Source organism: Aulonocara stuartgranti (genome assembly GCF_965226115.1).
Source record: "Aulonocara stuartgranti genome assembly, chromosome: 14".
NCBI lineage: Eukaryota > Metazoa > Chordata > Actinopteri > Cichliformes > Cichlidae > Aulonocara > Aulonocara stuartgranti.
In genome coordinates, this window is record NC_138950.1 from 34,681,679 (window position 1) to 34,753,094 (window position 71,416).

The 71,416-nt window shown below is 39.9% G+C and overlaps 3 protein-coding genes across 9 annotated transcripts; 2 read left to right on the forward strand and 1 right to left on the reverse strand.

Annotated features, from left to right (window-relative positions):
- The first annotated feature begins 5,588 nt into the window (after positions 1–5,588).
- Positions 5,589–11,059, forward strand: xaf1 (XIAP associated factor 1). Of its 2 annotated transcripts, none has more exons than XM_082503851.1 (7): positions 5,589–5,741; positions 6,551–6,686; positions 7,512–7,568; positions 8,090–8,315; positions 8,411–8,475; positions 9,518–9,799; positions 9,890–11,059. In XM_082503851.1, exons 1-7 carry the CDS (start codon positions 5,704–5,706, stop codon positions 9,920–9,922), a joined length of 837 nt encoding a protein of 278 aa, XP_082359977.1. In that variant the 5' UTR covers positions 5,589–5,703; the 3' UTR covers positions 9,923–11,059. The 2 variants fall into 2 exon arrangements, with proteins under 2 accessions (XP_082359977.1, XP_082359978.1); XM_082503852.1 differs by having other exon boundaries at positions 5,597–5,741; positions 8,408–8,475.
- Positions 11,060–11,156: 97 nt separating this feature from the next.
- tekt1 (tektin 1) lies at positions 11,157–16,482 on the reverse strand. 4 transcript variants are annotated; one of them, XM_082503352.1, is made up of 8 exons: positions 15,912–16,482; positions 14,278–14,452; positions 14,020–14,185; positions 13,724–13,852; positions 13,470–13,616; positions 13,074–13,299; positions 11,611–11,807; positions 11,157–11,474 (listed from the first exon to the last, which is right to left on the reverse strand). In XM_082503352.1, exons 1-8 carry the CDS (start codon positions 15,969–15,971, stop codon positions 11,315–11,317), a joined length of 1,260 nt encoding a protein of 419 aa, XP_082359478.1. In that variant the 5' UTR covers positions 15,972–16,482; the 3' UTR covers positions 11,157–11,314. The 4 variants fall into 4 exon arrangements, with proteins under 4 accessions (XP_082359478.1, XP_082359481.1, XP_082359480.1 ...); XM_082503355.1 differs by lacking the exon at positions 15,912–16,482 and adding an exon at positions 15,182–15,276; XM_082503354.1 differs by lacking the exon at positions 15,912–16,482 and adding an exon at positions 15,129–15,276.
- LOC309687980 (uncharacterized protein) lies at positions 16,284–22,956 on the forward strand. Of its 3 annotated transcripts, none has more exons than XM_082503361.1 (4): positions 16,284–16,370; positions 19,276–21,281; positions 21,897–22,061; positions 22,561–22,956. In XM_082503361.1, the coding sequence occupies exons 2-4, from the start codon at positions 20,708–20,710 to the stop codon at positions 22,743–22,745; spliced, it is 924 nt and encodes a 307-aa protein (XP_082359487.1). In that variant the 5' UTR covers positions 16,284–16,370; positions 19,276–20,707; the 3' UTR covers positions 22,746–22,956. The 3 variants fall into 3 exon arrangements, with proteins under 3 accessions (XP_082359487.1, XP_082359486.1, XP_082359488.1); XM_082503360.1 differs by lacking the exon at positions 16,284–16,370 and adding an exon at positions 16,525–16,823; XM_082503362.1 differs by lacking the exon at positions 16,284–16,370 and having other exon boundaries at positions 19,210–21,281.
- Positions 22,957–71,416: the final 48,460 nt, after the last annotated feature.

The following is a 71,416-nucleotide window of genomic DNA, read 5'->3' on the forward strand; positions in this document are numbered from 1 at the left end:
AAAGCCCAGTACTCCTAACCTACAAAACAACATGCTCCCAACAACTTCATTAATCTGCAGCTTAGTTAGGAGTGTAAGAGGAATGGGTTTTAAGGAACATAAATAATTCACTTTTGATGCTGAGACTCAGCTGCAGCTAGTAGATAGTGGCCAATAACTGGACTGTTTGAAAGGTGTAGACCAAAGATAAAAATATAGAAGTGATGCTAAATGGATTCTGTTTTTTTCTCTGTGCCACACTAGTTTGTTGCATCTGTTTGCCTTTCCAAAGAAAAGAAAGGCAAAGGAATGAATGAGTGCAAAGGCGACATTACAGCTCTGGTGCGCAGGAGATCCTGGTGTTTCCTGACGTCCCTCTGAACCTGCACCCAGGAAGTTAATTCTGTTCACCACACTGTGTTTTTCATCTTATGTGCTGGTTGTTCATACTCATGTACCAGCTTTGGCAGTTTTTGCCAAAGTGAGTTGAAGTGTTTCACTCCAGGTAAGACGAGCATGGTCATCTGGTTTTCAGAGGGAGAAAACTCAACGTCCAAATCAACGCCCTGAAACAACTTTCTGTGATTTCATCACCTGGATGATTGAGCCTCCATCAAGATAACACAAAATATTACCTATTAACTTTAACTGTAACTTAAACAAGCACATTCTTATGTAAAAAATGTCTGTGTGTGAAAATGAATAAATAAATGAAACAAGGTTTAAATTGAAGTCAGTATAAGCCATAATACACAGCTCACTTTGAAAACACATCAGATCTCAGTGAGAAAAAAAATGCTGTCAACTCAAAAATGTGCTTGTATGCATGCCTGACAACTGATGTTGCTCTGGGGGAATCTTCTGCGTGCATATGCATAATCTGCGTGCGTGCAGAGTCCTGTCTGTGCCCCTCAACAATAATATTTAACTATTAATCACAGTTTTGCTAAATAAAAGGATCTGGCTTGCACCAATCACATGATCACTATTAACCAATGATCGCCCTTTACGGCAGAACGCGCTGGTTACGAGCCGGGAACGAGCTCACAAAGAGCACGCGCATTTTTAGCGGTCCGGAGCTGCAGGAGAAACACAAGTTAACTCAGAGACACAGACTGATGCGACAAAACCAGTAAGTAGGTGTACAGCGCACACTGTAGTGTGTAGCACACAGGAGTATTAGCTTATTACGTACACGTTGGTAAGTTGTCTTGTTGCAACTGACGAACTGTATTTATTTAGTATTTATTTATTTATTGTCATTGTCAAGAACAATGAAATTGGGGGCAGGAGGGGGAAGAGAATAAAGATATGATGCACCAATGCAGACCAGTTCATTGCTATTAAGAAGTTGGATATGGTTATTGTCCGTGAGAGGGGGGCAGAGAGTTCAGGAGACTCACAGCCTGTGGATACAGGCTGTTGGCCAGTCTGGATGTTCTGGCCTGTATAGACCTGTACCTTCTCCCTGAGGGCAGCAGATGGAAAAGGTGGCGCGCAGGGTGATGTTGGTCCCGCAGGATACTGTGCACCCTCCTCAGACAGCGAGTGGGGAAGATATTACTGATCTCTGGCAGACTTGTTCCAATAATTCTGCCAGCTTCTTTCACCACCCGCTGGAGTGCTTGCTGATCGGCCTTGGTGCAGCTGGGGAACCACACTAGAAATCCATACGTCAGAACGCTGCTGATGGCACAGTTGTAGAAGTTCAACATCAGAGATCTGGGAATGTGTGCGCTCCGCAGTCTCCTCAGGTAGTAGAGGCGCTGTTGGGCCTTCCGTACAACTGAGGTGATATGGTTGCCCCAGGACAGGTCCTCGGTCACAGTTACCCCCAAGAATTTAAAACTGCTCACCCTCTCCACCGCCTCACTGCCAATGAAGAGAGGCAGATGGTTGTTATGACCCCTCTTCCGGAAATCTACAATGATCTCCTTGGTCTTTTTGGTGTTTAAGACCAAGTTATTGTCGTGGCACCGTGAGTATCATTTATTAAAATAAGAAGACAACACTGATCTCTACTGAGGGTTTGTGTTTGTGTTCCCTTTCCTCACAGGCCTGCTGGTTCTTGTCAGTCGCGTCCTCCATTGTCTGATCCTCCTGCACAAAGAATCTAAATACCTGTGCCCTCTGAACAGCCTCTGAAATACACAGTTTCAATACATTAAATTACTTCTATACATAAAACTGATGAGAATATTGGTGATTACCTCTTATCTGTTGCTGTTCTCATTCTCCTAGTTTCTCAGGGCAAAGCTCCTGCTGTCTATCACAATGGCCCCAAAACAGAGAGAAGTCAATGCCATGATTAACAGATGAATAAATATGATGAATGAGATGAGTTCCTACCCTGACCTCTTTTAGCTGAGTGTCCAGATCACTCCTTTCACCTGCCGTGTCAGTGAGAACCAGATATAACTGATAATCAGAAAGACAGGAAAACATAGGACTGTTTGAGTTCTTGGTGTAACTTTACCCAACACACAAATTCAAATACTGTTTTGGGAAGCCTCCAGGTCTTTCCTCAGTGCTGTCTCTTCTTTTCCAGCTGTGCTCAGCTCAGCCTGCAGTTTTTCAGCACTTCTCTCCAGCAGCTGCTTCCCTACTGACCGCTCTCCCATGTGTGATGGAGGAGCTCCGCAGGAGGCGACCACAGTCCCCTTTGAGCCTCCACCTGACGAAAGAATTCCAGAATGGCTCATTGGTGTTGAGTGTCAGTGTCATTCAAGTGTGTGGCTAAAGAGTGCAGAGCACAGCCTGAGGACTCACAGCTTTTCCTGCAACTAAAACTTGTCTGTTAGCGTCACCTGCAGCTCACTGTGAAAGTTGCGCTTTTGCGCTTGCTTCTCTGCACACTCTCAGCCTCAAACACATGGAGAGATGGAAATCATGTGTTTGTGTCTGTGTGCGTGCAGTTCCTGTACATTCTCTTCTGTCAGTCAGCACAGGGCATAAATTACCAGGATCAATGACTTTGCATCTAACACAGGAGGATCAGACTGTTAAATTGTTAGTGTCGGTGCTCCCACACTGATAGTTCAATTTTTTTTTTCACTCAGTCCATCTCTGATCACTCATATTTGGAAAAATGTTCAACTAATTTCCCCCGTTCAAATCTTTTATTTGGGTAAGATACCACACATGCTTACGGATTTTCCTGCTAACTAAATGCAACAGTTGCTACTAAAAAACGCTATCAAAAAAGGTTCCCTGATGGTAAAATGGACTTTCATTTGATCAGTGCTGGAAAGGATGGACTGAGTTTATTAAATTGTTTAAATCAGGCTCCTGGTAAAAGAAACGAATTGCAGAATAAGTACGTCATATCTTGGCTGCACACACTTCCTTGAACTTTGTGTGATTTGTTTTGCTTTGTATCTCATCAGCTTTTTTTCCCCTCCTTTTTGTCTGCTTTGGTGTGAAGTGCTTGGATTTGTACGGTCTAATAGAACTAGTGGAGTGTTGTATGTCTTTCACTGATATGCTTTTTTCTTTAATAACAGGGATAAAAGGAATGGGCTTGGTGTAAATAACTGGTTTTAGTCATAAATCCATCCATGAAGCCAAGCATGGAAAAACTTAATGCAACTTTAAGTTTATTTGAATTTTGAATGTATAAAGTTTTATACAATTATTCCATGAAACATAGATGAAGCCTTGACTCTAACTGTCACTGTGATGGTCATGGCCTGCACTCAGCACCAGCTCCTTTCTGCCCTCTTTCAGCAATTTCAGGTGGACCTATTGTGCTCTCTCTCTCTAATCTCTACTGTTCTGTCAAATATACGGTGTTACAATAGTGGATTGTCAGATTAATTATGACGAAATTCCTGTGATCCATTACTCCAGGCTTCAGACCAATCTAAATAGTCAGTAACCATGTTTTTTTCCTACTTTTGACTCTGTGTAATGACGGAGATTACGGATGTCCTTAATATGGTCATAAAGCTGAAGCTGATATATATATATATATATATATATATATATATATATATATATATATATATATATATATATATATATATATATATATATATAGATAGATAGATAGATAGATAGATAGATAGATAGATAGATAGATAGATGTGAATACATGAAGGCAAGCTTAAAAGAATATTTTCATTCTGCCGCTTTACTAAAACTCGTACTAAAAACTGCTAAATTTGTATATATTTTTTCAAACTTTTGGAAAGAGCACCATTTCTCAAGCAGCACTGGCATCAGTTAATTAGCATTAATTACAAACGTTCAATCAAATGGCCCCATCACCAGTAAAAACACAAACATGAACAGCTTGTCCTGTCATTGCAGTATTGTAGTATTATTGTCCCCAGTGCCCCAACCCTCCCACCCATCCCCTGCACCTCTGTTTGAGCTCGGTCTCTTGTTAAGCCTTCTGGAGCTGGTTCCGGAGCCTAATCACCTCCTCACTGGAGGCCCGCTGCTCTTCTTCTCTCTCTTACATCAGTGCTGCCAGCTGCCACAGCAGAGGAGCTGCACAGGGAAAAACTGAGAGAAGAAAAAAATAAAAACATCTGGTTCAAACAAGAGCCAAATTCCAGCTCTTGTTTCTTTTAGAAAACAGCCATTGTTGTAACAAATCAATAAATTCCACCTTGTCTCATTTAACAGGATTACCTCTATTACCTGAGTGAGAATGACGCCGTTTTCTCTCAGTGTCCAAGTGGAAAATGGTGAGATTTAGGATGTGCAGCAGACTCCGAGTGTCACATACCACACTCACTAAAGAGAGCGATTTTTTCCGCAACATGGTCTCCTCTCAGAAAGCCCAGCACTTCCTCTGGGGGCACTTACAGGTGCTGAGTGGGATTGATCCTCTTTGGGAATCCCTGGGTTTGGTCCCTAGATATGATCAGTTTGGATGTGTTTGTAACAAGAGCTGCAGACTCTTCCTCAGCAAACAACAGGTGCTGCTACAGAAGAACCAGAATCTATGTCTGTGGGCCCAACATCAAGGGACACTGCAAAATATGAATTTAAGATAAGAGATAAGATAAGATAGAACTTTATTAATCCCTCGGGTGGGTTCCTCTGGGAAATTCGACTTCCAAAAAGCACAGCAACGACCGAAGTTACAGTTACAGAATTGTTATATATATATATATATACACACACACACACACATATATAAATACAGAGACAAATATAAATAAAATATACAAAGGGGATAAATAGAATAAATAGGAATAAAAAATAAAAATACAAGTGAATTGCACATTTCAAGTATTGAGTCTATTGCACTGTTGACTATTTATTTGCTTACTTTAGAACTATGTATCACTTTTTAAAAAAGAGTAAACCGATATGTGAAATTTTGGAGAGAGTATGATCAGATATCATTATGCATGCATATATAGGGGGGGGGGGAGAGAGAATTTTTCAGTACATGTTTTTAAGGTGGTAAATGTTCAAATATTCATAAAATGTGAACAAAAACACGTCCCTAAATAAGTGAGGAGCAATATCGAAACAAAGCGTTGAAATTCAATACGTTTCCAGTTCAGTCCTGCATTAAACTGAAGAACTGAAACGGCCACTGAAGACGTATTTAGAACTCGCGCTCGCCCCTCTGTGGCAGGTGTCCGCAATAGCAATCTGTACACAACTGCTAGATGTTTTCACTTTCTATTTTGGGGAAGCAGTACCAAAGTTTTGAGAGCAGTCAGGCATTTCAGATTAATCTTCCACACTCGGATCATTTTTATGGAAGACAAGGAGGCAACACGCACCTGCGGCCAGTGGTGAGTTCGTGACATGTGACAGCGTTGTTTGAAGTGAAACTTCGATTTAAAAGTATTTTTAAATGAGTGATTACAGTTAATTTGATAACCGGAAAGTGAACGTGAATAAACCACCACGTAAGGTGAATAGATCGGTCGGAGTCAAAAAACTGAACAGAATGAGTGTCAGAATGGCAATTATGTCTGAAAGAAACAGGCACATTGTCCTGATCTGCTCATATATAAAAGTCTTTGTTAGAAGTTTGCAAACCAAGTATGGTTTCGGTGACTGAAAATTGATATGGAACGGTAAAATGCTTTAAATCTGTTTTCTAAAGAGGGCCCAGTCTCAAAAAGCTAGAGTCAGTCCACTCTTTCACTGTGTATTAAGCCCATACTGTGCTCTGCTTCAATTAAGCTGCTGCTTAATGGAAACTGCGTGAGTCTGACAGTTTACGTGAATCAAAAGCAGTCTTAGTTTCGTTTTCAGGAAGGCTCTCCCTAATAAAGATATTTTCGTGTTACTGCTTCACTGAATAAGGTGTGTCTCATCTCTAACTGATTGTTAGCAATAATAAATCTGCAATTTTTCTCCTCTCTCCTCACTGCCTGTGCTTTTACTGTGTTAACACGTAGCAGCACAGTCCAAAAAAGAGAGTCCAGCTGTATTACAGGCAGGGCATACCTGTCACTTCCTATAGTAGCATTCAGTAGGACAGCTGAACAAAAAATGTGGTTCTCGGGTACATACTTTATTTCTGTGTTTGTTTTTGAATGTGACTTCCCTCGCTACAAAATGACATACGTCTTTCCTTCTATTGTTGTTTAAGCCACAAAGAGGTCGCTGAAGCCAACTTTGCTCTACATGAGACGCACTGCAGCCGATTTCTATGTCTCTGTCCGGACTGCAATGAATCAGTTCCCAGGGATCAGCTGAAGGATCACAGAGAGGAACAGCATGCAGAGGTACAAACACGGTGAAGCTGTTTATTCACACAGATCCACTTCATGGAGATCATTTCAGAATTTCAGCACAGGCCACAGAGTGCTGTCATTCCCTGCGCATTGGTACACCTTTCTACCTTTTGAGTATCAGCATGTGTCTGTGTAGTGAGCAATTTGCATATTTGCCAAACAAGTGACTGCTCCCAGATTCAGTCCTGGGAGGAGATATGAATGCTTTTGGGGGGCATATCAGGAAGATCATCAGGTGTAAAAAAAAAAAAAAAAAACACCCCATATGGAAAAGAAATAGAAAAAACTTATAAAAGACTTGCATCCGATGTGGCCTACTTCATATAGTGAATCATATAAGGCTTATATGATTTACTCATGAAAGTGGCCAATGTCATATATTGTTTTAGTAAGAATCTAAAACATACAGGTTTCATTTATATAATTTTTCTAGGGATCTTATATCTGTTTTAACTCTTGCATGCTTTTCATACAAGTTTCACACAAGACAGATACAAACTTTATAAGATTTATATATCTTTTCCATATGGGACTCCCTGGAGCTCCCTGCTGTGGTGACCCCTGGTGAATAAAAGGAAGCAGCTGAGAGTAGTTTTGTGTATCAGAATATGATGGATCCCTCAATTATTGGGCAAAATGTAGGTAACAACTCAACATGAAGGCAGTGAGATTTATGAGCTATTCCAGTGTTTACTTTGTTTTACTTTGTTTTAAAAAGAGTTGGTGTTCTCACAATGTGAAAAAGTAAAACACGTACACGACGCACAGACACAGCACAGCACATCTATGTAAATCTGCAAATTTCCTTGTTATCAGGTGAGGTGCTCCAAGTGCAACAAGAAGATGGAACGTTCTCAGCTGATGGATCATGAGGTGAAACCAAAACCACCATTTAGGTAGACATTCAGACACATTAGAACAACATAGTGCAGCTGTGGTCAGAAGGTTACATTCACTCATCATCATGGGCATGGATGTCAAGGTGATTTGGGGCTTTTAATTATTTATTAAATCTATTTTGGATTTTCTCAAAGCCACACAGGATCAAGACATATACAGACTCAAATATATACATGCACCCCACTAATATTTGATTAAATGTGCCTTAGTAAGTAGCACTTTGCATTCACTTTACTTTACTTTGAGTAAGTGGAGCTGAAGGTTGCACGATGTCCTTTAAATTTGACAAGTTTAAGCTCTAGCTTGCCATGAACTGGAAAGTGCTGGAATACCACCATCACTGTCCCCAGTGAAGACAGTCGCCATAGACTGAGAGGGTTATGACCAAAACAGAATCCACACCTTCATGCTCAAGTTAAACTTGCAGCTGCCCACATGGACGAGCCCTAGTTATCCTAGTTATCAGGCTAACTGTACTTTTCGCTGTCTCACAGGCTGATGAATGTGTGGAACGTCTGCAGGCATGCCAGTTTTGTGACCTAGAAGTGCCATCGAAGGAGCTGGACGGACACAGCTTGGTGTGTGGGAGCCGCACTGAGCTCTGCAGAGACTGCGGCTGTTACGTCAGACTGAGAGACCAGCCCAATCATGGCTTGACCTGCTCAGTCACTGAGAAGTCATCAAGTACCCTACAAGCGACCAGCAGGGCACTCAAAGAGAGTAAGAGAATAATAGATTCAGCGAAAATCTCAGTAAACCTCAGTGTAATTTTATTTCCTGCTATTTAACGCTTGCCGTGCTTCTCTTAACAGCAGAAATGTCAGTAAATTGTACCAGATGTATGGCATCATTTCCAGTTGCTGATATAGAAGAGCACGAGGTATTTAAAAGCATTATTTTACATATAATAATCACAGTTTGTCAAGCTAAGCAGGCTGCTTGTTAGCAGAAAATTGAAAGGATACATGTGGATTAAAGTCACACACATACACACAACAAAAAGACTAAAAATAAACAGATATGACACTGGAGGAAAATATAGGAAGTCAAGTAAAAGATGAAAATGATCAGATAGAAGACATCACGTGTAGCAGAATCACTTAAAAACAAGTCTATAGAAATGAGTTTTAAGAGGTGATCCAAAGGAAGTCATTGGTTCTTCTGGTCTGATCTCCTCAGGCTTCCTCGTGCCCAAGAGAAGGGAGCTGCAAATACAGTAAATATGTGTATGATTGTCTCCAGATCAGAGCATGAAAGTCTAGGTGCTCTAGCCTGTTCTATTTCATAGAGAGGAAGAATGTGAGGCTCAGAGTTAAGGACCAAATCAAACTGAGCTCACAGGTGTTGAGCAACAAGTTTAACATTTGTGTGCAGAGGGTCACATATCTCTCAGTAATGTTTATGTCCTTTGAACAACACCTCATATTACTGTATCACCCCAATAATACACTTTGCTCTCAGACTGCAGGCTTACTTGTGGTTCCTAGGGCATTTAAAAATAGAATGGGACACAGAGCCTTCAGCTTTCAGGCCCCCTTTCTGTGGAACCAGATCCCAGTTTGGATTGTGGAGACAGACACCTTCTTTTAAGATTAGGCTTAAAACTTTTTGATAAAGCTTATAGTCAAGTTAGGATCAAAATCCTCCCTTAGTTATGCTGCCAAAGACCTAGGCTGGTTCTGCCAGAAGTTTTTTCCTGTTAAAAGGGGGATTTTCTTTGCCACTATCACCAAGTGCTTGCTCATAGGGGGTTGTTTGATTGTTGGGGTTTTCTTTGTATTATTGTTGGGTCTTGACCTTACTAGTGTATTTTTTTTTTGCTCTTTATAAATAAAACTGAATTCAATTGAAGGAAATTATTTTGTTTTTACACTGTAAAGAGTCACTGTATAATATCTTTTTCTGTATTCCCCACAAAACAGATGGCATGTATTACAACAACCAGGTGGGAATATGAAGTGGAAAAGCAGTCAAAGGGAGCATCAGAGGAGGAGTTGGAGGAGGAGTCAGAGGAGGAGTTGGAGGATCAGGTTGATTTCTCAAAAAAGGGGGGCATTCCCCAGCTGATGACCACCAACAAGGAATTAAACTTCTCAGACAGACCCAGCCGTGGCCCCTGGATCAATGGAGGCGACCCAGATCAAATCCGTGCATGCCCACATTGTCATCTGGCTCTGCCCGTCTCCACACTGCAGTGGCACGAGGTAATGTTTCTGAAGCACCAAGGATTTAACTGAAAATCGCTGAAATTTACCAATGATAAGATGTTCCCCTCTCCTCCTGTGTGTCTGTAGGTGAAGTGCAGACGTCACATACGCTTCAACTAGAGGCAGAGCTTCTCAGAATGGAAAAGCTGCCCCCAAGAGCTTTGACCAACACCGTAGGAGAGCATAAAGGCTTAGCAAGTGCACGTTTCAAACAGATCTTTAGGGTTTCTTCTGATGCTTTTATTAATGTTTACATTTTTTGTTTGTTTTTGAATTAAAGTACTTTACTCTGGATCTAAGTAAATTTCACACTCCTGATACTTACAGTCTATTAATTACAAGCACGGCCACTTAACTTTTATGCTAACCACTTATCCATCATATTCACAGTTTCCACTGCTGTGTGTGTAAAACTGGATCAGTTGTTGCAAAAAATTCTCATGATAACTCTAAAATGTTTTTATGCTCATATCATGTTAATATTCCGGCAGTGACGATCACCTCATCTTTTGTTAGATGTGCACAAAGCAGAGGAAGAGGGGACTGATGGGAAACGTGTGCTAGAAGGTGCAGAGTTCTGTATTCATGGCCCATGAATCACTAACATGCTTCCACAGCTACAGTGTGATGTTTTTACTGACCTTTCCACGCCGAAGGATATTTACATGTATGTGAGTCTTAGTCTATCGCTGACACCCAGAGCTCTGTGCACACTTTTGTCTGTTACCCTGTTAAAACTGCAAACCTGAGGACTTTGAGTTGCGTGTTTGAAGTACTTCCATGAATACCAATTGTTGAACTGATATGATATATAATTTTAAAAAAAACACTTCTTTACAAATGAATATACACTTAATGTGTAACCTACATGATCTTCCACTGTGAGATTTTTAAAGTTTATCCTCACATTTAAACCAAAGGTTTCCTAAACAGGGCTACACCGCTAGTTCTGTTTTGGCAAGTGCAGAGCAGAGTGCCAAGACCTGGAAGCTAAGTATGTTTGACTTCTGGTCATTTAGGCAAACGCTACTGACATATGTGCTAATATGTGCCATTTGGTTCCGTGAGCTTTCGTGTTAATAATGCCCAGATAATGTAGCTGACATTAAAGGGTCATCAGCAAATGCAGTTCATCTGGGGATTCAGGCTATACAAGCTGGTGAAGGTGATCATTAAATCTCTTTTACCTTAAATCAATCTTCTTTAGAGGTTAAATTTAAATATTGCTTTTAGGTCTAATAAATTCAGTTTTTATTATCCTGTGTGTGGGCTTCATTCTTGGAACACTTTGCTGTAAAAAAAAAAGCTATTATATAGTTTGCAAATAAAAATAATCACAAGATTCTATGTGAGGTCAATTTTAATATTTTAGTGAGGGAAAAAAGAGATTCAAACAGTTGTAAAAGAAAAATGATGCCAACCAACTACTTAAAAGACAAACAGGATCACAGTTATTGTAAAGAAAATGTTATATGACTGCATTTTGAAATACATCTGAAGTGCATATAATGGTCAGAATGTATGTATCCTGACAGGCTCCCTCAGCTGAGTGCAGATGACTTCGTCAATGTAAAGAGAGCTGGCCTTCATATCGACATCCTCCTCCATCCTCAGCTTGCAGCGCACTACCGCCCTCTGCTGCTCCTGTGACTGAGTTGTTTCCTCACGCAGTCTGACAACACAGAGACAAAAAGACATTGCATAATGATGTGTGTCCCCTGCAGTAATATCCCCAAATACTGCACACGGTCATGAGGTTTGAGCTGTGCAGCACAAACATTTTACATCTGTTTTGTTGCAGGCCATACTTCTTGATGTGAGAGGTGAGGTGCTGGATTTCAGTGAGGAGCTGAGCCTGGGCTAGATCGTAGCACTGCTCCTTGCCGGGCCTTTGGAGACGCATAGCCAGCCGGGTATTTGCCAGATTCAGGGAATGCTCATTCTCTGTGATGGCCACTTGCAGATCCTCTCTGAGCTTCTCCTGGCTGAATATCTCAGACAGAATCTAGAGGGAATACAGGTGTCACATCAGGGGCAGCCAAGATTCACAATCTGCAGTGAAATTATTTCAAACTAATTCTACTATGAAGTTAACATTCTAACGGTGTGTTCACACCGTAACATTTCATTAGTCTGTTCCTCTGTTGTAACAAGCAGATATATGTGTCTTTGCACTGCACACATAAGGTTAGCTTGCTAATACACTTTGATAGCATTAGCTGTTTACATTGCACTCTATCCTCTCATCAAAATATGGTCACCTCTGGGACCAAAATACTAAGGTACTGTGCAAGGTGCTACTCTTGAGGCCTCAAAAATGCAAATCCAATGATGACACCACAGTTGCTATGTCTGTTTTTTTAATGTACACTCTATAATTCAGTTCCTCTGCACTCTGAATCTTTGATCTACTGGGGACAAAGTTTGATGTGATTCACATCTTTTTGGCACTCTGACTAGAGGAGAGCCCTCTGGTTACATGCAGACACATTTTGCTCTGCACATGTTGATTCTCCTGGAAATGAAAACTAAAGTGAGAGGTTTGTTTAGCAGTGTACCTGCAAATGTGGACTTTCAGCGACACTCTGACTGAAACAGAGTTTTGAAGTCAGGGAGTAACCACAATTATCTGAGGCCAACAATATCAACAATGTATGCATGCTTTTAGTCTACAAGAGGATGGGCCATTATATTTTAATAATCATTTTGCTGATGCAATGACATAAAAAAAAGACTTCATGCTTCTTCATGCTTACACTTACTGCAGGGTCAGTTTGAAAACAATGCATGGCCCCTGAATGCATCATATGAAGTCAATCATACAGTTACTGTTTTGAAACGATATGAGGTATAAGGACACAGTCCATGAGTGTGTATGCACACACAAGGACAGACTGTTGTAGAGAACAGCAGATTGCACAGGCAACTTTCTTGGAAACCACACCTTCAAACTATGTGAGTAATGTGTTACAGGAAACCAAAGACAATAAATAGACAAAATGAAGTAGGAACTTGTGAGGCTATCTATGAAAGAACCAGTAGGAGTTTTAGACCATCAGAGTGACGTTTGGCAGGCCATCATTCTTCCTAACTATATAAATATAAAGGCCTGACTTAGGTCACCACAACACGTGCTAACTTTAAAGCAGAACAGAAAATGATGTGAAACCAGTCGTTAATTTAATACCTGGCAGAATGATAAACACAGCATTACATCTGCTTCCTTGTATATTACAACAAGCATGCAGTCTAACAAACCTCCCTGCCCTACCTCCGGCAGTTTCTCTTCCATCTGGCTCTTGGCAGACTTGATTTCCTGGATATGTGTCTGGAAGGCAGTTGTTGTTGCCTGGAACTGCTTCTGCATGTCAGCAGCTGTCTGCTCCAGGACAGACTGCACCAGGGCCCTCATGGACTCAGAGTTGGTCTTCTGGTGCTCTGCTTTAGCTATGTTGATATCTGAAATGTTCTCCCACTGCTTTGGAGTCACTGTCAAGCTAAGAAAAACCAAATGACGCAACTATCTTTTTAACATTTCTTGACTTTCCTTTTATGCAGAAAACTTAAGGAAATTAATCACAGCATAAGTTTAGACCTCAAGTAGGAAAAAACTAATTCATGTCTGAAAACTGTTTCTACATGTTTCTGTGTTAAACAAGAGGTTCACCTCGGCAGACTGGTGCTCTTGGTTGTGGACAGCTGCAGGTTACCGATGGAATGGGTGGTCATTACAACACAGGAGTTGTCAATGTGCTGAGCCTCAGATTTCTCCTTCAGATCCTTCTCTAAATGGTACTTGGCAGATCGGTTCAGTCTGGAACAAAACAGCAGACTTTCACTTTGGTTGGCTAGGTAGCAAACCCAAAGCCTCTGTGTGCTTTTATGATGCCCTCGAAATCAAATTGAACCCAATTTTCTTACCGAATTTGTTCACTCATCTGCTCCACTGTACGCTCCAGGAGGGAAGCCACTCCTTTGAGAACCTCCTGCTCCTTCAGCAGCTCTCTTTCCACTTCATCCTCCACCCTCTCAGCCGGGAAGCGTTTCATCCTGCAGATCATGAGCCTAATGTTACTAGGAGGTGCATCTTTACACAGAATTAGGGCTCACATTAGCTTCTTTAAAATGTATGCTTCAATCATTTCCTGGACTCTTTGGTACCATTATTATTATAAACTTGTAAACGTTTATAATAATTAAAAAAAATATTGCCTCACCTCTCCTCCAGACAGAGAACAGTGACTCTCAGAGGCTCTTTGGTGCCCTCCAGAGCCTTCACAACACTGCTCTGTAAAGTCATAAGAGCATCAGTCTCCAGAATGACCTCCTCCAGCTTTAGCTGCAATTCTTTTATCAGAAACTGGATATCTCTGACCCGCTGATCTGGACAGCAGAATTTTTAAAAAAAAAGGAAGAACCATTACAATTCACCTCCATAGTCTTTCATTCTGTGTTAAATATTCATTTTTGCTTACCGAGTCTCTTTTGATCATCATTTTGCATGCGCCGCCATGCTTTGTCAGTCTCCTGGATCAGCCCTTTACACTCTGCCCTGAAGAGCTCAGAGTGATTCAGCATAACTTCAATGTTTTTCAAATCGGGTCCCACACCCAGCAGGGAGCTGTGGTCCGGGAACGACATCGTTCTCCACTTGGTAGTGAGTATGAGCAGGAAGGAGGAACATTAACAAGGAAGTGGAAAGAACTGTGGCTGATGATTGTTACAGAGAAATTAAAAAATAACACCAGAGGAAAGTGCCCATGACACTCTGCTGGGTCTACTGAACACCAGCTGATCGCCTCTACTGGAATACCAAACACTTAATATCACCCTGTACAACTGCACTGCTGTGAAAAGGAGTCTTGGCCAGCCCTGAGTAATCTAACACTCATCATGTCTGAACCACCAGTGTTCTGCTTCAGAGAAGTCTTGTGTTAATGCAGCCTGAGACTGTGTCCTAAACAATGATGCAAATGCATACAGCCTGTTTTCTGTCCTGTCTCCCTCCCCTCTGCATTAGCAGATGGATTTTCATAGTCAGCCGGCCATTAAAAAGTGAAAGAACAGAAACACAGTCAAAATTAAAATAACAGCTTCCGTTAGCCCCCCCCCCCCCCTCTCCCAAACACACACACACCCTCCCACCGGACAATTCAAAACATACCAGTAAAAGAGTAAAACGACATGGCAAATTTCCATTTGAAACAACACAGGGTGTATGCCAACCCCAAAATTACTTGCCCGCTGTTCAAACTTCAATCTGATATCACAGTTTCCGACGGGTTAACTTAACAAACGACAGGAGCCTAGCGTTTATGATATATACCTTCTTTGGTACAGCAGAAAACCACCAGAAGAGTACGTTTCAATGTCCTGTACCTTATGCAGGAGTTAGGCGAAACAAGTGGTTACCATAGCAACGGCTAATAAAGCCTCATCAGACGCCGCCACCGGAGTACTGTTACATAACAACACTCAACTATGGAGAACCGGAAGAGTCACACGCATCGAAATAAAGCGTTTTAAAAATGTACTGTGCAATTAAGATTATACATCAGTAAAATAGATTTTAAAATAGATCAGATTCAGTTTCATTTACAAATTCAGTTTTAATTTCGTATTTTTGTTTAGGCATTAACAAAATAAATTATTGTTTAACTAATAAAATATAAGAGTAAATAATATAAATATTTCAAATTTAACGGATGTTATGATTTAATAACGAATTGTGCCATAAAACTAATTGTGCAAAAAAAATCGAAATCCTAATTTTAATAAACATTTTTGAATTCCAATTTTTTAAAAAAAATTTCAAAATATTTTAAAGATGTAATTTATTAAATAAGTGGACTTAAGGACTTAATTAGGAATACAGATGTTTGTTTGTTTTTCTGACATTTTAAAGGGTGATCCCACTCCTTATCGATCCCTTTCCTCTTAGCTATCGGATTAACTATCATGATTCAGCTTTAAGATTAACTACAGGACTAGCTACGTAATTCACTAATAAAACTCATTAAGGCAATGGTGTGTGGTATATGTGGCAAACGTACAGACATTCTTTACTTTAAAATTAGGTCTTTAAAGGATGTGTGTATCAGATACTCACAATAACTTCTGTTGAGAGTTCCAGACGATTTTCTGTGTACAGGCTGTAATCAGCTGACATGTGCTGCTACTCTTCGGAAGTTTCCTGCTCTTTGTGGATTTCCAAAACTGAATTTAACAGAATGTAACCTAAAATTTAACAAGCTAACCTGGCTGATTTCCATTATACTGTTTATCCTAACTTTATACTAGGCACTAAACAGGTACAAAGGTAAAAATCAGTAAATAAAACTAAGCATTATCGGTGTAAATTCAGAATATCTCTGCTATATGTGACAGGTGAGACCTGAGTCTGGGAACTGCCCCTGGTGGGCGGAGCTGGTCTTTGCTCCTTTCATAAGCTCAGGTGTGGGCAGCAAACCTGAAGCTGCCAGTGCTTGGTCCAAGTTGGGCAAGTTGGTGTTTTTAATTTCTTTCCATGAAAGCTTGATGCGGGTCCCCCTAAACTTCTGTCAGAACGGTAGGTTACACAACAATGTACCACTTAAGCTCTGGTTGTTGTGGCCGAGGTTTACAGTTATTTGCACCCTTGTAGGTGGGAAACATTGCGTTCCCGTGAGAACAGTGTAGTGGACTTCACCGCCACTGAGGGGCTTGAGCACCCGCCCCTTTCCTGATGTGTGCCCTTCTGTTGAGGCAACTTTAAAAAAAATGTTTTATGTGTGTGGGCGTGCGGAGTCCTGTCTGTGCCCCTCAACAATAATATATACTATTAATCACAGTTTTGCTAAATAAAAGGATCTGGCTTGCATCAGTCACATGATCACTATTAACCAATGATCGCCCTTTACGGCAGAACGCGCTGGTTACGAGCCGGGAACGAGCTCACAAAGAGCACGCGCATTTTTTGCAGTCCGGAGCTGTAGGAGAAACACAAGTTAACTCAGAGACACAGACTGATGCGACAAAACCAGTAAGTAGGTGTACAGCGTACACTGTAGTGTGTAGCACACAGGAGTATTGGCTTATTACGTACACGTTGGTGAGCTGTCTTGTGGCAACTGACGAACTGAAAGAAATGAGCGTGCTGTGTGTGCAACAGCGCGACAAACATTACCTGTCCTTTTATTAACTGCACAGGTAGTGCTGGTCATAGCTGCTGGCTACCTGTGTAAGGCTGTCATGGGTCTGTAGCTCTGTCACCGTTTTAGGGAACATATTTAGTTTTAAAGTATTTAGAAACGTATTTAGTTTTAAAAAATAATGTAAGGATTCTCGATCAGCACTGTGATGCCCATAATATATACAATATTCTGAAGAAGGTCTAAAATGTCACTGTGTGTGCATGTGTGTGTTTTATGTATATGGATGGATGGATGGATGGATTTTTTTAAAATTATTACTCATGATATAACATTGTCCAGACATGAGGAGGAAACAGTAGGAGCTGTGTGAGGCTACTAAAGGCAGTGCTATTGTCAGGCTCAGGAGAGACTCGGAGGCAGACCGTCACTTAAGTTCACAATTTATTTACACACAGACACCAGGTGTGGATATATACAGGTGAGGGGGCACAGGAAGAGGGTCTCCGGGGAACACAGGCACGGGGAGGGGACGGCTATGTACACAATCCTTCACTGAAGCTCAGGTAGCTCGACTCCGGCTTTTTAGCTCACCAAACGGCGGTCCTCAGGCTGGCGAGAAATCTGGCACAGGAAGGAAGAACAGGTAAGTTGCGGCACGAAAGAAACTCGGGAAAAAGCTCAGATTTGCAAGGACACTAACGAGTGTTACACAATAATCCAGCGAAGAAGCACTCTCAGCAGCCGCCTTAAGAAGTGAATGAGATGAGACGATTGTTTGCAGGTGTCCGAGCCAGGGGCTGGAGCCGTCACGAAAGTTGCTATACACTTTGATCCTTAATCCACTCTAACCCTACAGCACTACAGATTGTAGAGGAAATATCTTTTTGCTGCTTTCATTTTTGTGTGTGTGTGTGTAATAATCACTGGTCACACTATAAGATTGTCATTGGTCACCTCCATTAGATTGATATAAGTTTGTTGTTTAAAGACTGGTAAATAAAGGCTTCCATCTAATGTGTTAAACCCAAAGTAATGAACCCATTTTTAAAATGTAAGGAAATTACAGTAAAAGTACAAATATTTTGTCAAGGGCTGGAAGGAGCCAACACAACACAGATCTCACCCAGAGTTTGGCCATTAGACGGCCTTCTCCTCTCGGACTTCTCCTGCCCAAAAAAGGCTCTCGATCAAAACATAAACAGACCATCCGTAGTAAAGGCAAAAGAAGCTGTCCTCAAAAAAGAAAAATTCCATCTGCTACTCTGGAGTTGTCACCTCTATTGTATACACTGCTCGAACACAGTAAAGCTGCAGGTTGTGGGAATGACCCATCATTTTTTATATAGGAGGTCTAGATTTATGCCAGAAGTGCATTGCCATGCAAATAATTTGTATTTACTCAATATGTACTTACTAAGTACTACTGTTAAAAAGTAAAAAAAAAAAATGTTTGCCTTTTTTAAAATTAAAACCACTTTATAGAGAATCACAACAGTTACAGTGTAGAATCAATGTCATTTATAGTGACAAATGACAAAATGTTTTGAAAAGAATCTCACTATATATACAGCACAAGACTTTTAAGAGTATTTAACAAAAGCACGTTTAATTTTTCACAGGTTGTACAACCACAATGGGGCACATGTTCACCAAAACGCAGCAAAGCTTCACTATCTTATCCAGAAGGGTCATCTCTTCAACCTCACATGGAAGAAGTAATATGATTGGCATGGTGGTATATTTGAGGCAGGGATTTTGGAGTGCCCCATGTGTAGCGTTGGAATCCAGTCAGAATTTGTATCGTCAATTTCACAGGCTGGTTTGCCTGCAATAATGCCAAATAATTATCAACTCTATAAATAGAACATAGTTCTGCAAAATCACTCACTAGGGTGTTTGTTCTAATTTGCTATGACCTCAGAGTGCATCGAAAATAAAACTAATACACTATAAAGAGTAATATGAACCTTTTAGAACTTACCCGAATGAAAATGTCTAGAACACACCAACAGATATCTGGGGATGGTAGTGAACTTGATATCAGCTCGTCTCACAGCTGCTGTACAGGATGGATGCCTTTTTTCCAGGTGGGAAAACAATGAAAAGATTGAAAGTTTATTCTCTTGCCGATCGTGCAATCTAACATTACAGCCGACCACACAGCAAGTATGAACCATAGCTAATGTTATTCAATTCAATTTTATTTATATAACTATGCATATTTACTACATGAACGCATTTTCATCAAGTCATGGATTGCAGAATGTTCTGCTACTGGAGGGGGAGTTACATTCTAGCTATTAATAAATACAAAGGTGCTTTTTCTCCATTTTCGTTCAGGTCTCTACTGATGAATTCTCAGATTGTACGGATTATGAAGATAAAGACTATGTCCCAGATTCATGTGGCAGTTCCTCTGACACAAGTCTCCATAGTGTGGACATGAAAATCACAGAATCTGTGGTTCCCCAAAATATGTTAAATGACATGGCATTGGAGACGGCTTCAGGACACAGTGGGAAGATCACCAGTTCAGAGAAACCTACAACATTTAGTTCGTCACTGAGAAGTAGCAGTCACAGTACTTTGGTAACAAGCCGCAGTTTTGATTCATCAGGGGTCACATCACCTAAAGACAGCTCCATAAAAGTCACATCTTTGCCAAACACGGAAAGACAAAGCAAGTACAACAAGAAGCAATACTGTCTATATTGTAAAAAGGCCATTGCTAAATTGGCAAGACACCTTGAATCTGCCCACGGTAATGTGCCAGAAGTTGCAAGCGCCTTCAGTTATGATAAAAGATCCCGCGAAAGAAGAGATTTGTTGCGCTCTATTAAGAAGAGGGGAAACTTTAACCATAATACTACTGTGGGAAACTCGGGTGCTGGAGAAATGGTTGCTTGTCGAAGACCCACTACTGCAACAGGATCTGAGGACTACCGTCATTGCAAATTTTGTCAAGAAATTGCCTATATGCAAGAAATTGCCTTTGGAGGCATGTGAGAAGGTGCCCTCAGAGGTTTAATGAGGAAGCTCCCTCTGGGCAAAGACGGATGCATCTGCAATTACCGAAACCTGATCAAGTTCATGAAGCTGTATGGAAGATTGCATGTGAAATGAATCAGGATGACATCTCCTTGGTAGTAACGAGTGAAAGAGAGTGAAAGATTCTTAGCCTTGGTGAGTCACTGTACAATGGCAGGAAACCAAATGAGAGAAGGAATGATTACATACGCCAAAAAATGAGACAGATCGCAAGGTTATTGATAACCGCCAGAGCTATAACACCTTTGAAGAGCACAGAAGACCTTGTTATGCCTAGTAACTTTCCCCATGTCATACAGGCAGTCAGAGCTGTTGCTGGTTATGAGCTGGAGAGCAAATCATATAAAACCCCATCCTTGGCTTTGAAATTGGGACACAGTTTGGCTAAAGTTGCAAGCATTGTGCAGTGTAAAGCCATCATTGCAAATCGCTATGATGTTGCAGAGTCAGCCAAGCAGTTTTGCCACTCTGTATGAAAAAAAGTGGTCAGAGTCCATTTCAGCTGCTGCACTGGGCACACTTCAACAAGCCAAATGGAATAAACCACAGATTTTGCCATTTACACAGGATGTGTCACTGCTGCACAAGTTTCTTGCTACTAAGTCTGCAATGTACATGAAGGACCTTGAGGAAAAACCCAACAGCACAACCTTCGGAAATCTTGCTCAAGTGACTTAACAGGGTAGTGCTATTTAACAGAAAAAGGCAAAGAGAAGTTTCAAAAATGGAGCTCCAGGTTTTTACATTCTGGAATCGCACAGAGTTGCATCCTGATATCATGATCGGCCTAACTGAGTTTGAAAGGAAACTTGCAAAGCACTTTGACAGAGTTGAGATTCGTGGTAAAAGGTCAAGAATGGTACCTGTGCTTCTCACACCTGACATGATCGCTGCAATGGAGCTCCTCGCAAAAGCCAGAAGTGAGTGTCAAGTCCGCACAGAGAATGTGTACTTGTTTGCACGCCCAGGTGTCCTTTCCCATTACAGAGGCTCTGACTGCTTTCGCAAGTATGCAAATAAATGTGGTGCAAAGTACCCAGAGCCCCTTACCTCAACAAGATTGCGGAAACAAGTTGACACTTTGTCCACAGTACTAAATCTAAAAGAAAATGAAATGGATCAACTTGCCACCTTTCTCGGACACGACATCCGTGTCCATCGAGAATTCTACCGGCTTCCAGAGCCAGAGAGTACCCTGCGGCTTGCAAAAGTCAGCAAACTGTTGATTGCAATGGAGAAAGGAAAACTGTCTGACCTGCAGGGGAAAGGGTTGGATGACATCACAATCAATCCTGATGGTGAATTCTTTTTTTTTTTTTAAACATAGTTAGCTTTGAATATAACATTTGTGAATGTTCAGCAGATTCTAATATAAATATTTTGTCTTGACTATTTTTCCCCAACAAGATGAAGTAGTTACAAGTGATGATGATTCCAGTGGAGAAACCATCACTGGTATCTTGACTTGTCCAGTGTGTGACAATATCTTTAAGTTATGAGACTGGAGACAGCTAATAGGTTCCTGATAGTCATGTTAGATGGGCTTAAGGGACAGCAGTATATACATTAGACAGAATGGTAGACACCATTCATTAATATGGTACTAAAAGATCTGGATACATTGAAGTCTGGCAAAATGCATAAATAAGCAATACAAAGGCAAATATTAAATATAAGGATTAGGAGGTCCACTTCTGTGAGATTAGGCACACAAGTTGAGAGGTAGTGCATGCAAGTAATGTGTTGCTAGGGAGATGCCTGAGTATTGATGAGTATTATTAGTAGATTATGTTCACATGTAAAATATTCATATCAAATGTAAAATTACACACTGCCCAATGCTGACTTTGCCTACAATGCAAACAAACCAATTGCATGCATTAATTCTCATATTTCACTGTTACTTTTCAAAGGCTCAAGGACCAAGAATTCTGGGAACCAAAGCCGCACACTTTACTCAGCTTCCCTGGACAATATGGAGGTTTCTTCTGCCTCAACCACCCTGGACAATATGGAGGGCGCTTCTGCCTCATCCACCCTGGACAGCAAAAACATCAGCAACACTGCACCAAGAAAGGGTAAAGGCACCCATATACAAAATGTTTTAAGTGAATATACTTGTTATCAATGGACATGTTTATTCTTTTCAGACATGACACTATTAAGAGCTTTTATCATAATCCGTTTCATCTTCTTTGATTCCCAGCAGAACACAGCACTTCAAATGGTTCATCCCAAGCATCCTTAAAGGAGCATTAAGCAATATCTTTTCACTGCTAGGTGTGCCGTTGTGCACTGCCTGCAAACCAAACCAAAGTCTATGGCTGAAGATCAACACAGAGAGAGGGATTGTGACTTCATGCTGTACTCCAGATTAGATTACACCTCTAATTCTTCACATAGCCATTTTTAATTCCTTCAACCTAAGTGTGATGAATTGTGCTTATTGCTCCTTTAAAGTGCTCCAGTAGAAAGCAAGGTTTAAGAACATTTTGTATTCACATTATAAACTAGAATGTTTTCTCTCTTATCTTACATTCGCATTAAGATATTTTATTTTGTTTCCATTTATGACAGCTGGGAAGGCAAGGTGCAAGTGGACAAATGATGTGATGAAGTCAAGCTGCAAAGTACCTGGCAAAAAGGAATGTGACTCCTGCATCCAAGCAGAACCGGCAGCTCTGAAAGGCAGAGACTGGGTTGCCGTAAAGTATTACATTCACAACAGGATCATAACATTGAAAAGAAAGATGAATAAATAAAATTATAAAATGCAGGTTCAGGAATGCTGCATCAGTTAAAATTAACTTTATTTTCATTTTATTTTTTGACTTTATGTCTGTTGGGTTAGCAATGACTAAGTTACTCAGTCCTTTCTCCTGGTTTTTGCCATCATAAGTTCATACTCTGTTTTCAGTTTAAACAAGCAAGGGAGATAGTTTGTTACTCTCACAGTTATTTCAGTATTGCAGGTCTCTGCATTGCATTGTTCTTACCCATAAATCTGTTTATTATGGGTGCATTTTGTAATTAAAAAATAAGAAAGGCAGATAATGTTCCATGTTTTTATTCACATAAACATTCACTGCAAAATGAATTAATGCAATACAATATTAAGACTTAAAAAGTAGACTGACCACATTTTTGAGCTATGTCTCTTTTTAAGTCTCTATACAGCTCAGATTTACTGCGTTGTATTAACACATGAATGTCTGATATTTCTGTCAGAAGTTACCTGACTGGACATCATTACTATTGTACATCTATGCCTATTATATTGTAATTTCAAAAACCTGTAACAAGAGCCAAGCTGAAAATACAGACTCTAGCCTTACCTGGTCCTTATAAGTCATGTATACTTGAAAAAATTATGTGTGTATCCATGGGCTTCACAATTCACCTAAACATGAAATATCAGTGTGTGACCTTATGGTACTCATAAGTCACATAAACCTGACAGTGTCCTCACAAGTAGCAGTAAATTCAGGTTTGACCAAAATGTAGCCCTAGCCAAAATCTCAACAGATGGGCGTGTTCCTGGAAGCATGGGTCAAACTTTCTGTGATTCCCATGCCTGTAGGACCTTTGGAAAGGCACGTTCCCATTTGTCAAATTTTTGTCATACGTACTGATATATCACGAAAACACGTATGTGTGTGTGTGTGAGAGAGAGAGAGAGAGAGCTGTGCATGAAGTGTGATTTTATCATGGTGGAAGCAAAACAGCAAAAGTAAGAGGGAATTCATGACGATGTTTATGTGAAGCGTAGTTCGGATCTTCTTTTGCTGCTGGTTCGGCCAATATTGTTTGGAGAGAGATAAAACTAACAGCTCTAGAATCAGCGCAAAAAGGACGTAAACACAAAGCGCGGACCTGCCGAAACATCAGAATCAGCGAGCTGTCGGCTTTCAGCCCCGAGCGTGTCCGTGCCGTCGGGTGAGAAAGGCGACATCTCACTGATTCTGATCTGTCGGCAGGTCCGCGCTTTGTGTTTACGTCTTTGTGCAGAATCCGTGTTCCTGCTCTCATTTACTGTTTTAGCTGTTTGGTGGTTGTCGAAATTTTGTGAGGTTTAACGAGATTCTGGCGTTTTGGGCAAAATAAATTTATATAAAAAATCGATTCAGGATTTTAATGAATCGATATCACGTTATCCAAGCCAGAATCGATTTTAATCAATATATCGATTATCAAAACCCACCCATACTTGAAAGCCAGAAATTCCACTACCTTTTCTTTCTGCTCCCATATCTTTTAAAGGTAATGTAGGGAGTAAAAGTTAAAATTTGTCAGAAAAAAATAAATACTCATGCAAAATTATTAAAGTTTTCTGATTCTGAAAATACAGATGCCTGAAAATTAAGTACAGTAACTAAGTATTTTTACTTTGGTACTTCCTACCTCTACTCTCTGCTAAGGTATTAGGATCACAGTGGAAAGTTTAGAATTGTTACCTTGTTTTAAGGAATGAATACAATGATCAAAAGTGCTCAAATACAACAACTCAGACTTAATAAACAAAAAGAAAATCAGTTCAGCCCAATAAATTTTATTTGCAAAGTGCCAGTTCATAAGAAGCTGCTTCAAGGCACTTTATATTGTAAGGTAAAGAAACTACAATATTACAGAGAAACCCCAACAGGGGTCAGAAATGTCAGAAATGTCACAGACATACTGCATTAGTATTATTGATCTGAAATCACACAAAGAACGTAAAAGCCCAGTAGTATTTTTTTACTGTAAAAAAAACCCCACAGACATGTTGAGTAAATTTTTATAACTTGAAATGCAAATATCAATTGTACATTTTGTAAACATATACAACTATTTATATAAAAATGCAGCCAGTACACCTGCCGTTTTTTGTTTTTGTTTTTCCATTTTGTACAACCATTAAAAAATATTACTAAAACTAAAATGAGAGGACAATCAGGTGTGGCAATAAGATGCCCCACAAATATTGTGTGCCAGTAAAAAAAAAAGTTTGTCCACCAAAAGACAGAGGAGAACAGCACAGGGATTAACCTGCAGGCCTGACAACAGAAGGTGCATCACTCCGTTGGTTTTCTACTTCTTGACAGAGTTTACATTGCAAATGTGCCTTTGTGATCATTAGTGCCCTCACTGACACACAAAACAAAACGACTACACAACAGAACAACTACACAAGACAACACAACACACTAACTATACACTCCACACTAAACGTCACAAATCTCCCACATCTAAAAGCTCTCTCACTCGCTCACTCTGTCTCGCTGCCGTTACCGTCACCCCTAAACTTTCCCCTCTTCCTAAACAACCAAATACCCACATGTTGACTTTTTTTTAATTGGTCGATATGGTACATTTTTCCACCGATAGGAAAGAGGTGGCTTTTTTTCCCTTTCTTTACTGTTTTCGCGCTGTCCTTAAAAAATGCTTAAAACATACACACACAAAAATGTGGCGACAGTATTTATCATAACTCTGGATTTACTGGCCTGTAATTAAAATTTAAAAACTTTGAAGTCCAAACTTTCAATGTGGGCTGAAATAGAGACGCAGCGTGGCTGCAGCTTGTTGCTATGTCAGCTTAAATTAGTCATGTGATTTGGAGGTGCACCTTCCTTCCATTTCCAGAGTGTAACCACCTGTGTAAAATCCGAAATTCCCATGGTGTTGCTCAAAATATGCTCTGGCACAATCATAAGCATCGCTTGCTACTGAAAACAAGAAAAAAAGCAAATGAAAGCAGGTACACGGATTCCACACAAAGATATAAACACAGAGCGTGGATCCGACGCATCAGAATCATCATAAATGTCGTCATGAATTCCCTTTTTACTTTTGCTGTTTTGCTTTCACCACGATAAAAATCAGACGTCATGCACAGCTCTCTTTCTCTCTCTCTGTACTTCAAGAACAGTTTCCCATCTCAAATCTGTTTTCTGCATTATTCATTCGCTTATGACCCACCAGTCTACCATTTTATACAGCGCTGTCGGCCACTGTCTTTTTCTTTTCTTTTGTTTACGCTTACGCTTTCAGACAAGAAAGCGTAATTTGTGCTGTTCAATACTGAAGAAATTTAAACTTTTTAAAATTGTGCAAAACTGCAGAATATTTTTAAGGTTATCTGCTATAAAAATCCAGGCCAGGAAAATCTCCTTCATGTTTTTCTGTGTTTTACTCTCAGTTACTTTCACGCAAAGGCATCTGCTGTGATGTTCACAATTCTGATGAAGTCTCACATGTATCAGTACTGATAAATGATCAGAATTATACTCAGCCCTAGTGAGTAGCCTAGGCCCGACAGAAGTGGATGTAGCTGTGGGTAATAAGAAAAGATGTAAAGAACTATTAACAACTTTTTTAAGTTAAGGCCTGATCCATCTGAAATTCATAGGCAGTGCTCTGACACAGTGCCATCAATCTTTGAACACTGAAAAAGCACAGTGTATTCAGAATACACATTATATGCTGCAATAAATGCACTGCCCAAGTGTCCCCTCTCCTCACTGCCTTTCAGCAAGAGACAGCTGCAAACATGTCGTCAGAGGACTCAGAGATGATGATTAAGTTTAACATTTTCTACAATATTGCCAAAGCACTTTAAGTACAAGATCGTTAGTTAATCATTCACAAATGAATATTGTCTGTATGGACTGCAATCCCCCCCACCCCCAAAAAAAGTGCACATGTAAAACTGTGGTGTTAAGGGATGCGGTTGAAAAATTTGAGTGCGCCTAAGTTTTGTGCCGCACCGGTGCAACTGTGGCAAAAAGTTAGTCTAGAGCCCTGTAATGTAAATATAACCTGGTTTTATTTTGTATATAGGTTTTATTTACATTATAAAACATATATATATATATATATATATATATATATATATATATATATATCCATAGGTCCCTCATCCTATTCAGTCCTGTGGGACTTCCAGATACAGACGGACAAAATGGTGGTGGCTAACCAACCGGACATAGTGGTGGTAGACAAACAGAAGAAGACGGCCGTAGTGATCGATGTAGCGGTTCCGAATGACAGCAATATCAGGAAGAAGGAACACGAGAAGCTGGAGAAATACCAAGGGCTCAGAGAAGAGCTCGAGAGGATGTGGAGGGTGAAGGTAACGGTGGTCCCCGTGGTAATCGGAGCACTAGGTGCGGTGACTCCCAAGCTAGGCGAGTGGCTCCAGCAGATCCCGGGAAAAACATCGGAGATCTCTGTCCAGAAGAGCGCAGTCCTGGGAACAGCTAAGATACTGCGCAGGACCCTCAAGCTCCCAGGCCTCTGGTAGAGGACCCGAGCTTGAAGGATAAACCGCCCGCAGGGGCGTGCTGGGTGTTTTTTTTTTTTTTTATATATATGTTTATACATAAATATATATGGTGGCCCCTAGAGACAAAGCATGTACAAACTCCAAAACACATGCAAACTAGGGATGGACCGATCCGATATTACGTATCGGTATCGGCCCGATACTGACCTAAATTACTGGATCGGATTTCGAAGAGAAATAAAAAATGTAATCCAATCCATTAATTATCACAAAGAGCATAAAGCACAAAGACATACTTTTCTTTCTCATTTAAAATGTCTAGCATTTAATAAATAATTATCTGAATCTTACACCCAAAGTTTTAATCTGATGTAAAATGTATAGAATTACTGTATATAGTAACTATTAAGTCTAACATATATAGTAAGCTATAGTACTTTTTCTTTTGGGAAGATACCATCTGTGCAGTCTGCAATTCTGTTGGTAAAGATGTTGAATCTATTTAATTATTGTAGAAAAAGAATTTATTTCTGTTTTTTGTTTTGTTTTTTTACACGTGCATTAAATTAAAGTAGATTACATCGATTAAGCATCAGGAGGCGGAGGGTGGGCGGGTTGTTCCCTATTTTTTTGCTGGGAGTTGACAATAGAGATTGACAGACCACGTGACTTTTGCGCATTGCTTTGTGGGTACCCGTGGCAACAAAATCAAAACGCTGCATCAAGCGCTAGTATTTCCAGCACCAGTAATCATTAATTCTGGCTTTTTTCAGTGTTTTATTTGTTCGTGAGTAAATCTGTTTGGCTGAGATTAAAGTTATTAGATTAGATTCGATTAGATAAAATAAAACTTTAATCCCCTGGGTGGGTTCCTCCTTGGTTTTCATACAGCTGACTAAACGTCAAACAGAAAACTGATTAAACAGAAGTGTGAGATGGTCGAGAATTTATGCCAGTGTCCTGTTATATTTTAGATAGCACGAAGCAGACGGCCGAGTTTATTAAACTCCATCGAGACAGCGGTGACGCTAATCAGAAGGCTAGACCGTCCAATTTCCCCAGCCGTTTACTTCCGGCCTACCCGACCTTCTGAGGACCCGGCCCACGTAGACCGCGAAGGCCGGGTCCTCAGGAGGATGCAGCCCATGAATTTGGACACGACCTATTTGTCGTTTCAGGTTGTAGTATTACACAACATTTTCAGATCTAATAGAAATGTGTTTCGTAATTCATTCAATTTATTGTCTTTATTTATAACTGGCATTATTGTTTTATTCTATTATAGAATCTTGCAAGAAAGAGGTAAAATTGTAAAAATCCATCGTGCTTTATTAGCTGCTTCGGTAAAAAACAAATCAACAATGCAAAAAAAACAAAAACATTGCAAAACAACATACTGGAAAACAGTCATTCATCACTTGATTGCTTCAATACAACCCTTGGGTACATATATGCGGGACGTTTCGTGGCTGTTTTGATATCGCTCTCTCTCTTATCAAATCTCGCTGTGGTAGCAGCTTTAAACTCGGTATGACCCAGGTTGATGAAGGGTGCCCAGTCTGGATCGCATTCCAGCATTTTGTAGGCTGGTTTTCCTACAAAACACAACAAACACTGGCCCGCAAAGCCACAGTGAACAAAGCAGCATTGCGCAACGACTTCAATTCAAATCAATTTAAGACTTATTTGTAACCTACATCAACAATTATGTTATGATAAATTACATAATAACTACAACAGAAGACTTGCCTTTGTAGAAATGCTTGGAGCAGACTAACATGTGAGCTGGAGTGACATAATCTGACAAATTACGGATTTTTCAAACAAAAATTTACCAAATTCACCTGAAATGTTCACACTCATGAAAATCTTACTGGTGAAATCTTACTCACCAGTATAAGGTGTATTTGTTTGTTTAAATATTCTATTATACTTATTAGCTTACTAGGCTTTACCATAGCGCTCATCAAGAACATGGGTGACGCCAATGGAGAGCAGGTACTGCTCACGTTGTAATCCACGGGAGCTCATTTTTGGGTTCTTGTGTGGTGTTTCATCGAAGCTATAAAATTTTCAAAGTCGTTCGCAAAATTTAGCAAACAAGTTTTTACAAGAAACTACCTGGTACCAGACCCTCCTGGCCTTTTTGATGGCCACATGTGGCCCATGTACCTGAAACATAAGAAAGAGCTCCTGCTAGCACTCTCATGTGAATACCAAATTCGATTGTTGGCTTCTGCTTTTTTAATTAGTATTTTAATTATTGTATTATTCTTATATGTAATGTGTTTATACATTAATTTGTCACTTTATAAACAATAAGTATCAATAGCTGAAAGCCATAACAAAAGTAAATAAATAAATGAATAAAAATGATTATATAAACAAACAAAACGTGTATAATAAAGTTGTACAGAGTGAAATTTCCCTGAACTGTGTTACAAACGCTTGTGTACTGTGATTTATGCGCAACTTGTGAAGACTCTGACGACACTTTAAACAATTTTACAAACACGAATTTCAAACTTGAATAAACAGCAATCCGTTGTGCATTTACAATAACCTATAAAGGTAGTATTAAAACTAAATACTAACCTTAAGCCACGATGGGGCGATCGTGGCTAAAGAGTTGGGAGTTCGCCTTGTAATCGGAAGGTTGCCGGTTCGAGCCCCGGCTTGGACAGTCTTGCTTGTTGTGTCCTTGGGCAAGACACTTCACCCGTTGCCTGCTGGTCAGAGTCAGTGTCCGGCAGCCTCGCATCTGTCCGTGCGCCCCAGGGTGGCTGTGGCTACAATGTAGCTTGCCATCACCAGTGTGTGTGAATGGGTGGATGACTGATTGTGTAAAGCGCTTTGGGGTCCTTAGGGACTAGTAAAGCGCTATACAAATACAGGCCATTTAAATGAGCTGCTGCATTTATAACATTTTTATGGAAAATTTCTCTCCGTAAATGTTGTTAAGTCAAGTAAAACTGGCAAATCAAAGTAACGCCAAGATGTACCAGAATAACGGGAAGAGTATAAAGAAGGATAGAAACAGCTCATAATCCAAAGCCTATTCCACATTATCTGTCAAACATGATGGAAGCAATGGTATAGTGTGGGACTGCCTGCACGTCACTGGTTTCTCTCAGATGATGTGACTGCTGATAGAAGCAGTAGGGTGAACTCAGAAGTGTGCAGTGCAGTACTATAGTCTCTGCTCAGATTCAGAGATTTGGCTGGCGTAGGTTGATTGGACTGCATTTAACAGTACAACTCCATAAGGACCCAAAATGCACTGCAAAAACAACTCAAAATATCCCAAGGCAAAGAAATGGGATATTGTTGTCAAACCAATCACATGATTGAAAAATAACACTCAAAAAAATAACTAAAGCTGATTTACTAAACCAGGATATGTCAACAATTTCCACACAGTAGGGCTGGGCGATATGGCCTAAAATCCATATCACGGTATAATTTGAAGAATGTGTGGTAACGATATATATCGCGATATATTCTTTTCTTCTGTATAACGTATTTTACACACTATAAGGTACACTTAAAATCCTTTAATTTTCATAAAGGTCGACAGTGTGCCTGATGTATGAATTCTGGCTGTGCTTACTGACCTCGAACCGATTTTATGTGCGCATAAAATCTGTCAAAAATGTTTTAGTACGACCTTGGTAAGCTATGAAGGCGCAACGCTTGATGGATTGCCGGAAGCATTACGGCTGCCATAATCAGGAGCCTCACAGAGTAATCTGGGTCCAAAACTCTGTTTGACTTTGGGACCTGAAGCAGACAAACACTGCAGCATCACTGAGAGTTAAAAACTGTCTAAATTCTTTCATTATTAATAAAATAATAACCCCTTAAAACCCAACACACTTGGGTTTTAAGGGGTATTTATTATTTTCTTCATTATTTTATTTACGGGTTGTACGGAAGCCCCAAATGCAATTTCATTGTTCTCTGACAATGACAATAAATAAATAAATACTAAAAATGATCAGCGTTGCTGCTTCACCAGGTGTAATAATTAAGTTTAACATCCAGGCAGAACTAGCTGGTATGTTAGCATAACATTAGCACAGTGAAGCTGAAGGATGAACGCCAACTTTTTTCCACTCAACAAAAGTTAACGTGAGTGTTTCTGGTGGTCAGGGACAAATGCAATGGCAGGATGCTATAAACAGACCAGACTTCAGTCAGGGTCAGGAGAACAACTGAGATAATCCATCCACAATACGAGGTTAGTCATTAATATACTGCAACAACATGGGAATAGAGCAGCTGCGAGAGAATTCAGAATTAATGAATCAATGGTACAGAAGTGGAGGAAGCGCAGTTTTTGGCTTTCCCCATATTCCAAAAGTGCTTCATCTCTTTGCTATTACTGTCGCCTGGCATAATTTGCAGATGATGTTGTTTGCATCCGCTGCGATGCTTTCAACCAGAACAAGCGCCGCTTGATGACACCATCAACGTGCACTATTGCGGTAGAGCGGTATAGTCAAAATCTCTACCGTTGCCCAAATTTATATAGCTTCTACCATATACCGTTTATACCGCCCACCCCTACCACACAGTGTAGTTAAGTTACAGCACTTTAGTTATGTGGAACAAACATTTATCACCAACGGAACACAGATATCCAACCCTCTCAGTATCAATAAACATAACTCATTCCTTTTTCTTTATTGGGCGTAATGTTTAACAGTTTTCGCTAAAGAGCAAATAAGAAGGAAAAGTGGTCCTATTTCATTCTTACATTAATAAGATTATAACTAGTGATTTTCTATGCTCTCAAATCCTATTTACAAAGCAAACCAACAGCAAATGGACTCTGTAGCAGTAGCCTGTACAAGTGTTCTGCAGTTCCATTTCAAGGTTACACTAAACCAGCGGTTCCCAATCTTTTTTTGCTAGGCCGCCCTTCATTTTACAAGAAAAATATCCCCAACTACCCCCACCCACCCACCCACCCCCCTCACCCGCTGCCCGCACATGCACAGACACATCCTCCAACCACACACACCCATATTTTGCTCCATTGAGGTTTATTTCACACCTCAAACATTTAGTAAACAATTAAGCAAATACAAGTAATCTGCAATAAATTACAGGTAGTAAGAAACTAACTACCTAACTCAACTAACTCTTTTAAGCTACGTCCGCACCTACATGGGTATTTTTGAAAACGCAGCTGTCTTGTCCACACATAAACGGTGTTTTGAATCACGGAAAACTGAGATTTTTTAAAAATTCATTTTTTGCGTTATGTGTGGACGAGGAATACAGAGTTCGTCACGCAACAAAGGTATGTGCCTTTTTTCACGTCATGCTGTGCGCCATGTTATTGTTTACATGAGATGAATTGCAGAATGGCAGATAGATAGATAGATAATCACTGAAAAGTCCAAAATAACTGAAATTTTTGATAGTTTCTGCAGCTGAAAGTAGCAGTTTAAACAGTTTAAATCTTAATTTAGGGAGATTCTTCAAAATCGACTTTCTATGCCAGAAGTTGTAGCACAGTTGCATTCACACAATAATAATAGAATTAACCGCCTAAGACCCAAACTCTTTCATGCATGCAATTTCTCTTTGCTATTTGGGCTGATTGGGACCTGATGAATGTAAAAACAAAGAATTACCCGGGTTTTCTTTTTTTTTTACTGATTTTTGTTTTGAGAAAAATAAGCTCCACATATGAGGACATTCGTTTTAAATTTTGATAGAACAGTGGCTGTATAATGTCCTCGTCAGTGGATGTCAGGCCCTTGTAGATCAAAATGTAATATTTTGGTCTAGACAACCCAAAATGTGATGTCCACATATGTGGACACCACGTCCTTGGAGGTTAATTGACTACACAAATATATTTTTTGTCACGAAGCTCCTCTTTTCCTTCTGAAGGAAAGAAGGAAAATGTTTGTGCTAAATGGGCTGACTGACAAAAAGGTTACATATAGACACCATACATAACTAATATACTGGCATTGCTACAAGTTTACTACTGTGTTGTAAGTTTACTACATCCTTACATTTACTTTGCAATAGCTAATAATAAGCTAGACTGTTGCATTTTGTGTTTTCCCTACCCGCAGGCTTGCTGGCTCTAAGCAGAACAACAACCAGCAGCTGTTAGGTTTATATTTTTGGATTGTCATTTATGCTTAGAAATGTATACTCATATATGCTTAGAGTTATATAATCGATTGCATATTGATAGAATGTCTGATCCCTAGCAGTCTGCAAAGACTCTGTGTGCCTTCCAGAGGGTTCTGGCATGCACACACATCCTACGGTCAAATTCAAATTTTATTTGTCACGTACACAGTCATACACAGTACGATATGTAGTGAAATGCTTGGACAACTGCTCGTGACCTAAAGAAAACAAAAAAGGAAAGGCTATGAATAAGATAGGAAATAAATATGAAAAATTAAAAAGGGTAAATTTAACTAGGAAGGAATAAAATATAAATTAAGGTTAAAAATGAAATAACTGTACAACACAAATTAGAATGAAGGGTAAATTTAACTGGGAAGAATAAGATAAAATATATAAATTAAAGTTGAAAATAAAATAACTGTACAACAAAATACACAATACACAATATAGAACTATATAAGAATGTATGAAGAAATCTAAATATAAATAAATATATACACAATAACAGCAGCTGTACAAGTATTAACTGGAAATGAAGAATATAGTGACCAGTGTTGTGCAAAAACAATGTCCAGAAAGTCCAGTGTGTGTGTAAGAACTGTATGTGTGGGTCAGTACTGTGTGGTGGTGTGATTGAGAGACCGTATCGCCTGCGGGAAGAAGCTCCTCCTCAGTCTCTCTGTGTTGGTTTTCAGGGAGCGGAATCGCTTTCCTGACCTCAACAGAGAGAACAGTCTGTTGTTGGGATGGCTGAGGTCCTTCACGATCTTCCTGGCCTTGGTCCAGCACCGCCTGCTGTAGATTGAGTGCAGGTCAGGGAGCTCGGAGCAGATGGTGCGCTCAGCTGACCGCACAACCCTCGGTCATGAGAGAGGTCGTACTTTCTCTTACTGATTTATACTATGAGAGGACACCTATTCTGTATCTGTTTAAGTATAAGAACCCTTTGTTTAGGTGGACCGCTGGGCTCCTAGCACCAGCTTCGGGGAGTCGTTTACAGCATCACATCTTGACACACACACACACACACCTATGCCTATACGTGCACACAGACAAGGTACTCCTTGTTCACATGTATGCCTATGTAAGACATCATATGTTAATGAGACTATGCATATTCATGTAACCGCAATAAAGAGCTGTGCTACGGGGGAGCTAACTGAGAGTGACTGGTGTTCGAGCGAAGAGCACGAGCAACACGAAGAGCTCTGGTGACTTGCGTCTTGCTTTTGCTGTTGTAGTAGAATTGTCTTGGCGTTCCAGCAGTAGGCCTGTGCTACACAGACCTATCAGCAGCTGCAGTCCAAGAAAATGGGCTTACTGAAGACAGCTAATGACTTATTCACTTATTTATTTTATTTTTATTTTAAGCTAATATTATTTACTTAAGAATTAGCAAGCATAGCTCATCACATTTCATAGGCTACTGTAAGGTATGAATTACACAAGAAAGTGAAGTTTTCTTGTCATTGGTTCACAATACTGCACAAACTAATTACATGTATCCATTAAGAATGACAAATGTGACCTTTGCCACAATTTGGATGAAGAACACAAAAAGCTGACCAATACTGCAGGAGCAGTGTCAGTGTTGTAACAAATAGGAAACTGACATTAAGCAATCCAAACAGATGAAAGGGGCTACACTTCCTGAATTTCTAGCCAATCTAAAATGATTCTTTTCAGTATTAGAGTATAAATGAAAGTCTTCCTTTAAGTCAGTACGTTATGATATATTCACAAAAAAAATTTAACCATTTTAACCAGAACACATACAGATGAGTGGCTAAGTGTAAGAACATGGATGGATATTAATAAAATTATGTTCATACAAAATCCATGAGTGACAACCTCATCAGCTGTCCAAATCAAACTAACTGGACACATAGACCTGGATTCCTTCAAGCCAATCCAAACAGATGAAGGAGATGTACTTACGAAAGATTCCTTGGACATTGGCTACCAGGCTGGGTGGACATGGTCTTCTCAGAGAAATCGCATGAGTACAGGACATTATCCACTGTGGTGCCATGCTCGCTATAGTTAAGAAATGGTAAATGGCCTGTATTTATATAGCGCTTTACTAGTCCCTAAGGACCCCAAAGCACTTTACATATCCAGTCATCCACCCATTCACGCACACTGGTGATGGTAAGCTACATTGTAGCCACAGCCACCCTGGGGCGCACTGACAGAGGCGAGGCTGCCGGACACTGGCGCCACCGGGCCCTCTGACCACCACCAGTAGGCAACGGGTGAAGTGTCTTGCCCAAGGACACAACGACCGAGACTGTCCAAGCCGGGGCTCGAACCGGCAACCTTCCGATTACAAGGCGAACTCCCAACTCTTGAGCCACGATCGCCCTTAATGCTTGGTATTGTGAAGGACGACAAGCACACACACAATTTACATCTTGGTCACTAACAACAACAGGAGTGCTCTGCAGAGTGATGTAGTTTAAAGGCCTCACCTCATCATAGAAAATACCGGCATGTTTCCCTGATGTGTAGTTGCAGTGGCCATAGTTTGTAAGGTACACATCAATGTCAGCACCTTAAAAAACATTTAAAGACTTAAACACCCCTTCCCACAACACAAGGAACAAAGATTTGCAACATGGATTTTTTTTTTTTTTGTCTTTTTTCTGTAATATTGATGTGTCAAAATGTATTTGAATGACCCTGCACTCCAATGTGACATATTGTGTTTTTGTTCAATAGTTTTTATTCCACATTCTGTGTCACAGTCAAAGGTTTACATATTAAGACAAAATAAAAATCATCTGGATCTTAGCGGGTCTTGAAATTAAGTCTTGAAATACAACCTCAGATGAACTATAAAATATGACATTACACTGTCACGTATTTGACAAAAACTAAGCCAAAATGCAGAATTAGTGTATGAAACACTAAGCAAACCCTTACTGCTTCCATAGAAATAAAGATGGTATCAAGTGTCAGGTACATACGAATCATAATCATAATCAAATGCAATTGATTAACTGATTAATTGCATGAGTGACGACCTCTATAAACTCAGAAGATTTGGCAGTTTGCTGCTCTGGAGCATTCTGGTGTGTGTCAACATAATGCCAAAGAGGAAATAATCATGACAAAGATTATTTACTATTCAAGTAGAAAACATTCAAGTTGCAAAATATTCCCAGGAGTAAAAGTTTTTTAAAAAATCACCTACTATCAGGCAGTGCAGTGACTCCAAGCACATCAGAAAATTTAGAAAAGGCTATCTGGAGGTTCTGCAAGCTAAGAAATCATGGGGTGTTGTTGGTTTTTCCACACATTGCTTCTGCATCACTTCCAAACCAAGGGCCCTGGTGTACATGCTATGTTGGCAGCTTTGCGTGTCACCAGTAATGCCATCACACAGTTATATCTATGATATATGCTAGCTGTTACGGTGCATGTACATGCTGTAGTATTCTTCTGAACAATAGGTATTTCCAGTCCTCCAAATCAGCATTGGTATAGAAGGAGAAGAAGTCAAAGTTGGAAGCCAAGGAATTTTAAAGTTTTTGCCAAGTTTCAAAGTTTCAACATCTCCCTCTGCATAACCTGTGAATCTCTAAACTTCTGTACTGATATGATGTTTGAATGCCATTAAAAACAGACTTTAACCCAGCTGCAGCAGGAATGGAACAAAGCACCAGATTATTTAAATGGAGAAGATTATGACCAGCAGAGATGACAGCTTTTGCTGTACAGTGACATTTGCCAGGCACCACACAGCAGGTATAATGGGGACCAACCTATGCTCTACTTCTGTCTTGCTAAACTTTAGTCACAAGGCAAGAATATAACCTAACATGCTTAACTGGACTGTGGTGAACTGGTATGATTTTTAAAAAAGTACATCAGACCAGCTTTAATTGTATTCTCCTATGTGAACCTTTCCCCATCAAAGGTGAAACCTAAGAGTGACTCAGAGCACAGAATGCAGGAGGATCCATCAGTGCAGGAGCAGCCTTTATGTCTGAGGGAAAGTGAAAAAAATTGGGGGGGAAAATCATTTAACACATTTCAAAGAGTTGTAAGGACTTTTTGCAACATTATTTCATCTCTTTTAACTATCATCAACTATTTACTGTGCCCTTTAATACACCTGACACTGCTCTGATGTCAAATACTAAGTCAGAGCAGTCCGTATAAAATGCTGTATTTTGTCTTAGTTTTAATAAACTAAATAAATAATTCACTGAGCAAACAACATCAAATCTGATACTTTTGCATCTGCTGGTTAAAGAAACTGATCTGATATCAGTGTTGAGTTAATTAGGTTCATTTCTCTCTTTGACTAAGACACTAGGCATCAGCTAATTATGCATAACATGAAGTAAAAGTACGACTAGAAAAAAAAACTGGTTTTGATAGTTCACTATACAGGAAAAAAGCGCACAGGAACTATTACTGATCTCAGTAGTTAAGCAAGTTATATCTGCTTCTTTTTTTCTTCATAACTCAATAACTGAAAATAAAATGAGCTCTTAGATGATTATGTATCAAGAAAACTGTTAGCACAACAGATTATGTTAGCAATTGAGTATTCAATCAATATCAATAGTAAATATTCAAAAGAGAGAAAACACAACTCTTTTAAAATGAACTTCTCATTTGTTTCCACTTTAGAAATGACAATGTTTTGATAATTTAACTAACAGTATCTGCCAAAAGAGCTCAACTCTTTCATTGTATTTGCATCCTATATCAAAATCTAATTTTCCACTTTGTTGAAGAAACATTCTCCTAAAGACAAAAAACTGATAAATTATTAAAAGTAGAAATAACAGAATTACAATTTTAAGTGACCTGCCAAATAAAATAAAATTGCCTTCTTCCTATCTTATTGGAATGCTTTCTTACATTGTAAGGGGGGGAAAGAGTTCTGACAGTATTGCGTCTTCTAGATGAAGTAAAGTTGATCAGTGTGCATGTGTGTTAAAGTGTGCTAGTGAATGTTTGCAAGCCTTCAAACAAGCATGGAATGAATTTGAAACACTCATTCCTTTTCATACATTGGTTAAAAAGGCCCAGCAGGGTCTCCACTTTCTGAGAGTGCTCAGGAGGAACAACCTGGAGGAGAGGCTGCTGGTGACATTTTACAGAGCCACCATAGAGAGCATCCTAAAGTACGGCATAACAACATGGTATGCAGGGTGCTCAGCTGCAGACAGGAAAGAACTGCAGAGGGTCATCAACACAGCCCAGAAGATCACTGGCTGCTCTCTGCCCAGCCTGGAGGTCACTGCAAACTCTCGGTACCTCAGCAGAGCTGGCAATATCATCAAGGACCACTCTCACCCCAGCAACCAACTGTTTGAACTATTACCGTCAGGCCGACGGTACAGGTCACATAAAACCAGGACAAACAGATTCAGGGATAGCTTCTTTCCCAGAGCTATCACTGTAGTAAATAAGCACAAAAACAATTGAACCTGCTTAGCTATACCATACCGTCACTGTCATTATATTATGCTGCTATTCATACTGTCATTATATTAATGCTGCTATCCTGTATATATTGTACATACTATTGTTTGAGTACTTACGATTGTTTTTTTGTACTTTTTATATTTTACATTTATATTTATTATTGAATCTTGCACCAAGGGAGTGGCACTCCAATTTCGTTGTACTCTGTACAATGACAATAAAGGCTATTCTATTCTATTCTATTGAAAGAAATAATCAGTTTTTAGACTGGTCAACAAACATAAATCGACTTTTTATAAAATAAAAATCAATCACTAAGGGATATGGTTAAAACATTACTTAAAATACACTGAGGCAGTTACACCTCTAACCCAGGAGGGCCTGTATTTACCGTAACTCCAAAAAATATCAGACAACAATAAGTACTAACATCTGTTTGCTGTGAGGAAGTGACATGACCACACCACTGAGCCCTGCTCTTAAAAACTGCCATAGATGTAACTCTCTCTATAAAGTTGGATTTAAAAAATAACTGCTTAAAGTTAAAGTTCCTTCTGTCAGCACGGGACATGAAGTCATGTGGTTGGTTGGCTAATAGACTTACATTAGTTTATGTTTGAAACTATTGACACAATCAATAACTCAGAGGAGGAAAATAAGAACACTAAAACTAAAAATCAGAGGATCACTGCGTGGGAGCAGCGGCTTTGCGCACGCGCAATTCATTTGCAGCGAACATCTCGCTCTGACAGCAGCTGGAAGTAGTGATGTGCGATACCACTGATTTCCTTTCCGATCCGATACCAAGTAAAATTCAGGGTGGTATCGGCGATACTGATCCGATACCGATACTCTGTGCAAAAACTTAATGTTTCATTGCATTTCATAATACAATATATAATTGTATTATGTAATTCTAATAATAACATAACCATACTGCTTCATAATGATTAGAGGACATCAGACAACTTGTTTTTATTGCTTAATAATGCAGAATAATCATATAGAAATAAATAAAAAAAACTGACGTTGTGCGTCTGCGAGAGACGTCTGTCTCGCCCTAGCAGCACCTGTCCCTCTCCTCCTCTTCAGTTCGCCTCAACATAAGCTCATCATATTCTGTAATGTGATTTACTCCGAGGTGTTTGACGAGGTCAGTGGTGTTGCCACAACACCTCACTGTCTTGCCACATATATCACAAACCGCATCTGGGCTGTTTGTGGAGGTAAAACGCGTCCACAAATGACTCTGTTTGCGCTCAGCCATTGTTGTGAGTGTGCACGCCAGGGGCTGCGACACATTTATACAGCCGTATTTCGCTTATGACTATGAAAGGCGTAAGAGGAAGTAGTTCCAAATCTGACTCATTAGGCAAAATCAGAACCGCCTGGGAGCGTGAATTAGGTGTTGAACTTTTTGAATCATGGTGGGATAAGGTGAATCTCACTTTTGTTATTGGGCTGCTAACATAAGATGTCCAGTGTTCTGTTTCTACCACACTCGGAGTGGCTGTCCTGACTCGGTGACTATCGAACTATATAGCAACAATAGTATGTCTTTACCCGCTGCACTTTGCTCTCTACTTTCATTCTCTTTATCCAACTCGTATCCATCCCTGTAGTGAAACACTCACTGAAAATATGGGTCCTGTTTAGGAAATACTTTAATCTCTGTTACTTCTCCCCTCTCAACCCCATTGTGTCTAAACTTTCTGTCCAGTATGGTGTGTTTTGGAGTGACACAGAAGTGGAATAACTTACTTTAAGGACCTTTTCACAGCCAACAAACTAGCATCACAGGGGAGGATGGTGTGTGTGTTTGGCATGATTTGAAGATTTTGAAGCCCTGTTTTGACTGATTATAGTGGGGTGCCCAGAAATGCCAGGACTATTTTTTCCCAGTCCAGCCCTGTGTCTGTGTACACAGATAGATAGAAATCCAACCTGGGCTGTAGCTCACTTTAAGGACAAAAATGTTGGTAATCTGCTGCATGATGTGTTCTGTGAGAAATGGCAAATCAAACGCACTGCTAAGAGAACAAAACATCCCAGTGACTTCAAGATGGATGGATAAAGAAGACATCGTTAAGTTCCGCATTGATTTCAAAATCCTACTGCTTACTTATAAAATCATAAATAACATCGCACCAAGCTACCTAAGTGTGTACTCCCAGTAGAACACTGAGATCGTCTGACCAATTGCTCTTGGTGCAACCTAAGTCACGGCTGAAACCAGAGGTGACCGTGCCTTTGCTTCAGTTGCACCTAACCTCTGCAATAACCTCCCTCATAACCTGTTCGCGCATCTGACTCGATCCAGACGTTCAAGTCTCGATTGAAAACCCACCTTTTTAGCTTAGCCTTCCCGGCCTCCTATGCATTTTAAGTGTACTTTCTTGCCCTCCCCTTTCTTCTCTTTTGCTTATATTGTTTTTATCGTTAAATCTTGCTTGCTTATCTGCGTACTTGTATACTTGGTTAATCAATGCTCTGCTAGCTTATCTGCCTTTGTGCTTTACTGCTGTTTTATTGGATTATGTGAAGCACTTTGGCTACCTCTGTTTTACATGTGCTATACAAATAAAGTTGTATTGTATTGTATTGTGTACTCTGAGACTTCTCCTGGACTCAGACAGCTCTGCATAGCAGGAATTGACTTTTGTGATGATAAAGGTGTAAACTCTTTTTTTAAAGGAATTTGAGGCTGAGGAGGTTCAGATAACAAGGAGTAAGCATATTTCACTTCCTCTTCTTCCAAAGTGAAAGAGAGGAAATTCAGAAATTTACCAACAAAAGAATCCTTCCGTTTTTAGTTGGTTTAACTTGGATACGACCACCTGAGTATTCAGTGAAGATGATATTGAAAGTCTGGATCTTCTGCTTTATATTTATTTTTAATTACTCCAGACGTAATGAAATCATAGCTGGAGCTAGTTACAGTCCACTGGGATTCAATAAAGCAGTCAAGTATGGGATATTTGTCTGGACTTTGTTATTACAACTCTGTTGTTGTCAGGGAATACTGTATCCACAAATGTAGATATTTTAAAACCAAACAGTGGGAAACTGATTGCTTAATAAATCTCCATTCTTGAGTAAATTACTAAAGCTTGCAAGTGATAGGAAGGACCTTACTTTAGTTACTTTACCTGACCATTTAAATTTAATTTGAGACAAATTCCTGCTTTCTGGTAGTTTATAACTTTTTTTACACATGATTTTATTTGATGAAAACTATAACTTACTTGTCTGTTTGTTTTGCTATTGTTCATTAATGATATTTTTTAAAACAAACAAACTTCTGAGTTCCTGTGCTGTGGTGGCGGTGATAAGAAGGGTCCGGACGCAGCCTCTGTGGAGCTCCACAGTAGGCGGAGACACGTCACCGCCACAGTAGGTAGAAACAGGCGACCTGCATAGATACAGTGGAAGTTATCATTTTTAAACTTCTACTTTTTATCGTGCTGCATGGCAGAGAAACACGGATATGTTTCCTTCCTGGTCCTGGTTTAAGTAAGGGAGCTGGATTAAGGGCTTCTGTGGGTGACATGACAAAAAATAGTCTCTAAACTACATTTTGCATTGAAATATGATTTATTGTTGGTATCAGAGATGGAAAGTAATAAAGTAGAAATATTTTGTAACTGAAGTAGAATTTCCAGTTATCTGTACTTTACTTCACTACTATCTTGTGCCCACTTTTTACTTTTACTTCTGAGTGCCTGTACTTTCTACTCACTACATTTTTTAAATCAGGATCGTTAGATTACCCCCCACCCCCTCGGACACAAGAATATTTTATACTTTACTTTACTTTATACTTGTATACTATATTTAAGTATACTGTAAGTATAAAAATATTTTGTATTCTGAGTAAAGTATTCTGATTCTGAAAATACAGATACCTGAAAATTAACTTAAATACAGCAACTAAGTATTTTTAAATTGGTACTTCCTGCCTCTGCTCTCTGTTAAGGTTTTAGAATCACAGTGGAAAGTTTAGAATTATTACTTCGTTTCAAGGAATGAATACAATGTATAGAAGTAGATCAAAAGTGCTAAAACACAACCACTCAGACTTAATAAACAAAAGGAAAATCAGTTCAGTCCAATAATTTTTTATTTGCATAGTGCCAGTTCACAAGAAGATGCTTCAAGGCACTTGATATTGTAAGGTAAAGACCCTACAATATTACAGAAACCCCAACAATCCGAGGACCCCCTATGAGCAAGCACTTGGCGACAGTGGGGAGGAAAAACTGCCTATTAACAGGCAGAGACCTCCGGCAGAACCAGGCTCAGAAAGGGGCAGTCATCTGCCGCGACTGGTTGGGGGTGAGGTAGTGACACAGATGGAACGTGTTCATGTCACTTCCTCACAGCAAACAGATGTTATTATTTAGTGTTGTCTACTATTTTTGGTGTTAAGGGAAATACAGGTCCTCCTGGGTTAGAGAGGTAATTGCCTCAGTGTATTTTTAGCATTGTTTTTAACCATATCTCTTAGTGATTGAGTTTTAATTTTTTTAAAAGTCAGTTTGTGTTTGTTGACCAGTCTAAAAACTGATTATTTCTTTCAATGTATGAATGGGAATTATTGTTTAAAATTGTTCTTTCTGGTGTGGGAACAGGGCAGCAGGGTTCTTACTGGTGTGATGACCCGGCTGATGGGGTCTGTTACTTAATTATGGGGGTGTGTTGGTTAATCTGGAGGGTCTACTGCTTACATTCTGCAATGCCAACGTTTTGCCTACGAGAGGAGGGAGGAAATAAACCTTTTTTTCTGTCTTTTGAGGAATGCTTGAGATGAATCTGGTTGAGCACCCAACCTCAGACTGCTGATATGATTTCGCCATAGAGTTTGGCTTGGCCTTGGTGGAAATCTGAGGTAGCGGGGCGTGCTTTGCGCTGACCTCAAGTGTCAGTTGTTTATTTTCTTCTACAAGGCTGCTGTTCTTAGCCTCATATACAGAAAGGATTCGCTGTGTTGTTACTAACTGCTTTTTGAGGTCGCGATTTTCCCACTCACATCTGTGGAGTTTCTGTATGGCATCTTTGTTTTGAAGTGCAGCCTCCTGATTCAGCGTTGACCGCAGTTCTTTAATTTCTTTGTCCTTTTCTGTGACCACTTGTTTATATTTGCATAACAGGCGGTCCCGGCGGCGCTGTTCAAATACTAATGCGTGACTGGACATGTGCATTTTTCTTTTAGCGTTAAGTCTGTTTGTTCGCCGCTGCGAGAAGATTTTTTCCTGTGTTTTTGCAGCGTATTTGTGCAGCTCAATGGCAACCTTTAAGGAATTCTCCTCACGCAGGTCCTTTACCTGCTTCGTCAGACGGTCAATTTCCTGTTTTTGTCCTTCAATCGTTTGTCTTTGAGTTGAACTCATTTGAATTTCAGTTTCCAGCTCTTTTATGTTTTGTTGCTGCTGAAACACAATTTCATTGTAGTGTGTGAGCTCTTTGTCCACCTTTTCTTTGTCTGCCAAAATCTGGACCAGCCTTTTCTTAACTACCTTGCGCTCCTTGTTGACACAGGCAAGTTGTTTGGCCTGTGCCGTCTGCGCTTCTGCCTGCTTTTGTTTGATGAGCTCCAGTTGATTTTTCACAGCAAAATACCTGGTCTGAGACTTGGATAGCTCTGCTTGAATCATTTCTCGTTCACTATTCTTTTGTTCTGTGTCTTTTGTCAGTGACTCTATGGTGTCCTTAAATTGACTGATCACGGTCTTAGCCTCAGATAACTCCTTATTAAGTTTTTCATTCCAAAACTCGCCGTGCGTCATCTGTATTTTTGGTCTGTGTTCTGTTTCTTTCAGAGCATTTCTCAGACTGACAATCTCATGATCTTGGGATGTCATTTTCTTGAAGGATTCCCGCCTCTCACTTTCAAGTTTGGCTATTTGTTCATTTTTCATCTGCAGGACTTTCTCCAGGTGTTGCGTGTTAGAAAGCTGCTTTGAGGCTTCCTTTGTCTGACTTTCTATTTCCTCTCGTTTTCCTTTTAACTCTTTTACTAGTTTGTTATTGTCCAAGTCCTTTCCCAAAAGCAAATCTGACAGTTCATTATTTTTCATTATCAATGCGCTTTTCTCCATAATGACCCTGTCCTTTTGCTCTTCAAAATCCTCTGCTTTTTTTTGCCATGTTTTAATTTCAGCTTTTAATTTCTCTTCTAGTGCCTCCACTGTTTTAAGTCTGTCTCTACATTGAAACAGCGTGCTAGCCTCTACAAGATATTGTGATGTCCTTTTTTCAAAGTTGACCCTCTCTTCTTTGAGCTGGTCCTGGACTCTAAGCTCATTTTTTATCTGTTTTTCTTTTTCCTTCAGTTCTTTTACTTTTAGGTTTTTTTCAGTGGTCACTTGCTTTAATTCTTGCTTCAAGGCCTCATTTTCTTTGCTCAGTCTATTGACTTTGCCTTGAAGACGAGACAGAAATTCCACATCTTTTTCTTTCTGCTCCCGTCTCTTTTTTTCAGTGGCATGTTTCCTTTCCAAGTCTTTGCATTTCTTTTGAAGGTCCAGGATTTTTTTCTCATATTTCTCTGATCCTGCAGCCTTCATCTCACATTGAGCCATACGTTTTCTTAGTTGGTCTACTTGTGAGAGATGGGCGCGGGCTTCCTGTTTAAGGCTCGAAATATCATCCACACGTTCTCTACACACCTTAACAAATTTTGATATTGTCTTCTGCTGTTCCTTGTTTAAAGCCATGAGGTGTTTTTCTCTTCTCCTTAATTTTTCAATTTTTTTATGCTGTAATTCTAGTGTGGCAGCTATTTTTAAATGAATGTATTTAATTTGTATTTATATTGTTTGCGCAAAGTTATCAAGTGCAACCAGTTATCTACTCAACTAGGTAATGTGCGTTCCAAATGGAAACTCAAACTTACAGTTTCTGTCTACATGGGGTGTATTTATAGGTTTTCTTGAAACCTGACTCCGCCCCCTACAGCTATCTTCAAAGGCAATTCTGTGATGTCACAAATGGCTTTGTGACATCACAGAAAAACGTTAATGCTGTTTGTCTTATGGTAAGTGTCCTTTTTGCTCTTCTGTTCTTAATTAGTGTGAATGCTGTAAAAGCATTCAAACACCGTTAGATTGCTCTTCTTTTAGACATGACTGCTTGTATTTTTCTCATTTTTAACATTTATATTTTTTAATTTATTCAACTTTATTCAACAAAAATTTCCCATGTATTTCAATGGGGAGACCCTTCAAATTCTCCTTCAACTCACTCCTCTTTCAACTCTAACTACTTCCACATACATTGACGTAGAGCCACCATTCAAACTTTCAAACGCAGACAAGACATTCAACTCTTCAACTTGTATTTATCTTTTCAATATCTATTGTACTTTTTCTTCAGTTCCAGTTTAAGTTTCATCCTTTTTTTCAGCCGTTTATAATGGGTGTGTATGGGACGGAATGTTGGCGCTAGAGTGAGACAGCTCAACTGCTAGAGTGAGAGGAGGGTGGGAATTAATCTTAAAATCTTTTCTTAAAACTGCTGCTGTGTCTGCAGCGTTTGCTCTACAGGTATGATTTTACCCTCAAAACGTAGCCATCACTGTCCTCTTTCATCCAATGTGTTTATTATTGTAATAGGTGTTATGGTTCTGTCATAAATGTCACCAATGCACAGCTTCCTCCCTCCAACTCTTCCATAGACTCTAATGTTAAAATGGCTCAGAAGGTTCGTTTGAAAATCAGAAGAGCAGGCTGTCTTTACACTGTCACCACGTCCATATAATAAACTCCACAGGCATGAAAACTGAGAATTCAGTAGACTAGACATTGCTGCCACTCACGGTGAAAGAATTTTGTCAATACGACTTGTACTTTTCATTTCAATTTGATTTGTTTCAGGCTGACGTTTCTGTTCATTTTAAGCAGCAGAAGTGAGGTGCATGTCTGTGTCGTGTGTATGGAGCCATTGGATGCAGTCACTATAGCAACCAGGCTCACACCTGCCTGCTTAGCCCTCTCTCACTCTGCCAAGATTCATCATAAACACTTCTCTTTCAACTGCTGCTGTGTCCACAGTGTTTGCTCTACAGCCATCATTTTCCCCTCAAAACGTCGCCATCGTTGTTCTCTTTCCAACACAGTGTCTTTGAAAGCTCAGAGATGTAAACTTTGTGGATCCAAGTGGAGGGATCACAATTTAGTCATTCAGTGATTCAAAGAATATGAACTTTTAATATTCATTCAGATGTTTTCTGACTCTAAATTTTCTTTTCTCATTTCTTAGTTTTTTTAAATTTACATTTAAAACATTTTCAGCTATTTTCCAACTTCTTTTGTGCAAATGTCAGCTTTTAGCAGTTCAGCACTTTTGCTTTCAGGCGAAAATTTCTGTATTTTTCATCTAATTCGAAGTTTTTAACTTAAATTCAGCAATTAATTCATTTCACTGCATAGATTCAGGTATCACACATACACACACACATACATACACACACACACACACACATACACACACACATACACACACACACACACACACACACACACACACACACACACACACACACACACACACACACATACACACACAGGCAAGGTACTCTTTGTGTGTATGTAGACGTCATATGTTAATGAACCGATGCATATTCATGTAACCTCAATAAAAGAACAGTGTTACGGGAGAACGAAGAGAGCAACTGGGGTCAAGCGAAGGAACGGCGCCTGTCCGGTTCTCTCCCGTGCACGAGAAACATGAAGAACTTTGCCTACTTGTGTCTTGCTTTGCTGTGTAATTATATTGTCTTCAACGTTCCAGCGAATAGGTTCAAGCTACAAACCTATCACTCTGCTCTCTGCTAAGGTTTTAGAATCACAGTGGAAAGTTTAGAATTATTACTTCGTTTCAAGGAATGAATACAATGTATAGAAGTAGATCAAAAGTGCTAAAACACAACCACTCAGACTTAATAAACAAAAGGAAAATCAGTTCAGTCCAATAATTTTTTATTTGCATAGTGCCAGTTCACAAGAAGATGCTTCAAGGCACTTGATATTGTAAGGTAAAGACCCTACAATATTACAGAAACCCCAACAATCCGAGGACCCCCTATGAGCAAGCACTTGGCGACAGTGGGGAGGAAAAACTGCCTATTAACAGGCAGAGACCTCCGGCAGAACCAGGCTCAGAAAGGGGCAGTCATCTGCCGCGACTGGTTGGGGGTGAGGTAGTGACACAGATGGAACGTGTTCATGTCACTTCCTCACAGCAAACAGATGTTATTATTTAGTGTTGTCTACTATTTTTGGTGTTAAGGGAAATACAGGTCCTCCTGGGTTAGAGAGGTAATTGCCTCAGTGTATTTTTAGCATTGTTTTTAACCATATCTCTTAGTGATTGAGTTTTAATTTTTTAAAAAGTCAGTTTGTGTTTGTTGACCAGTCTAAAAACTGATTATTTCTTTCAATGTATGAATGGGAATTATTGTTTAAAATTGTTCTTTCTGGTGTGGGAACAGGGCAGCAGGGTTCTTACTGGTGTGATGACCCGGCTGATGGGGTCTGTTACTTAATTATGGGGGTGTGTTGGTTAATCTGGAGGGTCTACTGCTTACATTCTGCAATGCCAACGTTTTGCCTACGAGAGGAGGGAGGAAATAAACCTTTTTTTCTGTCTTTTGAGGAATGCTTGAGATGAATCTGGTTGAGCGCCCAACCTCAGACTGCTGATATGATTTCGCCATAGAGTTTGGCTTGGCCTTGGTGGAAATCTGAGGTAGCGGGGCGTGCTTTGCGCTGACCTCAAGTGTCAGTTGTTTATTTTCTTCTACAAGGCTGCTGTTCTTAGCCTCATATACAGAAAGGATTCGCTGTGTTGTTACTAACTGCTTTTTGAGGTCGCAATTTTCCCACTCACATCTGTGGAGTTTCTGTATGGCATCTTTGTTTTGAAGTGCAGCCTCCTGATTCAGCGTTGGCCGCAGTTCTTTAATTTCTTTGTCCTTTTCTGTGACCAGTTGTTTATATTTGCATAACAGGCGGTCCCGGCGGCGCTGTTCAAATACTAATGCGTGACTGGACATGTGCATTTTTCTTTTAGCGTTAAGTCTGTTTGTTCGCCGCTGCGAGAAGATTTTTTCCTGTGTTTTTGCAGCGTATTTGTGCAGCTCAATGGCAACCTTTAAGGAATTCTCCTCACGCAGGTCCTTTACCTGCTTCGTCAGACGGTCAATTTCCTGTTTTTGTCCTTCAATCGTTTGTCTTTGAGTTGAACTCATTTGAATTTCAGTTTCCAGCTCTTTTATGTTTTGTTGCTGCTGAAACACAATTTCTTTGTAGTGTGTGAGCTCTTTGTCCACCTTTTCTTTGTCTGCCAAAATCTGGACCAGCCTTTTCTTAACTACCTTGCGCTCCTTGTTGACACAGGCAAGTTGTTTGGCCTGTGCCGTCTGCGCTTCTGCCTGCTTTTGTTTGATGAGCTCCAGTTGATTTTTCACAGCAAAATACCTGGTCTGAGACTTGGATAGCTCTGCTTGAATCATTTCTCGTTCACTATTCTTTTGTTCTGTGTCTTTTGTCAGTGACTCTATGGTGTCCTTAAATTGACTGATCACGGTCTTAGCCTCAGATAACTCCTTATTAAGTTTTTCATTCCAAAACTCGTCGTGCGTCATCTGTATTTTTAGTCTGTGTTCTGTTTCTTTCAGAGCATTTCTCAGACTGACAATCTCATGATCTTGGGATGTCATTTTCTTGAAGGATTCCCGCCTCTCACTTTCAAGTTTGGCTATTTGTTCATTTTTCATCTGCAGGACTTTCTCCAGGTGTTGCGTGTTAGAAAGCTGCTTTGAGGCTTCCTTTGTCTGACTTTCTATTTCCTCTCGTTTTCCTTTTAACTCTTTTACTAGTTTGTTATTGTCCAAGTCCTTTCCCAAAAGCAAATCTGACAGTTCATTATTTTTCATTATCAATGCGCTTTTCTCCATAATGACCCTGTCCTTTTGCTCTTCAAAATCCTTTGCTTTTTTTTGCCATGTTTTAATTTCAGCTTTTAATTTCTCTTCTAGTGCCTCCACTGTTTTAAGTCTGTCTCTACATTGAAACAGCGTGCTAGCCTCTACAAGATATTGTGATGTCCTTTTTTCAAAGTTGACCCTCTCTTCTTTGAGCTGGTCCTGGACTCTAAGCTCATTTTTTATCTGTTTTTCTTTTTCCTTCAGTTCTTTTACTTTTAGGTTTTTTTCAGTGGTCACTTGCTTTAATTCTTGCTTCAAGGCCTCATTTTCTTTGCTCAGTCTATTGACTTTGCCTTGAAGACGAGACAGAAATTCCACATCTTTTTCTTTCTGCTCCCGTCTCTTTTTTTCAGTGGCATGTTTCCTTTCCAAGTCTTTGCATTTCTTTTGAAGGTCCAGGATTTTTTTCTCATATTTCTCTGATCCTGCAGCCTTCATCTCACATTGAGCCATACGTTTTCTTAGTTGGTCTACTTGTGAGAGATGGGCGCGGGCTTCCTGTTTAAGGCTCGAAATATCATCCACACGTTCTCTACACACCTTAACAAATTTTGATATTGTCTTCTGCTGTTCCTTGTTTAAAGCCATGAGGTGTTTTTCTCTTCTCCTTAATTTTTCAATTTTTTTATGCTGTAATTCTAGTGTGGCAGCTATTTTTAAATGAATGTATTTAATTTGTATTTATATTGTTTGCGCAAAGTTATCAAGTGCAACCAGTTATCTACTCAACTAGGTAATGTGCGTTCCAAATGGAAACTCAAACTTACAGTTTCTGTCTACATGGGGTGTATTTATAGGTTTTCTTGAAACCTGACTCCGCCCCCTACAGCTATCTTCAAAGACAATTCTGTGATGTCACAAATGGCTTTGTGACACACACACACACACACACACACACACACATACACACACACAGGCAAGGTACTCTTTGTGTGTATGTAGACGTCATATGTTAATGAACCGATGCATATTCATGTAACCTCAATAAAAGAACAGTGTTACGGGAGAACGAAGAGAGCAACTGGGGTCAAGCGAAGGAACGGCGCCTGTCCGGTTCTCTCCCGTGCACGAGAAACATGAAGAACTTTGCCTACTTGTGTCTTGCTTTGCTGTGTAATTATATTGTCTTCAACGTTCCAGCGAATAGGTTCAAGCTACAAACCTATCACTCTGCTCTCTGCTAAGGTTTTAGAATCACAGTGGAAAGTTTAGAATTATTACTTCGTTTCAAGGAATGAATACAATGTATAGAAGTAGATCAAAAGTGCTAAAACACAACCACTCAGACTTAATAAACAAAAGGAAAATCAGTTCAGTCCAATAATTTTTTATTTGCATGGTGCCAGTTCACAAGAAGATGCTTCAAGGCACTTGATATTGTAAGGTAAAGACCCTACAATATTACAGAAACCCCAACAATCCGAGGACCCCCTATGAGCAAGCACTTGGCGACAGTGGGGAGGAAAAACTGCCTATTAACAGGCAGAGACCTCCGGCAGAACCAGGCTCAGAAAGGGGCAGTCATCTGCCGCGACTGGTTGGGGGTGAGGTAGTGACACAGATGGAACGTGTTCATGTCACTTCCTCACAGCAAACAGATGTTATTATTTAGTGTTGTCTACTATTTTTGGTGTTAAGGGAAATACAGGTCCTCCTGGGTTAGAGAGGTAATTGCCTCAGTGTATTTTTAGCATTGTTTTTAACCATATCTCTTAGTGATTGAGTTTTAATTTTTTAAAAAGTCAGTTTGTGTTTGTTGACCAGTCTAAAAACTGATTATTTCTTTCAATGTATGAATGGGAATTATTGTTTAAAATTGTTCTTTCTGGTGTGGGAACAGGGCAGCAGGGTTCTTACTGGTGTGATGACCCGGCTGATGGGGTCTGTTACTTAATTATGGGGGTGTGTTGGTTAATCTGGAGGGTCTACTGCTTACATTCTGCAATGCCAACGTTTTGCCTACGAGAGGAGGGAGGAAATAAACCTTTTTTTCTGTCTTTTGAGGAATGCTTGAGATGAATCTGGTTGAGCGCCCAACCTCAGACTGCTGATATGATTTCGCCATAGAGTTTGGCTTGGCCTTGGTGGAAATCTGAGGTAGCGGGGCGTGCTTTGCGCTGACCTCAAGTGTCAGTTGTTTATTTTCTTCTACAAGGCTGCTGTTCTTAGCCTCATATACAGAAAGGATTCGCTGTGTTGTTACTAACTGCTTTTTGAGGTCGCGATTTTCCCACTCACATCTGTGGAGTTTCTGTATGGCATCTTTGTTTTGAAGTGCAGCCTCCTGATTCAGCGTTGGCCGCAGTTCTTTAATTTCTTTGTCCTTTTCTGTGACCAGTTGTTTATATTTGCATAACAGGCGGTCCCGGCGGCGCTGTTCAAATACTAATGCGTGACTGGACATGTGCATTTTTCTTTTAGCGTTAAGTCTGTTTGTTCGCCGCTGCGAGAAGATTTTTTCCTGTGTTTTTGCAGCGTATTTGTGCAGCTCAATGGCAACCTTTAAGGAATTCTCCTCACGCAGGTCCTTTACCTGCTTCGTCAGACGGTCAATTTCCTGTTTTTGTCCTTCAATCGTTTGTCTTTGAGTTGAACTCATTTGAATTTCAGTTTCCAGCTCTTTTATGTTTTGTTGCTGCTGAAACACAATTTCTTTGTAGTGTGTGAGCTCTTTGTCCACCTTTTCTTTGTCTGCCAAAATCTGGACCAGCCTTTTCTTAACTACCTTGCGCTCCTTGTTGACACAGGCAAGTTGTTTGGCCTGTGCCGTCTGCGCTTCTGCCTGCTTTTGTTTGATGAGCTCCAGTTGATTTTTCACAGCAAAATACCTGGTCTGAGACTTGGATAGCTCTGCTTGAATCATTTCTCGTTCACTATTCTTTTGTTCTGTGTCTTTTGTCAGTGACTCTATGGTGTCCTTAAATTGACTGATCACGGTCTTAGCCTCAGATAACTCCTTATTAAGTTTTTCATTCCAAAACTCGCCGTGCGTCATCTGTATTTTTGGTCTGTGTTCTGTTTCTTTCAGAGCATTTCTCAGACTGACGATCTCATGATCTTGGGTTGTCATTTTCTTGAAGGATTCCCGCCTCTCACTTTCAAGTTTGGCTATTTGTTCATTTTTCATCTGCAGGACTTTCTCCAGGTGTTGCGTGTTAGAAAGCTGCTTTGAGGCTTCCTTTGTCTGACTTTCTATTTCCTCTCGTTTTCCTTTTAACTCTTTTACTAGTTTGTTATTGTCCAAGTCCTTTCCCAAAAGCAAATCTGACAGTTCATTATTTTTCATTATCAATGCGCTTTTCTCCATAATGACCCTGTCCTTTTGCTCTTCAAAATCCTTTGCTTTTTTTTGCCATGTTTTAATTTCAGCTTTTAATTTCTCTTCTAGTGCCTCCACTGTTTTAAGTCTGTCTCTACATTGAAACAGCGTGCTAGCCTCTACAAGATATTGTGATGTCCTTTTTTCAAAGTTGACCCTCTCTTCTTTGAGCTGGTCCTGGACTCTAAGCTCATTTTTTATCTGTTTTTCTTTTTCCTTCAGTTCTTTTACTTTTAGGTTTTTTTCAGTGGTCACTTGCTTTAATTCTTGCTTCAAGGCCTCATTTTCTTTGCTCAGTCTATTGACTTTGCCTTGAAGACGAGACAGAAATTCCACATCTTTTTCTTTCTGCTCCCGTCTCTTTTTTTCAGTGGCATGTTTCCTTTCCAAGTCTTTGCATTTCTTTTGAAGGTCCAGGATTTTTTTCTCATATTTCTCTGATCCTGCAGCCTTCATCTCACATTGAGCCATACGTTTTCTTAGTTGGTCTACTTGTGAGAGATGGGCGCGGGCTTCCTGTTTAAGGCTCGAAATATCATCCACACGTTCTCTACACACCTTAACAAATTTTGATATTGTCTTCTGCTGTTCCTTGTTTAAAGCCATGAGGTGTTTTTCTCTTCTCCTTAATTTTTCAATTTTTTTATGCTGTAATTCTAGTGTGGCAGCTATTTTTAAATGAATGTATTTAATTTGTATTTATATTGTTTGCGCAAAGTTATCAAGTGCAACCAGTTATCTACTCAACTAGGTAATGTGCGTTCCAAATGGAAACTCAAACTTACAGTTTCTGTCTACATGGGGTGTATTTATAGGTTTTCTTGAAACCTGACTCCGCCCCCTACAGCTATCTTCAAAGGCAATTCTGTGATGTCACAAATGGCTTTGTGACATCACAGAAAAACGTTAATGCTGTTTGTCTTATGGTAAGTGTCCTTTTTGCTCTTCTGTTCTTAATTAGTGTGAATGCTGTAAAAGCATTCAAACACCGTTAGATTGCTCTTCTTTTAGACATGACTGCTTGTATTTTTCTCATTTTTAACATTTATATTTTTTAATTTATTCAACTTTATTCAACAAAAATTTCCCATGTATTTCAATGGGGAGACCCTTCAAATTCTCCTTCAACTCACTCCTCTTTCAACTCTAACTACTTCCACATACATTGACGTAGAGCCACCATTCAAACTTTCAAACGCAGACAAGACATTCAACTATTCAACTTGTATTTATCTTTTCAATATCTATTGTACTTTTTCTTCAGTTCCAGTTTAAGTTTCATCCTTTTTTTCAGCCGTTTATAATGGGTGTGTATGGGACGGAATGTTGGCGCTAGAGTGAGACAGCTCAACTGCTAGAGTGAGAGGAGGGTGGGAATTAATCTTAATATCTTTTCTTAAAACTGCTGCTGTGTCTGCAGCGTTTGCTCTACAGGTATGATTTTACCCTCAAAACGTAGCCATCACTGTCCTCTTTCATCCAATGTGTTTATTATTGTAATAGGTGTTATGGTTCTGTCATAAATGTCACCAATGCACAGCTTCCTCCCTCCAACTCTTCCATAGACTCTAATGTTAAAATGGCTCAGAAGGTTCGTTTGAAAATCAGAAGAGCAGGCTGTCTTTACACTGTCACCACGTCCATATAATAAACTCCACAGGCATGAAAACTGAGAATTCAGTAGACTAGACATTGCTGCCACTCACGGTGAAAGAATTTTGTCAATACGACTTGTACTTTTCATTTCAATTTGATTTGTTTCAGGCTGACGTTTCTGTTCATTTTAAGCAGCAGAAGTGAGGTGCATGTCTGTGTCGTGTGTATGGAGCCATTGGATGCAGTCACTATAGCAACCAGGCTCACACCTGCCTGCTTAGCCCTCTCTCACTCTGCCAAGATTCATCATAAACACTTCTCTTTCAACTGCTGCTGTGTCCACAGTGTTTGCTCTACAGCCATCATTTTCCCCTCAAAACGTCGCCATCGTTGTTCTCTTTCCAACACAGTGTCTTTGAAAGCTCAGAGATGTAAACTTTGTGGATCCAAGTGGAGGGATCACAATTTAGTCATTCAGTGATTCAAAGAATATGAACTTTTAATATTCATTCAGATGTTTTCTGACTCTAAATTTTCTTTTCTCATTTCTTAGTTTTTTTAAATTTACATTTAAAACATTTTCAGCTATTTTCCAACTTCTTTTGTGCAAATGTCAGCTTTTAGCAGTTCAGCACTTTTGCTTTCAGGCGAAAATTTCTGTATTTTTCATCTAATTCGAAGTTTTTAACTTAAATTCAGCAATTAATTCATTTCACTGCATAGATTCAGGTATCACACATACACACACACATACATACACACACACACACACACATACACACACACATACACACACACACACACACACACACACACACACACACACACAGGCAAGGTACTCTTTGTGTGTATGTAGACGTCATATGTTAATGAACCGATGCATATTCATGTAACCTCAATAAAAGAACAGTGTTACGGGAGAACGAAGAGAGCAACTGGGGTCAAGCGAAGGAACGGCGCCTGTCCGGTTCTCTCCCGTGCACGAGAAACATGAAGAACTTTGCCTACTTGTGTCTTGCTTTGCTGTGTAATTATATTGTCTTCAACGTTCCAGCGAATAGGTTCAAGCTACAAACCTATCACTCTGCTCTCTGCTAAGGTTTTAGAATCACAGTGGAAAGTTTAGAATTATTACTTCGTTTCAAGGAATGAATACAATGTATAGAAGTAGATCAAAAGTGCTAAAACACAACCACTCAGACTTAATAAACAAAAGGAAAATCAGTTCAGTCCAATAATTTTTTATTTGCATAGTGCCAGTTCACAAGAAGATGCTTCAAGGCACTTGATATTGTAAGGTAAAGACCCTACAATATTACAGAAACCCCAACAATCCGAGGACCCCCTATGAGCAAGCACTTGGCGACAGTGGGGAGGAAAAACTGCCTATTAACAGGCAGAGACCTCCGGCAGAACCAGGCTCAGAAAGGGGCAGTCATCTGCCGCGACTGGTTGGGGGTGAGGTAGTGACACAGATGGAACGTGTTCATGTCACTTCCTCACAGCAAACAGATGTTATTATTTAGTGTTGTCTACTATTTTTGGTGTTAAGGGAAATACAGGTCCTCCTGGGTTAGAGAGGTAATTGCCTCAGTGTATTTTTAGCATTGTTTTTAACCATATCTCTTAGTGATTGAGTTTTAATTTTTTAAAAAGTCAGTTTGTGTTTGTTGACCAGTCTAAAAACTGATTATTTCTTTCAATGTATGAATGGGAATTATTGTTTAAAATTGTTCTTTCTGGTGTGGGAACAGGGCAGCAGGGTTCTTACTGGTGTGATGACCCGGCTGATGGGGTCTGTTACTTAATTATGGGGGTGTGTTGGTTAATCTGGAGGGTCTACTGCTTACATTCTGCAATGCCAACGTTTTGCCTACGAGAGGAGGGAGGAAATAAACCTTTTTTTCTGTCTTTTGAGGAATGCTTGAGATGAATCTGGTTGAGCGCCCAACCTCAGACTGCTGATATGATTTCGCCATAGAGTTTGGCTTGGCCTTGGTGGAAATCTGAGGTAGCGGGGCGTGCTTTGCGCTGACCTCAAGTGTCAGTTGTTTATTTTCTTCTACAAGGCTGCTGTTCTTAGCCTCATATACAGAAAGGATTCGCTGTGTTGTTACTAACTGCTTTTTGAGGTCGCGATTTTCCCACTCACATCTGTGGAGTTTCTGTATGGCATCTTTGTTTTGAAGTGCAGCCTCCTGATTCAGCGTTGGCCGCAGTTCTTTAATTTCTTTGTCCTTTTCTGTGACCAGTTGTTTATATTTGCATAACAGGCGGTCCCGGCGGCGCTGTTCAAATACTAATGCGTGACTGGACATGTGCATTTTTCTTTTAGCGTTAAGTCTGTTTGTTCGCCGCTGCGAGAAGATTTTTTCCTGTGTTTTTGCAGCGTATTTGTGCAGCTCAATGGCAACCTTTAAGGAATTCTCCTCACGCAGGTCCTTTACCTGCTTCGTCAGACGGTCAATTTCCTGTTTTTGTCCTTCAATCGTTTGTCTTTGAGTTGAACTCATTTGAATTTCAGTTTCCAGCTCTTTTATGTTTTGTTGCTGCTGAAACACAATTTCTTTGTAGTGTGTGAGCTCTTTGTCCACCTTTTCTTTGTCTGCCAAAATCTGGACCAGCCTTTTCTTAACTACCTTGCGCTCCTTGTTGACACAGGCAAGTTGTTTGGCCTGTGCCGTCTGCGCTTCTGCCTGCTTTTGTTTGATGAGCTCCAGTTGATTTTTCACAGCAAAATACCTGGTCTGAGACTTGGATAGCTCTGCTTGAATCATTTCTCGTTCACTATTCTTTTGTTCTGTGTCTTTTGTCAGTGACTCTATGGTGTCCTTAAATTGACTGATCACGGTCTTAGCCTCAGATAACTCCTTATTAAGTTTTTCATTCCAAAACTCGCCGTGCGTCATCTGTATTTTTGGTCTGTGTTCTGTTTCTTTCAGAGCATTTCTCAGACTGACAATCTCATGATCTTGGGTTGTCATTTTCTTGAAGGATTCCCGCCTCTCACTTTCAAGTTTGGCTATTTGTTCATTTTTCATCTGCAGGACTTTCTCCAGGTGTTGCGTGTTAGAAAGCTGCTTTGAGGCTTCCTTTGTCTGACTTTCTATTTCCTCTCGTTTTCCTTTTAACTCTTTTACTAGTTTGTTATTGTCCAAGTCCTTTCCCAAAAGCAAATCTGACAGTTCATTATTTTTCATTATCAATGCGCTTTTCTCCATAATGACCCTGTCCTTTTGCTCTTCAAAATCCTCTGCTTTTTTTTGCCATGTTTTAATTTCAGCTTTTAATTTCTCTTCTAGTGCCTCCACTGTTTTAAGTCTGTCTCTACATTGAAACAGCGTGCTAGCCTCTACAAGATATTGTGATGTCCTTTTTTCAAAGTTGACCCTCTCTTCTTTGAGCTGGTCCTGGACTCTAAGCTCATTTTTTATCTGTTTTTCTTTTTCCTTCAGTTCTTTTACTTTTAGGTTTTTTTCAGTGGTCACTTGCTTTAATTCTTGCTTCAAGGCCTCATTTTCTTTGCTCAGTCTATTGACTTTGCCTTGAAGACGAGACAGAAATTCCACATCTTTTTCTTTCTGCTCCCGTCTCTTTTTTTCAGTGGCATGTTTCCTTTCCAAGTCTTTGCATTTCTTTTGAAGGTCCAGGATTTTTTTCTCATATTTCTCTGATCCTGCAGCCTTCATCTCACATTGAGCCATACGTTTTCTTAGTTGGTCTACTTGTGAGAGATGGGCGCGGGCTTCCTGTTTAAGGCTCGAAATATCATCCACACGTTCTCTACACACCTTAACAAATTTTGATATTGTCTTCTGCTGTTCCTTGTTTAAAGCCATGAGGTGTTTTTCTCTTCTCCTTAATTTTTCAATTTTTTTATGCTGTAATTCTAGTGTGGCAGCTATTTTTAAATGAATGTATTTAATTTGTATTTATATTGTTTGCGCAAAGTTATCAAGTGCAACCAGTTATCTACTCAACTAGGTAATGTGCGTTCCAAATGGAAACTCAAACTTACAGTTTCTGTCTACATGGGGTGTATTTATAGGTTTTCTTGAAACCTGACTCCGCCCCCTACAGCTATCTTCAAAGACAATTCTGTGATGTCACAAATGGCTTTGTGACACACACACACACACACACACACACACACACACACACACACACACACACACATACACACACACAGGCAAGGTACTCTTTGTGTGTATGTAGACGTCATATGTTAATGAACCGATGCATATTCATGTAACCTCAATAAAAGAACAGTGTTACGGGAGAACGAAGAGAGCAACTGGGGTCAAGCGAAGGAACGGCGCCTGTCCGGTTCTCTCCCGTGCACGAGAAACATGAAGAACTTTGCCTACTTGTGTCTTGCTTTGCTGTGTAATTATATTGTCTTCAACGTTCCAGCGAATAGGTTCAAGCTACAAACCTATCACTCTGCTCTCTGCTAAGGTTTTAGAATCACAGTGGAAAGTTTAGAATTATTACTTCGTTTCAAGGAATGAATACAATGTATAGAAGTAGATCAAAAGTGCTAAAACACAACCACTCAGACTTAATAAACAAAAGGAAAATCAGTTCAGTCCAATAATTTTTTATTTGCATAGTGCCAGTTCACAAGAAGATGCTTCAAGGCACTTGATATTGTAAGGTAAAGACCCTACAATATTACAGAAACCCCAACAATCCGAGGACCCCCTATGAGCAAGCACTTGGCGACAGTGGGGAGGAAAAACTGCCTATTAACAGGCAGAGACCTCCGGCAGAACCAGGCTCAGAAAGGGGCAGTCATCTGCCGCGACTGGTTGGGGGTGAGGTAGTGACACAGATGGAACGTGTTCATGTCACTTCCTCACAGCAAACAGATGTTATTATTTAGTGTTGTCTACTATTTTTGGTGTTAAGGGAAATACAGGTCCTCCTGGGTTAGAGAGGTAATTGCCTCAGTGTATTTTTAGCATTGTTTTTAACCATATCTCTTAGTGATTGAGTTTTAATTTTTTAAAAAGTCAGTTTGTGTTTGTTGACCAGTCTAAAAACTGATTATTTCTTTCAATGTATGAATGGGAATTATTGTTTAAAATTGTTCTTTCTGGTGTGGGAACAGGGCAGCAGGGTTCTTACTGGTGTGATGACCCGGCTGATGGGGTCTGTTACTTAATTATGGGGGTGTGTTGGTTAATCTGGAGGGTCTACTGCTTACATTCTGCAATGCCAACGTTTTGCCTACGAGAGGAGGGAGGAAATAAACCTTTTTTTCTGTCTTTTGAGGAATGCTTGAGATGAATCTGGTTGAGCGCCCAACCTCAGACTGCTGATATGATTTCGCCATAGAGTTTGGCTTGGCCTTGGTGGAAATCTGAGGTAGCGGGGCGTGCTTTGCGCTGACCTCAAGTGTCAGTTGTTTATTTTCTTCTACAAGGCTGCTGTTCTTAGCCTCATATACAGAAAGGATTCGCTGTGTTGTTACTAACTGCTTTTTGAGGTCGCGATTTTCCCACTCACATCTGTGGAGTTTCTGTATGGCATCTTTGTTTTGAAGTGCAGCCTCCTGATTCAGCGTTGGCCGCAGTTCTTTAATTTCTTTGTCCTTTTCTGTGACCAGTTGTTTATATTTGCATAACAGGCGGTCCCGGCGGCGCTGTTCAAATACTAATGCGTGACTGGACATGTGCATTTTTCTTTTAGCGTTAAGTCTGTTTGTTCGCCGCTGCGAGAAGATTTTTTCCTGTGTTTTTGCAGCGTATTTGTGCAGCTCAATGGCAACCTTTAAGGAATTCTCCTCACGCAGGTCCTTTACCTGCTTCGTCAGACGGTCAATTTCCTGTTTTTGTCCTTCAATCGTTTGTCTTTGAGTTGAACTCATTTGAATTTCAGTTTCCAGCTCTTTTATGTTTTGTTGCTGCTGAAACACAATTTCTTTGTAGTGTGTGAGCTCTTTGTCCACCTTTTCTTTGTCTGCCAAAATCTGGACCAGCCTTTTCTTAACTACCTTGCGCTCCTTGTTGACACAGGCAAGTTGTTTGGCCTGTGCCGTCTGCGCTTCTGCCTGCTTTTGTTTGATGAGCTCCAGTTGATTTTTCACAGCAAAATACCTGGTCTGAGACTTGGATAGCTCTGCTTGAATCATTTCTCGTTCACTATTCTTTTGTTCTGTGTCTTTTGTCAGTGACTCTATGGTGTCCTTAAATTGACTGATCACGGTCTTAGCCTCAGATAACTCCTTATTAAGTTTTTCATTCCAAAACTCGCCGTGCGTCATCTGTATTTTTGGTCTGTGTTCTGTTTCTTTCAGAGCATTTCTCAGACTGACGATCTCATGATCTTGGGTTGTCATTTTCTTGAAGGATTCCCGCCTCTCACTTTCAAGTTTGGCTATTTGTTCATTTTTCATCTGCAGGACTTTCTCCAGGTGTTGCGTGTTAGAAAGCTGCTTTGAGGCTTCCTTTGTCTGACTTTCTATTTCCTCTCGTTTTCCTTTTAACTCTTTTACTAGTTTGTTATTGTCCAAGTCCTTTCCCAAAAGCAAATCTGACAGTTCATTATTTTTCATTATCAATGCGCTTTTCTCCATAATGACCCTGTCCTTTTGCTCTTCAAAATCCTTTGCTTTTTTTTGCCATGTTTTAATTTCAGCTTTTAATTTCTCTTCTAGTGCCTCCACTGTTTTAAGTCTGTCTCTACATTGAAACAGCGTGCTAGCCTCTACAAGATATTGTGATGTCCTTTTTTCAAAGTTGACCCTCTCTTCTTTGAGCTGGTCCTGGACTCTAAGCTCATTTTTTATCTGTTTTTCTTTTTCCTTCAGTTCTTTTACTTTTAGGTTTTTTTCAGTGGTCACTTGCTTTAATTCTTGCTTCAAGGCCTCATTTTCTTTGCTCAGTCTATTGACTTTGCCTTGAAGACGAGACAGAAATTCCACATCTTTTTCTTTCTGCTCCCGTCTCTTTTTTTCAGTGGCATGTTTCCTTTCCAAGTCTTTGCATTTCTTTTGAAGGTCCAGGATTTTTTTCTCATATTTCTCTGATCCTGCAGCCTTCATCTCACATTGAGCCATACGTTTTCTTAGTTGGTCTACTTGTGAGAGATGGGCGCGGGCTTCCTGTTTAAGGCTCGAAATATCATCCACACGTTCTCTACACACCTTAACAAATTTTGATATTGTCTTCTGCTGTTCCTTGTTTAAAGCCATGAGGTGTTTTTCTCTTCTCCTTAATTTTTCAATTTTTTTATGCTGTAATTCTAGTGTGGCAGCTATTTTTAAATGAATGTATTTAATTTGTATTTATATTGTTTGCGCAAAGTTATCAAGTGCAACCAGTTATCTACTCAACTAGGTAATGTGCGTTCCAAATGGAAACTCAAACTTACAGTTTCTGTCTACATGGGGTGTATTTATAGGTTTTCTTGAAACCTGACTCCGCCCCCTACAGCTATCTTCAAAGGCAATTCTGTGATGTCACAAATGGCTTTGTGACATCACAGAAAAACGTTAATGCTGTTTGTCTTATGGTAAGTGTCCTTTTTGCTCTTCTGTTCTTAATTAGTGTGAATGCTGTAAAAGCATTCAAACACCGTTAGATTGCTCTTCTTTTAGACATGACTGCTTGTATTTTTCTCATTTTTAACATTTATATTTTTTAATTTATTCAACTTTATTCAACAAAAATTTCCCATGTATTTCAATGGGGAGACCCTTCAAATTCTCCTTCAACTCACTCCTCTTTCAACTCTAACTACTTCCACATACATTGACGTAGAGCCACCATTCAAACTTTCAAACGCAGACAAGACATTCAACTATTCAACTTGTATTTATCTTTTCAATATCTATTGTACTTTTTCTTCAGTTCCAGTTTAAGTTTCATCCTTTTTTTCAGCCGTTTATAATGGGTGTGTATGGGACGGAATGTTGGCGCTAGAGTGAGACAGCTCAACTGCTAGAGTGAGAGGAGGGTGGGAATTAATCTTAAAATCTTTTCTTAAAACTGCTGCTGTGTCTGCAGCGTTTGCTCTACAGGTATGATTTTACCCTCAAAACGTAGCCATCACTGTCCTCTTTCATCCAATGTGTTTATTATTGTAATAGGTGTTATGGTTCTGTCATAAATGTCACCAATGCACAGCTTCCTCCCTCCAACTCTTCCATAGACTCTAATGTTAAAATGGCTCAGAAGGTTCGTTTGAAAATCAGAAGAGCAGGCTGTCTTTACACTGTCACCACGTCCATATAATAAACTCCACAGGCATGAAAACTGAGAATTCAGTAGACTAGACATTGCTGCCACTCACGGTGAAAGAATTTTGTCAATACGACTTGTACTTTTCATTTCAATTTGATTTGTTTCAGGCTGACGTTTCTGTTCATTTTAAGCAGCAGAAGTGAGGTGCATGTCTGTGTCGTGTGTATGGAGCCATTGGATGCAGTCACTATAGCAACCAGGCTCACACCTGCCTGCTTAGCCCTCTCTCACTCTGCCAAGATTCATCATAAACACTTCTCTTTCAACTGCTGCTGTGTCCACAGTGTTTGCTCTACAGCCATCATTTTCCCCTCAAAACGTCGCCATCGTTGTTCTCTTTCCAACACAGTGTCTTTGAAAGCTCAGAGATGTAAACTTTGTGGATCCAAGTGGAGGGATCACAATTTAGTCATTCAGTGATTCAAAGAATATGAACTTTTAATATTCATTCAGATGTTTTCTGACTCTAAATTTTCTTTTCTCATTTCTTAGTTTTTTTAAATTTACATTTAAAACATTTTCAGCTATTTTCCAACTTCTTTTGTGCAAATGTCAGCTTTTAGCAGTTCAGCACTTTTGCTTTCAGGCGAAAATTTCTGTATTTTTCATCTAATTCGAAGTTTTTAACTTAAATTCAGCAATTAATTCATTTCACTGCATAGATTCAGGTATCACACATACACACACACATACATACACACACACACACACACATACACACACACACACACACACACACACAGGCAAGGTACTCTTTGTGTGTATGTAGACGTCATATGTTAATGAACCGATGCATATTCATGTAACCTCAATAAAAGAACAGTGTTACGGGAGAACGAAGACAGCAACTGGGGTCAAGCGAAGGAACAGCGCCTGTCCGGTTCTCTCCCGTGCACGAGAAACATGAAGAACTTTGCCTACTTGTGTCTTGCTTTGCTGTGTAATTATATTGTCTTCAACGTTCCAGCGAATAGGTTCAAGCTACAAACCTATCACTCTGCTCTCTGCTAAGGTTTTAGAATCACAGTGGAAAGTTTAGAATTATTACTTCGTTTCAAGGAATGAATACAATGTATAGAAGTAGATCAAAAGTGCTAAAACACAACCACTCAGACTTAATAAACAAAAGGAAAATCAGTTCAGTCCAATAATTTTTTATTTGCATAGTGCCAGTTCACAAGAAGATGCTTCAAGGCACTTGATATTGTAAGGTAAAGACCCTACAATATTACAGAAACCCCAACAATCCGAGGACCCCCTATGAGCAAGCACTTGGCGACAGTGGGGAGGAAAAACTGCCTATTAACAGGCAGAGACCTCCGGCAGAACCAGGCTCAGAAAGGGGCAGTCATCTGCCGCGACTGGTTGGGGGTGAGGTAGTGACACAGATGGAACGTGTTCATGTCACTTCCTCACAGCAAACAGATGTTATTATTTAGTGTTGTCTACTATTTTTGGTGTTAAGGGAAATACAGGTCCTCCTGGGTTAGAGAGGTAATTGCCTCAGTGTATTTTTAGCATTGTTTTTAACCATATCTCTTAGTGATTGAGTTTTAATTTTTTAAAAAGTCAGTTTGTGTTTGTTGACCAGTCTAAAAACTGATTATTTCTTTCAATGTATGAATGGGAATTATTGTTTAAAATTGTTCTTTCTGGTGTGGGAACAGGGCAGCAGGGTTCTTACTGGTGTGATGACCCGGCTGATGGGGTCTGTTACTTAATTATGGGGGTGTGTTGGTTAATCTGGAGGGTCTACTGCTTACATTCTGCAATGCCAACGTTTTGCCTACGAGAGGAGGGAGGAAATAAACCTTTTTTTCTGTCTTTTGAGGAATGCTTGAGATGAATCTGGTTGAGCGCCCAACCTCAGACTGCTGATATGATTTCGCCATAGAGTTTGGCTTGGCCTTGGTGGAAATCTGAGGTAGCGGGGCGTGCTTTGCGCTGACCTCAAGTGTCAGTTGTTTATTTTCTTCTACAAGGCTGCTGTTCTTAGCCTCATATACAGAAAGGATTCGCTGTGTTGTTACTAACTGCTTTTTGAGGTCGCGATTTTCCCACTCACATCTGTGGAGTTTCTGTATGGCATCTTTGTTTTGAAGTGCAGCCTCCTGATTCAGCGTTGGCCGCAGTTCTTTAATTTCTTTGTCCTTTTCTGTGACCAGTTGTTTATATTTGCATAACAGGCGGTCCCGGCGGCGCTGTTCAAATACTAATGCGTGACTGGACATGTGCATTTTTCTTTTAGCGTTAAGTCTGTTTGTTCGCCGCTGCGAGAAGATTTTTTCCTGTGTTTTTGCAGCGTATTTGTGCAGCTCAATGGCAACCTTTAAGGAATTCTCCTCACGCAGGTCCTTTACCTGCTTCGTCAGACGGTCAATTTCCTGTTTTTGTCCTTCAATCGTTTGTCTTTGAGTTGAACTCATTTGAATTTCAGTTTCCAGCTCTTTTATGTTTTGTTGCTGCTGAAACACAATTTCTTTGTAGTGTGTGAGCTCTTTGTCCACCTTTTCTTTGTCTGCCAAAATCTGGACCAGCCTTTTCTTAACTACCTTGCGCTCCTTGTTGACACAGGCAAGTTGTTTGGCCTGTGCCGTCTGCGCTTCTGCCTGCTTTTGTTTGATGAGCTCCAGTTGATTTTTCACAGCAAAATACCTGGTCTGAGACTTGGATAGCTCTGCTTGAATCATTTCTCGTTCACTATTCTTTTGTTCTGTGTCTTTTGTCAGTGACTCTATGGTGTCCTTAAATTGACTGATCACGGTCTTAGCCTCAGATAACTCCTTATTAAGTTTTTCATTCCAAAACTCGCCGTGCGTCATCTGTATTTTTGGTCTGTGTTCTGTTTCTTTCAGAGCATTTCTCAGACTGACAATCTCATGATCTTGGGTTGTCATTTTCTTGAAGGATTCCCGCCTCTCACTTTCAAGTTTGGCTATTTGTTCATTTTTCATCTGCAGGACTTTCTCCAGGTGTTGCGTGTTAGAAAGCTGCTTTGAGGCTTCCTTTGTCTGACTTTCTATTTCCTCTCGTTTTCCTTTTAACTCTTTTACTAGTTTGTTATTGTCCAAGTCCTTTCCCAAAAGCAAATCTGACAGTTCATTATTTTTCATTATCAATGCGCTTTTCTCCATAATGACCCTGTCCTTTTGCTCTTCAAAATCCTCTGCTTTTTTTTGCCATGTTTTAATTTCAGCTTTTAATTTCTCTTCTAGTGCCTCCACTGTTTTAAGTCTGTCTCTACATTGAAACAGCGTGCTAGCCTCTACAAGATATTGTGATGTCCTTTTTTCAAAGTTGACCCTCTCTTCTTTGAGCTGGTCCTGGACTCTAAGCTCATTTTTTATCTGTTTTTCTTTTTCCTTCAGTTCTTTTACTTTTAGGTTTTTTTCAGTGGTCACTTGCTTTAATTCTTGCTTCAAGGCCTCATTTTCTTTGCTCAGTCTATTGACTTTGCCTTGAAGACGAGACAGAAATTCCACATCTTTTTCTTTCTGCTCCCGTCTCTTTTTTTCAGTGGCATGTTTCCTTTCCAAGTCTTTGCATTTCTTTTGAAGGTCCAGGATTTTTTTCTCATATTTCTCTGATCCTGCAGCCTTCATCTCACATTGAGCCATACGTTTTCTTAGTTGGTCTACTTGTGAGAGATGGGCGCGGGCTTCCTGTTTAAGGCTCGAAATATCATCCACACGTTCTCTACACACCTTAACAAATTTTGATATTGTCTTCTGCTGTTCCTTGTTTAAAGCCATGAGGTGTTTTTCTCTTCTCCTTAATTTTTCAATTTTTTTATGCTGTAATTCTAGTGTGGCAGCTATTTTTAAATGAATGTATTTAATTTGTATTTATATTGTTTGCGCAAAGTTATCAAGTGCAACCAGTTATCTACTCAACTAGGTAATGTGCGTTCCAAATGGAAACTCAAACTTACAGTTTCTGTCTACATGGGGTGTATTTATAGGTTTTCTTGAAACCTGACTCCGCCCCCTACAGCTATCTTCAAAGGCAATTCTGTGATGTCACAAATGGCTTTGTGACATCACAGAAAAACGTTAATGCTGTTTGTCTTATGGTAAGTGTCCTTTTTGCTCTTCTGTTCTTAATTAGTGTGAATGCTGTAAAAGCATTCAAACACCGTTAGATTGCTCTTCTTTTAGACATGACTGCTTGTATTTTTCTCATTTTTAACATTTATATTTTTTAATTTATTCAACTTTATTCAACAAAAATTTCCCATGTATTTCAATGGGGAGACCCTTCAAATTCTCCTTCAACTCACTCCTCTTTCAACTCTAACTACTTCCACATACATTGACGTAGAGCCACCATTCAAACTTTCAAACGCAGACAAGACATTCAACTATTCAACTTGTATTTATCTTTTCAATATCTATTGTACTTTTTCTTCAGTTCCAGTTTAAGTTTCATCCTTTTTTTCAGCCGTTTATAATGGGTGTGTATGGGACGGAATGTTGGCGCTAGAGTGAGACAGCTCAACTGCTAGAGTGAGAGGAGGGTGGGAATTAATCTTAAAATCTTTTCTTAAAACTGCTGCTGTGTCTGCAGCGTTTGCTCTACAGGTATGATTTTACCCTCAAAACGTAGCCATCACTGTCCTCTTTCATCCAATGTGTTTATTATTGTAATAGGTGTTATGGTTCTGTCATAAATGTCACCAATGCACAGCTTCCTCCCTCCAACTCTTCCATAGACTCTAATGTTAAAATGGCTCAGAAGGTTCGTTTGAAAATCAGAAGAGCAGGCTGTCTTTACACTGTCACCACGTCCATATAATAAACTCCACAGGCATGAAAACTGAGAATTCAGTAGACTAGACATTGCTGCCACTCACGGTGAAAGAATTTTGTCAATACGACTTGTACTTTTCATTTCAATTTGATTTGTTTCAGGCTGACGTTTCTGTTCATTTTAAGCAGCAGAAGTGAGGTGCATGTCTGTGTCGTGTGTATGGAGCCATTGGATGCAGTCACTATAGCAACCAGGCTCACACCTGCCTGCTTAGCCCTCTCTCACTCTGCCAAGATTCATCATAAACACTTCTCTTTCAACTGCTGCTGTGTCCACAGTGTTTGCTCTACAGCCATCATTTTCCCCTCAAAACGTCGCCATCGTTGTTCTCTTTCCAACACAGTGTCTTTGAAAGCTCAGAGATGTAAACTTTGTGGATCCAAGTGGAGGGATCACAATTTAGTCATTCAGTGATTCAAAGAATATGAACTTTTAATATTCATTCAGATGTTTTCTGACTCTAAATTTTCTTTTCTCATTTCTTAGTTTTTTTAAATTTACATTTAAAACATTTTCAGCTATTTTCCAACTTCTTTTGTGCAAATGTCAGCTTTTAGCAGTTCAGCACTTTTGCTTTCAGGCGAAAATTTCTGTATTTTTCATCTAATTCGAAGTTTTTAACTTAAATTCAGCAATTAATTCATTTCACTGCATAGATTCAGGTATCACACATACACACACACATACATACACACACACACACACACATACACACACACACACACACACACACACACACACACACACAGGCAAGGTACTCTTTGTGTGTATGTAGACGTCATATGTTAATGAACCGATGCATATTCATGTAACCTCAATAAAAGAACAGTGTTACGGGAGAACGAAGAGAGCAACTGGGGTCAAGCGAAGGAACGGCGCCTGTCCGGTTCTCTCCCGTGCACGAGAAACATGAAGAACTTTGCCTACTTGTGTCTTGCTTTGCTGTGTAATTATATTGTCTTCAACGTTCCAGCGAATAGGTTCAAGCTACAAACCTATCACTCTGCTCTCTGCTAAGGTTTTAGAATCACAGTGGAAAGTTTAGAATTATTACTTCGTTTCAAGGAATGAATACAATGTATAGAAGTAGATCAAAAGTGCTAAAACACAACCACTCAGACTTAATAAACAAAAGGAAAATCAGTTCAGTCCAATAATTTTTTATTTGCATAGTGCCAGTTCACAAGAAGATGCTTCAAGGCACTTGATATTGTAAGGTAAAGACCCTACAATATTACAGAAACCCCAACAATCCGAGGAGCAAGCACTTGGCGACAGTGGGGAGGAAAAACTGCCTATTAACAGGCAGAGACCTCCGGCAGAACCAGGCTCAGAAAGGGGCAGTCATCTGCCGCGACTGGTTGGGGGTGAGGTAGTGACACAGATGGAACGTGTTCATGTCACTTCCTCACAGCAAACAGATGTTATTATTTAGTGTTGTCTACTATTTTTGGTGTTAAGGGAAATACAGGTCCTCCTGGGTTAGAGAGGTAATTGCCTCAGTGTATTTTTAGCATTGTTTTTAACCATATCTCTTAGTGATTGAGTTTTAATTTTTTAAAAAGTCAGTTTGTGTTTGTTGACCAGTCTAAAAACTGATTATTTCTTTCAATGTATGAATGGGAATTATTGTTTAAAATTGTTCTTTCTGGTGTGGGAACAGGGCAGCAGGGTTCTTACTGGTGTGATGACCCGGCTGATGGGGTCTGTTACTTAATTATGGGGGTGTGTTGGTTAATCTGGAGGGTCTACTGCTTACATTCTGCAATGCCAACGTTTTGCCTACGAGAGGAGGGAGGAAATAAACCTTTTTTTCTGTCTTTTGAGGAATGCTTGAGATGAATCTGGTTGAGCGCCCAACCTCAGACTGCTGATATGATTTCGCCATAGAGTTTGGCTTGGCCTTGGTGGAAATCTGAGGTAGCGGGGCGTGCTTTGCGCTGACCTCAAGTGTCAGTTGTTTATTTTCTTCTACAAGGCTGCTGTTCTTAGCCTCATATACAGAAAGGATTCGCTGTGTTGTTACTAACTGCTTTTTGAGGTCGCGATTTTCCCACTCACATCTGTGGAGTTTCTGTATGGCATCTTTGTTTTGAAGTGCAGCCTCCTGATTCAGCGTTGGCCGCAGTTCTTTAATTTCTTTGTCCTTTTCTGTGACCAGTTGTTTATATTTGCATAACAGGCGGTCCCGGCGGCGCTGTTCAAATACTAATGCGTGACTGGACATGTGCATTTTTCTTTTAGCGTTAAGTCTGTTTGTTCGCCGCTGCGAGAAGATTTTTTCCTGTGTTTTTGCAGCGTATTTGTGCAGCTCAATGGCAACCTTTAAGGAATTCTCCTCACGCAGGTCCTTTACCTGCTTCGTCAGACGGTCAATTTCCTGTTTTTGTCCTTCAATCGTTTGTCTTTGAGTTGAACTCATTTGAATTTCAGTTTCCAGCTCTTTTATGTTTTGTTGCTGCTGAAACACAATTTCTTTGTAGTGTGTGAGCTCTTTGTCCACCTTTTCTTTGTCTGCCAAAATCTGGACCAGCCTTTTCTTAACTACCTTGCGCTCCTTGTTGACACAGGCAAGTTGTTTGGCCTGTGCCGTCTGCGCTTCTGCCTGCTTTTGTTTGATGAGCTCCAGTTGATTTTTCACAGCAAAATACCTGGTCTGAGACTTGGATAGCTCTGCTTGAATCATTTCTCGTTCACTATTCTTTTGTTCTGTGTCTTTTGTCAGTGACTCTATGGTGTCCTTAAATTGACTGATCACGGTCTTAGCCTCAGATAACTCCTTATTAAGTTTTTCATTCCAAAACTCGCCGTGCGTCATCTGTATTTTTGGTCTGTGTTCTGTTTCTTTCAGAGCATTTCTCAGACTGACGATCTCATGATCTTGGGTTGTCATTTTCTTGAAGGATTCCCGCCTCTCACTTTCAAGTTTGGCTATTTGTTCATTTTTCATCTGCAGGACTTTCTCCAGGTGTTGCGTGTTAGAAAGCTGCTTTGAGGCTTCCTTTGTCTGACTTTCTATTTCCTCTCGTTTTCCTTTTAACTCTTTTACTAGTTTGTTATTGTCCAAGTCCTTTCCCAAAAGCAAATCTGACAGTTCATTATTTTTCATTATCAATGCGCTTTTCTCCATAATGACCCTGTCCTTTTGCTCTTCAAAATCCTTTGCTTTTTTTTGCCATGTTTTAATTTCAGCTTTTAATTTCTCTTCTAGTGCCTCCACTGTTTTAAGTCTGTCTCTACATTGAAACAGCGTGCTAGCCTCTACAAGATATTGTGATGTCCTTTTTTCAAAGTTGACCCTCTCTTCTTTGAGCTGGTCCTGGACTCTAAGCTCATTTTTTATCTGTTTTTCTTTTTCCTTCAGTTCTTTTACTTTTAGGTTTTTTTCAGTGGTCACTTGCTTTAATTCTTGCTTCAAGGCCTCATTTTCTTTGCTCAGTCTATTGACTTTGCCTTGAAGACGAGACAGAAATTCCACATCTTTTTCTTTCTGCTCCCGTCTCTTTTTTTCAGTGGCATGTTTCCTTTCCAAGTCTTTGCATTTCTTTTGAAGGTCCAGGATTTTTTTCTCATATTTCTCTGATCCTGCAGCCTTC

What these genes read in the sequence shown, in the direction of transcription:
- xaf1 (XM_082503852.1), top strand. Translation starts at nt 5,704, where the DNA reads ATGGAAGACAAGGAGGCAACACGCACCTGCGGCCAGTG. An exon ending in GAGAGGAACAGCATGCAGAG is followed by an intron (nt 6,687 to 7,511) that starts GTACAAACACGG and finishes CCTTGTTATCAG; the next exon opens with GTGAGGTGCTCCAAGTGCAA. An exon ending in CAGCAGGGCACTCAAAGAGA is followed by an intron (nt 8,316 to 8,407) that starts GTAAGAGAATAA and finishes TTCTCTTAACAG; the next exon opens with CAGAAATGTCAGTAAATTGT.
- LOC309687980 (XM_082503361.1), top strand. Translation starts at nt 20,708, where the DNA reads ATGGAGCTCCAGGTTTTTACATTCTGGAATCGCACAGAGTTGCATCCT. An exon ending in CATCACAATCAATCCTGATG is followed by an intron (nt 21,282 to 21,896) that starts GTGAATTCTTTT and finishes TACTTTTCAAAG; the next exon opens with GCTCAAGGACCAAGAATTCT. An exon ending in CAACACTGCACCAAGAAAGG is followed by an intron (nt 22,062 to 22,560) that starts GTAAAGGCACCC and finishes CATTTATGACAG; the next exon opens with CTGGGAAGGCAAGGTGCAAG.
- tekt1 (XM_082503352.1), bottom strand. Translation starts at nt 15,971, where the DNA reads ATGTCAGCTGATTACAGCCTGTACACAGAAAATCGTCTGGAACTCTCA. An exon ending in TGATGATCAAAAGAGACTCG is followed by an intron (nt 14,186 to 14,277) that starts GTAAGCAAAAAT and finishes TCTGCTGTCCAG; the next exon opens with ATCAGCGGGTCAGAGATATC. An exon ending in CAGATGAGTGAACAAATTCG is followed by an intron (nt 13,617 to 13,723) that starts GTAAGAAAATTG and finishes GTTTTGTTCCAG; the next exon opens with ACTGAACCGATCTGCCAAGT.